The sequence below is a fragment of the Arvicanthis niloticus genome, chromosome 10, assembly GCF_011762505.2.
Source record: "Arvicanthis niloticus isolate mArvNil1 chromosome 10, mArvNil1.pat.X, whole genome shotgun sequence".
NCBI lineage: Eukaryota > Metazoa > Chordata > Mammalia > Rodentia > Muridae > Arvicanthis > Arvicanthis niloticus.
Genome location: NC_047667.1, coordinates 14941963 through 15014051, shown reverse-complemented (window position 1 = coordinate 15014051; position 72089 = coordinate 14941963). Strand labels below are relative to the sequence as shown.

The following is a 72089-nucleotide window of genomic DNA, read 5'->3' as shown; positions in this document are numbered from 1 at the left end:
CAATGGAATTTTATACAACTGTAAAAATATGAAATCATAGCAGTTGCAGAACATGGCTACTACTGAAAATCATTATGTTAAGTCAATTAAGCCAGACTCAGAAAGAGAAACGACACATTTTTGTTTCATATGCAGAACTTAAAATGTGTGTGTGTGTGTGTGTGTGTGTGTGTGTGTGTGTGTGTGTTCTTAGTAGTCCTGGCATGAATGGGCCCATTCTAAAGAGACACTTGAGTCCTTCCCCTTGGTTAATATATTACCAAAACCATGGACTCCAAAAAGTTGATTTCCCTGGGATTCCCACACTGGGAGAAGAAGAATGTTAAAGCCTGGAGCTACTGAAAAGGGTGAACGTGCTGTTCTCAAGGATGGCCCTAAATTTTCCTGTATTGATGGTTTCCTGGGGAAAAAATATTTTCCTGGGACAAAAGAACCTGAAAATATTAGTAGATGCTCCCCAGAGCTGCACCTATAATGACACACAGAAAAGCCTTGTGTGTGAGTTCAAGAGGAACACTGAGATGGGTTGGTGTGTGTATGTAGTTTAATTAAATACATACCATGGACAGATAGACGACAGTATAGAGCTCTGGAGAAAGAAAATTGAGACCCACATGACAGATGTGAGTGTTTCTTAGTTTCACAGCACAAGCCTGTATACAGGCTCTCTGGTTCCTAAGCAGGAGGCAGGAAAGGGGGTGGGGACAAAGAGCATGGCCAGCATGCTTCTTTACATGTGAACTTGTCCCCAAAATGGGAGATCCTAGTGTCAGTAGTCTGTTCACTAGAGATTAATGGGCAATGTTCTCAAGTAGGGGTATTAGTATCTGTAGAGAGGAAGGGTCTACAGGTATATATCCTGTATGGTAACTGAAGTCTAACACTACACTCTTTTATTTTTAGACAGGGTCTCAAAGTAGCCCTGGATGTCTTGTCCTGGAACTTGCCATGTAGACCAGGCTGGCTTTGAACTGACAGAGTTGTATCTGTCTCTGCCTCTCAAGTGCTGGACTTATAGGCATGCACCCCATGCCTGCCTTAGCATTACATTCTTGTACAAATAGGCATGCAGATGACTGTGGGATTTAAAACCATGCCAGGAAGTTTGGTAAGGTACAGCAGGTTGAGACCCGGAGACTTGGTGGACACATACTTGGGGCTTAGGAGACTCCCAGTTCCCTGCCAGACTCCTGATTTGGAACATGTGCTGTGTTTCACACATAACAGAAATGGGTCCTATGGTCACATAGGCTCAAACAGGGTTCTTCCTGCTAATGAGGTACCTAGAGACCTGGAGAGCTTAGCCAATAAACTTCCCTTACCAGACACTCCTCCCTGCAAAAGGCATTTAATCTCGAGCCAACCCTGAGAAGTGAGGTATGGTTTTAAAAATCCATTTTCCACCATGACAATAAACCATTTAAACCATGGACTGTCTCTTCTCATCAAGATCCACCATGGGGAGCCATGAAGAAGGCCTTCACCTACAGAGCTGCAGCCTAATCTCCCATAGAAAGCCTCTCTGCTCTCCCAGCCACAACCACCATCAAGCCTGCCTCCACCAAGATAAGGACAGTCTCTCTGCTGGGACAAGCCAAAGCTCCCCCTGTCCCTCAGCCCCTGGGCTAGACACTGTCCCCAGTCCTCAGCCCCACCTACACTTCATTCTCTGCTCTTCTGAGACTCCCAGCAGCAGCATCTGTATGTCCAAGAATCTGAGAATCCCACTGCTCCGGGCTCATTGTAGGCTTGGGGACCCCCAAACCAGCTCTGGCTTTCTCACACCTCACACTGCCCTTTCCCACACCCAGAGAGGTGTCTCAGTGCTTCTCTATGGCCCAGCATCCAATGGTGGTATGGGATAAGCTCAATCAAACTACCCACAGTCTGCCTTCTTAAGAGGCTGTGCCCTGTGGTGGAACAGACAAGGGCCTACAGATGGCATGGTGAAAACTCTAGTAGTTTACATACTAACCCAGTAACCCAATATTTAAAAATGTCACTCACAAACGTTTAAAAAAAATGATACTTTTTAAAAAATATATATCAACTGGTAAAAACGTGAGATATACATACATGTGCGTGTAACGTGCCACCTGAAGCTAATGTTTGGCACTTTAAAAATTCTCTGTGTGAGTTTAAAGCTAAAACTCTGGTGTCTGGAGAGATGGTTCAGCGGTGGACAGCGTTAATAGTTCTTGCAGAGGACCAAAGTGAGGCTCATAGCTCCTTCTCTGGACTCCATGGGCACCTGCGTGCACATGATGTGTATACAAACAGGCACACACACACTGAATGAATGAATGAATGAATGAATGATCAAGCTAAAATTCAGACATGAGAGCCAAGAGTCTCACCATGTATTTATATATATATACACATATACATACACACACACACACACACACACACACACACACGCACACACACACACACACACACACACACACACACACATATATATATATATATATATATATATAGAGAGAGAGAGAGAGAGAGAGAGAGAGAGAGAGAGAGAGGATGGAGGAGGAGAAAGAGAAGACATGTTCCCTCTAATTGCATTACCAGAATATGAGTAGTTTTTGATAGATTCTATTCTTTCTCTATACTTTGACTTATTATGTAAGTTTGATATTTTCATGCTGTTAAGAAACAATTACATGCATACTTTAGCTTGCCCTTTTATACATGAGTACATTCTCATCATTATAAACTCCTAATTTAAAAAGTGATGTATTTCCAAAGGGGAAGTGTGCCTCTGGGGCATGGGCGGGGGGAGGAGGCATGCTACACCTTGGGAAAGGCCAGTGCTAAGTACTTAGACACTTTCAAGCCCAAGGGGGAAAATGGTTCTGAAGTTCTGTGTCCACCTCTCCTTCAGCCTCACTCCTGCCTGGGAGACAGTCTCAGCTTGATTCATATAGCTTCTTACCCTCCCCCAACAGTGAACTGCCTAGTGTCCCCTCAGGAAGTCAGTTTCCACCCACTGAAGAACTGGGAGGTAAGGCCCTTGTTTCTGCTAAAGGCTGGAAGGGAGGCCCATAGCAAATCACTTGCAATTTAAGAGGGGTGGGGAGGCACACTGCCTGGAACTTTAAGAAGACACATTAGGATCCAGCATTCTTCTACAATTTTCCTCGCTGTTTTGTTTTTTTTTTTGTTTTTTTTTTTTTTTTTACCTTTTGCTGCCAGCTTAGAGTGCTTTGCCAGCAGTTTGAGTGTAAAGCTTTGGTGGGTGCATGTAAGCCACAGGACACATTCTCTTTGAGAGTCTTCAAAGCATTCACCTATTCTGTCTGATGTAGACTCTTCCTCAAGAGAAGGCAGCTCTGCCCAGTGCACCGGTGCTATACTTCCCTATCAGGCTAGTATCTATCTGGCCCTGAGAAGGGTGTGAGAAAAAGAGATTATATACGTTTTTCTGGGTGAACTGACCAAACATCCACTCACCCTAGACAGGCACCAACAACAAATGAAGGAATCAATTCCACAAAATGCAACTTGGTGAACCAGTGAACATACTGTGGTTATCCACTGGGGGATGGGTGAGGAGTTGCTTACAGGACTAGAGATGACTCAAAAGCAACTGCGTCAATGACAGTTCACCACACTCTGTTGGGGAAATATCATGGAAGCGGCACACCTGCAGGATTTATAGGCATCTCCAATTGATTATACAGTCTCCTCACCCCAGCAGTTCTTTCTGCTATATAGTCTTGGAAAGGAGGGGAACTTGTGAATCTTGTAAGTGTCACGAACTTTCTGAGAGTTATGAGTTGTTCCCTTCCTGGTGTTAAAGAACCTCCCCCCAAGATCAACTCAGAGGAAACTGTTTTATACTAATATGAACTAAAGTTCAGAGATGGGGTCAGGGCAAGTTGAGTTAACTACAAGGCTGATTGGTTAAAACTTCTGTGTCTGTGGAGAGCTGAAGTGTTGTGAATTCAGAACTAAATTATCTAGGGCTATCTTAACCCTCTTCATAACCTTTCATTGTGTCTGACCTAACATCCTTGTGACTACTGAGTACATCTTTTAGAACATAAGAACAGATCCTGGGCTTCCAGAAACCCAAAGGCTAAGACTACTATCAGATAGTACCTGCAGCCTACAACAGAAATTGCCCTGCTTTTCTATAACCACCTGCCTGGGGTTGCCACTTGCGTATTTGAAAAAAAAAATTTAATGTCTTGTTGTACACTTGTATTTGTTCTGTTACTATAAAAATGTCATGAAACTAATACCACATTCAAACATGGAATTTGGGACAACTTACTTCAGTGTTCTTGGGCTATTTTCACTCATATCTGGCTCCAAGGTAAACCATCTCTTATTCCAGTTGTGGTTTTTCAGCCATGGTGGTTTGTCTCTTAAGTAAATTCATCCTGTGTCTAGATTCCTCGCACAATACCCTCACCATACAAAGTGTTACAGAATGCTATATACAAGAAACCTCTCACTTCCCAAGCCCCATTATATACAAGCAAATACTTAGCCCCCAAATTTCTTTTTTAAATTTGTATTATGACTATTTCTGTGTGTGTTGGGGTGCCACATTACACATGCTGAAGTCAGAGGACTGCTGTGTGAAGGCAGTTAGTTCTCTCCTTCTGCCTCTATGTGGGTGCTAGGGATTGAACTCTGATCACCAGACTTTCATGGCAAATACCTTTACCTGCTGAGCCCAGAAATGCTTTGAGGAGCATACTGTTAATGGCTTTCTAATTAAGAGAAAGCTTCTATTCACGGCTATCTTACTATTTTGACTGTGGAACGGGCGATTAGCAGTGAAAACTTAGAGCAGTGGACAGGTATGGGCAGCCAACACATATTCTTAGGAAGAAAATCAAAGGTGGTGTCTCTGCTCCATTCTCAATTGTAGGAGGAAAGACTGTATCTGAACTTGAAATCCACTGAGCTTTCTGATGGGATGTGGAAGCAAGGTGCTCAAACTCCAGAAACCCCCTGTACAGGGTTCAGAAGAGCAGGTCTTCCAGGACTCAAACACACAGCCAACACAGACCAGTGAATCACCTTGTTAGGTGTGAACTGTTTTGTTTACATGTGCATTTGAAATGAAGTTATTCATCTTGCAAGTTTAATAACCTTACCTTGTTAGCATGAGCCGGGCTTCTGGAATGATCCTTAGGATCCTTACATGCCTCCTTTCTAAGTATAAGAAAGTTTCTTATACTTTGTTAGCCCTTTTCAGGCTAGGGTCTTAGCTCAGAAAGTTAAGTACTTGCTTGGCTAAGTTTGAACCTTCAGAACACATCTCTAAGAACAACCATGGGAGCACGCATTGGTAACCCCATGCTGGAGAGGCACGGATTCCTGCAAACTGCTCCCCAGCCAGCCTAGCCTACAGGATGAGCTCTAATGCAGTAAGAAACCCTGTCTCAGAAACACAGGTGGATAGCACCCAGAGAATAACAGCATTCAGCTTGCCCCAATGCTCACATGCATACCCATGCATGCAAACATACACATTTACATATTTCATTTATAAAGGTAGATCTTGACTATTCATTTATAATTTTCAAATGAGGAAACTGAGGCTCAGAGTGATCTTTGTGCCCAAAAGCACACAACCAATTAGCAGCAGACGATTCAAGACTTTTAAGAGAAAATTACACTTAAATGACCCCATTAGATAACTGCATCCTTTGAAATTTACACTGTGGCCTACCAATTACTAGGGGTCTATTGTATCAGGTACTTTACATATAGTTTTTATTTAAATCTTCACATAAAATCTCCAAGCTAAGGGTCATTAATGGATGTCATTAAAGTGTTTAAATAATACTATTATGTAGCACTTACAGTGTTCTGAGTACGTTCTGGATATTATCTCCAATTTCACAAACCCTCTTGCTAAATCTTATTGCCCTTATCTCATACATGAAAGGGCCTGGGTCCCTAGGGATGAAGAGACTTGCCAGGGTCACATGGCTTGGAAGTGACTAGGGCTGGATTCAAATCTCAAAGCCTGTGTAGTACCCCACTGCTGTCCATGAAGGTACCTGTAACATGTCTACCCCTTGGTGGGTTTGTTGAGTATCACAGGATACCCCATGGCATTAAGTAGTTAGTTCAGATAATTGAGCAGCTTATCTAAAGGGACTGATGCTTCCAGAAAGGGCTGAGTTCTCAGCATAGGACCTAGCCTTTTACTTAGGAATGGCTGGTGTCAAAGAAGAAGAAGAAGAAGAAGAAGAAGAAGAAGAAGAAGAAGAAGAAGAAGAAGAAGAAGAAGAAGAAGAAGAAGAAGAAGAAGAAGAAGAAGAAGAAGAAGAAGAACAAGAACAAGAAGAACAAGAACAAGAAGAACAAGAACAAGAAGAACAAGAAGAACAAGAACAAGAACAAGAACAAGAACAAGAAGAACAAGAAGAACAAGAACAAGAAGAACAAGAAGAACAAGAAGAAGAAGAACAAGAACAAGGACAAGGACAAGGACAAGGACAAGGACAAGGACAAGAACAAGAACAAGAACAAGAACAAGAAAGGAAACTCATTGATATTTGATATTTACTGCTTATACTGTAAAGTTGGTGAGAAAGTTGGTTAAAAAGAGTGAGTCACTCACTCGGCAGCAGCACAGGCTGTGTTTAGGAAAGCACCAGCTAACGGGACCTCTAGCAGAAGACCCAAAGCCACTTACAGAATGTGGTGATTCAAATATACTTGGCCCAGGGAGTGACACTATTGAGAAGTATGGCCTTGTTGGAGTAGGCGTGGCCTATTGGAGGAAGTGTGTCATTGTGGGGGTGGGCTTTGAGAGAGCTTCCTCCTAGTTGCCTGAGGATGCAGTCTTCTTCTAGCTGCCTTCTAATCAAGATGTGGAACTCTCAGCTCCTCCAGTGCCATGCCTGCCTGATGCAATCATGCTTCCTGCTTTGATGATAATGGACTGAACCTCTGAAACTGCAAACCAGCCCCAATTAGATGTTGCCCTTTATAAGAGCTGCCTTGGTCATTGTGTCTCTGCACAACAATGGAAATCCTAACTAAGACAGGGGGGAAGGCGAAAGGCTGAAACTTGCCATATGTGCCCCACAGTAGCTCATTACTTGGAGTAGCTGGGGCAATAACGTGAGTGTGGTATTAGAGAGTATCAGATACCCAACAAACATTTCTCAGTGTCAGCTGTTATGGGAGTCAAGAAAGCCAGGAACCTCGGTTCTTTAGTTCTGGGGACCAAGTTTATTTACTTGGGGGGATTGTTGTTTTTTAATCAAAATGGAGGAGCTTTATGAAATCACATGACTATGGCTAACATCATTGTCCTACATGGTGTTAATCATGTGCTGTGTGTGTCACAGAGAGAGGTCTAGCTGCCTGAGAGAGAAGAGACATAGACTCATGTCCCTCTAGCATGAGATGTAAGAGATTTCTTGAACAAAGAAGCATCGTAGGGAATGAGATAACTCTTCCATACAGTGTTTCCCTTAGTAACATCCCCAGAAGCCACATATATGTTGGGCCATACTGATGTAGTTTAAACTTTCAGTACTGTGGAATCAGAGACAGGAGGATCCCTGGGAGTTGCTGGCCAGCTGGTCTAGCCAATCCACAAGCCTCTTCCAGTAAGAGACTTTTTCTCCTTAAAAAAAAAAAATCAAGGTAGCTGGTCCCTGCGGAAGGAGATCAAGGTTGACCTCTGGCCTTCCTGTGCCCACACATGGCTCCACCAACACACATGCAGCTGCCTATACAAATACACATCAACGCATACACAAATACCACAAAAAACAATCATTTCGGAAAGAAGTGAGGCCCTGCCCCCACTCTGCAATAATCTGCAGAATATCCACCAGTTAAAGGAAATTGCCATAACATCTCATTCACCAAACAATGATTTCTCCCACTTGTAAATTATTGTCTTTAATCTGCTCAAGTTGCTCTGAGAAAAGACTATGATCTGGGCATCTCGTTAAAAAACAAACAAACAAGCAAAGAAACAAACACACAAATGAATTTCTCACAGTCCTGGAGGCTGGGAAGTTCAAGGTTAAGGCATTGGCAGACCTGGCATCCCAAGAGAGCTGCTGCCTGGTTCAGACATAGCTGCCCCTTCACTGGGTTTTCCTTTTGAAAGGGGCAAGGGATGTGACTGGGACCCTTTTGTTTGTTTGTTTGCTGGTTTCTACAAGAGTACCAGTTACTCTTTGAGTGAATATTCTACATTGTTGTCAGGTATACCAAGACCAAATGAAAAGCTCATTTTTAGATAATTTCAAATCATGTTGAGCCAAGAGATTTAGAGAACGGAGAAGAAGACCATCAAGATTCCTCTAAGAAAACAGCTAGTTCACAAAGAAGACTAGAAACCTTTCCTGGCTGGACCACATGGATCAAAAGAGCCTTGAGAAGAACCAGCTCTAGAGAAACCCGGGGAGGATGCCATAGAAATGACCTCAAGAGGACCAGGGGACGCTGGCCTGGGCTTTTTAGCATATGCCTTTCTCGTTCACTAGCCTGCTTCCATGTATCCTTCTCTTTCTTGATAAACTGTCTCTGATGCTATTTATAATCCCTCAACAGTGGTGCAATTAGGAGGAGGATGTGATCCACAAGTCCCTAATGTCAACAACAGGCCAGAGTCAGACACAACACAGGACAAGTAACAGTCTGCAACAGGAGTTATTTCCAGGAAGTTTTCTACAACTTAATTTTATCTATTGTAGACAGCTCCTCCCATCCTCTCCTAAAAGGTTGATTTGATTCATTTTGCTTTGGAAATTTAAATGCCATTTTCTCCCACAGCTGCACCAAAGCACACACACACACACACACACACACACGCACACACACGCTCATCCAAAAATTATATACACAAATAGACTGCAGGTGGGTGTGGATCCAATCAGTTAAGCGTTGCTTAGAAACCCATCAGTCATCTAGGGAAAGGACAGTGCTGGGTCTTTGTCCCAGACAATGCACAAGACTATAGACTCTGGAAGACAAGCCATTTAAACATAAAACCAGACAAATATAAGACAGGACTGGTTGGCCTGAAATAAGCATAAGATTGGTTAAAAGAAAAAATTTCAAAGTGAAAACTGAAAAAAATATTTGTGGGTTGAAATCAATCCAAAAATCACCTAAAATTGCAAGACTTGGGGAATCTGATCTCACAACCCAGGTGTTGCAGGAAGGACAGGACCTTTAACTATGGGAGCAGTTCTGTTGCAGATTGTCACTGCAGAGGAACAAGCTTCACTGGGGACAGACTATGAAACCTTCCCTGGTATTGTTTCAGTTAAAGAGACAATGCCAGCACAGAAAGGGTGGGAAGGAATGTAGTTCTGCCAGCCCATGGGCATTCTCGAACCAGCGTGGTTCTCCCCTCCGAGGGAAGAAGAGATGGTCTTTATGAATATGAGTGACCACAGCCCAAAACACAGATTCAGGTGGCCCCAAGATCCATGTTCCAACATGGCAATGATTTCATGAAGGTTTTCATAGTAATAGAACAAATAGAAGTCATACGGAAAGATACTTTTTAAATACATGGGTAGAAACAGTTGAGGTTTAGTCTTTTGCTGTGTACTGTAATGCTAGGTGTGGGCCCCCAAGACCTGGTTACCCCACAGATGAGAGAATCAGTACATGGACCCAAGTGATGCTGTGTGACCTTGCTCCCAGTTATTTCTGATTGGTATATCAAGATGCTGATAGCCAATAGCTGGGCAGAAGAGACATGGGCAGTTTTTTGGGTTCCCAGACCTGTGGAGGTCAGAGGAGAACCAGAGTGGAGAAGAAGGTGAAGAGGAGTGAGGAGCTTCCATGGGTTAGGTGACTTCATGAAAACATGGCCTTGAGAAAACATGGCCAATTGGAGTTAAGAGCAGCCTAGATGAAACATAGTAAGTAATAACTCAGGGTTATCAATAGGAAATACATTTATAGCATAGAGGGTAGATAGCTGCCCAGCTCTAGTGCTGATTAAGGCATATTGTAAATATAAAGGTTGTGTGTATCTTTTATCCGGGAACTAAATGGTCAAAAGACGGGGTACAAATCCTGGATTGGGATTAAAATTTTCTACAACAGCAAATATCAGATTCGTGGGCTACAGAAAAGTCTGGGAGTCTCCGTGGCTATCCTCAAGTGCTGTGTGATGGTATTCATAGCTTTGGGGTTGGTGTAAACTAAAGGTCTGTACCCGTGTTCCAAAAGGATTTACCTGACCATCAAGGGCTGGTGCTTAAACACACTGGTGGGAACACTTGGTTAGCTGAGAGGCTAAAGGTAGCCCTGGGCATTTGGATCTGCACCATTCCAACCTTTCCACAAACCACTGAAGTGCTAATTAGTCAAGTAGCCTTTATGTAAGTATGTAAGTAGTATGTAATTATGTAAGTATGGCTTCCTATCTGTTCATAATTATATTTGGGCATGTAGACACCAAGCAGAAACTCATGGGGAAAGGCTGGGAATGAGATTATGGATTGTCTCTAAACATTCTGAGCTGTTTAGGAAATGCAGAGGTGGGGAGGGGGGCACTCAGGAACCTGAGTAGCAAGAAGCCAAGAGGGCTTGAGCAGTGACAGAACACTGAACCCATTCTCCACCCAGCCAGAGCCACTGGCCAGGCTTGGGGCTTGTGGTCTCTTGATGTGACCTTGATAGTGATTTACCGCTATCTGATCCCTGAGCTACACAGAGAGAGGCAACCAGAGGAGATCGAACTTAGCTCATCAACACAAATGCAAAAACAATCTGAGCAGAGAATCATTGGTTACATACTGAGAAGACAGGCAGAAGTGTGTGGGTGGTAGTGTATCATAAGTGCGTGCAGGTGTGTATGAGGTGTGTGTAGGGGTAGGAGTGTATGTGTGTAGATGATGGAAGTACGAGTGTAGTAGGGGTGTGTGTGTGTGTGTGTGTGTGTGTGTGTGTGTGTGTGTGAATGGGCTGTGTGTAGGGGTACAGAAGCATGTGTGTGTAGATGTGTGTGTAGTCATATAGGAGATGGTGTGTAGAGGTGTAGTGGTATACGGGGTCAGGTGAAACCTCAGGTGCCATTCTTCAGGTACTGTCCACATTTAAAAACAGGACCTCTCACTGGCCTGGGGTGTTAAGCTAAGCCAGCTAGCCAGGGAGTCTTAGGAATCACCATATCTGCCACCTCAGGGCTGAGATTACGAACACCACTCAACACACACTTAGTTCTTCCAGGCCCTTCTACTCTCCGGCACACTCTTTACTCCTGAACTATCACCCCCACATTGTTTTTTGTTTGTTTGTTTGTTTGTTTGTTTGTTTAATGACAGCCATGTGACAAGGGTAAAACTGAATCTTAATGTGTGTTTAATGTGTATCTCCCTGGTGGCGAGGATGCTGAATATTTTTTCATATGCGTACTGGCCATTTGCACTAAAAGAAAAGTATATAATAAACATGAAGGAATGTGTCTTTGTGAAACCCGTCATCAATAAAAACATTATTTCAAAAATGTGTATACAAAAATATCTGAAAAATTGATACTACAAACTTCTTTAAAGCTAAGAGAAAAACCCTTATGGTCTTTAGCTGTTATGAGACAATAATTAGGTTTGACATCAAAAGTATATGGTAGAAAATAAACTGTTGATGGGTTATACTTTCAGAAAACTTAAAGTCATTTTACTCTTCAAAAGACAACATTCAAAAAGGAAGAAGGCAAAGATGAGGATGAAGACAATATTTACAGATCAGTTATTGGATCAGGGATTTGCATCCTGAGCATGCAAAGAATTCTTAGGGCTTGGTAATTAGGTGACACTTTAAAATGTGCCAAAGATTGTAATAGACATGTCACCCGAGAAGATGTATGAATGGCTGTGGAGGACATGAAAAGATGCTCTATGTCTTTTTAATAATAACTGAAATGCAAATTCAAAGCACAATGAGCTGTCTCTCAATCCCCACCCACTTGAGTACAAGGAATTAAGAGACTGAAGATGCCAAGTACCATAAGGATGTGTTGATGTGCTTCAGAAATGACAAAGCTGCTTTGGAAAAGAGACTGAAGGCTTCCTAAACGTCTATACTGCTTGTCCATTTGTTGAATGGGTCCATGTGCTCATGTTTCCATGTGTGTGGAGGTCAGGGGATGACTTCGGGAGTCAGTCCTCTCCTGCCTTGTTGATCCTCCTGTTAACAGCTCTGGGTAGCCCAGGCTGGTTACCTGTGAGCTTCTGGGTGATGCTCCTGGCTCAGCCCCACACCTTGCTGTAAGCATGACCGAGATGCAGATGCACTCCACAGCACCTGACTTATAAGTGACTTCTTAGGATCAGTCTCTGGTCACCAGGATTGCGTGAGCCATATCTTTACCTGCTGACCCATATCTGCACCCCTCTGCTGGTGTTTTTTCTAAGCAATTCAGTTTATCCTTAACAAATGACTCACCAATGCTACTCTTAAATATTTGAGAAAGGGGGGATGAAGGCTCATGTCTACACAAAGACATGTGACTATTGTGTATGAGACATTGCTCATACACAATAAACAACGATTTGGAATGACCCAGATGTCCATTAGCTCATGAGCAGACAAACTAAGTTTTGCAAGATATGCAATGGAATGGTAGTCAAAAGAGGAGCAACCTATTGATTTGGCAATATAGGTAAGCCTATGGATTCCATAGCATGGATTAAACCCTCAGATACCACAGTACGGGTAAAACTACCAATTTCATGGTGTGGATAAGCTTACCAATATCTCAATATGAACAACATACCAACTTGTTGGAACAGCCTACCAATACCATGGATACTTCAGCAGGTACAACCCACTGACACCATGGCCTGGATAACCTGATAACATATATGACTACAGCATATATGTTAAATGAAAGAAGCCAGACACAGGACAATGCACGCTAACATTTCTGTGAACTTTCAAGAAAGGGAAACTGATAGAAATGAAAGGAAGATTGCTGGTTGCCTGGCACTCAGAGTACATATAGAAAAGACCGTGGGCAGGTGAGATGAGTCGGCAGAAGCATTTTGTACAAGCCTGGCATGCTGAGTTTGATCCCCAGAGAGAGAAGACTCATGCCTGAAGGGTGACCTCCTCATGCACACACAGACACAGACACACACACACATACACACACACACACACACACACACACACACACACACACACACACACACTGTCCAGGATGGGAAGGGAACCAAAGCCCATGCCAGAATCTACCCGAAAGGTTAATATTTTCCTTTTAGGAGGAGGGATGGGTTTCCTTTTTCCCTTGGGATTGGCTGGGCTATCCCAAGAAATTGAAATTGAATAATCTGGACAAACCCAGATTGGTTCCTGTCGTGGGAACACCGGTGAGAGAGTCAAAAGTTCTGGTTTCCTCTGGCAAGAAAAATCTAAGCATCTCTTTGTCTTAGAGAAGGGAGAACCACCAAAAAGTCAGCCATCTTAAGTGTGTGCATGATAAGCACACTAATCTACCTAGAAACCCTTTCCCCTGTCTGTCTACAGAGATCTGCTTGACTCCCAGGCCCCCAGACCATCTACATTTACAAAAATAAATTAAACTGATTACTGGTCTTAACGCAATTTTTTTTGCATATAAATTCTATCACCATACAGCTGCTAGGATAAAATTAAAATGAATTAAAATAAAATTTCTAGACTAGACCAGAAAACCAGTCATGTTTTTGTGAAACATTTCAGAATCAGGTGGCGCAGGAAGAGCCAGAGAAAGATAAAAGCAGTGTTTCATCGTTTCTTCTTATCTTCCGACAGTCCTCCAGCATAGATGCACAGTCCCAAGTAACTGACAGTTTGCTAAAGCTCAGAGAGGACAGAAAAAATTGGCGAGGACCGAGAAGCACTTTGGGTTTTCACTTCAGGAGTGGGCAGGGTGGGCACACCAAGCGTACTGTAGAGCTCCATCTAATTTGACTGGGCATGAGGTATCTGATAGGCAGATAGACATATCTACCCGGAGCACAGGCAGGTGCCAACTTGAAGGACTCAGAATTCACTCACTAGTAGTCATGAAGTTACAAAGTGGACCTGACGCGCATGAGGGCAAGTGTCAGGGGTGAACAGAGCAGGTGAATCTGGTAAACACCCACCCAGGGCCTCAGGAGGAAAAGATGACGTTGTGACGTGTGTGATGGTTATGCGTGTCAATTTGATGGGATCAACTAACAGACACACCTCTGGGCCAGTCTATGACAGTGTTTCAAAGTAGGATTAAGGGAGAAAAGTCTCCCCCAGAGGGGGCAGCACCTTCCAGTGAGCAGCCCCGATGTAAAGAGATTCAAGGGGAAACAGTGGCTGCCTGTCATTCTTGGTGGCAAGAGAGTACAGCTGTCGTCATCTTTTGATGACACAATACTCTAGCTGCTTTGGCCTTCCAGTGTGGGATATGGGATGAACAGTAACTAAGGCTTCTCCAGGTTTTTAACACCTGATTGAAACTGCTACGGTGTCCAGCTTCACGGAAGGAGGAGCGACTGGTTCTCAGGCTCTAGTGGTGGTTCTAGGCACTGGTGGCTCATCCTTGCCCAGGCAGTCTGAGGTTCATTTCTGTCACCATGATAAAATACCTGAAAACATGGAACTTCCAGGAGAAAAGGTTTGTTTTCACTCACAGTTCACCGCAAAAAAAAAAAAAAAAGAAAAAAGAAAAAGAAAAAAAATCACAGCAGCAGCAAGCTTGAGACAGTGTGCCATGTTACACCCATAGTCAAGAACAGAGAGGAATAAATACATGTGGCCCTACTGCTGCCTCGCCTGAGTGCTCTGTGCATGGCTGGCTTTCCCTGTTACAGAGCGCAGGGCCCAGCACAGGAAACATCGCCACTGTCGTTCAGAATGGGTTTTCCCACTTCAATGAACTCAATTAAGACAACCCTCCACAGTCAACACGATTTAGACAATCCGTAACTGAGACTCTGCCCATGTGACTCTAGGTCCTGTCACATTGACAAAACCAGCAGTCACAGAGGCCCTACTGTGTGTAAGCTGCTCTAGTAAATTCCCTTTTTAAAAATGCACATACACCCATACGAACAGCTCTGTTTCTCTGGGGAATCCTGCCTGACAGAGTGAGTGAGGAAGTCTCCTGTGCCTGTGTCGGGTGAGGACAGATACAGGGAAGGCAACCACCCAAAATAACCCGAGGCCCTTTACATCTTCTAGATAACAGAAACAGAGAACATGGCCACTATTGACCTTCTCCTGAAATCATTGAAATGGGATTATCTAGAAGTAAGATGCACAAAGCAACATTTTAGTTCAGGGGCTTGTTTGTTTGTTTGTTTGTTTTGGTCTAATGTTATATAATATCTTAATTATGAAATACGTTAGACTGATGCCCCCTTTTCCATAGGGGATATATCCCAAGACCCCGAGTGACTACCCTAAGATGGGATTGAACACTGTGGGAGTGTGTGTGGGGGAGGGGGGGGCCAGCGTGTGCATTTGTGAATGCAGGTGAGTGAGTGTGGAGGTCAGAGGACAACTTTTATAAGGTTCTTGTTCTTTAATTCTGTTCTTACATGGGTTCAAGGGATTAAACGCAGCACACGAGGATTGTGTAGCAACTTTTACCCACAAAATTATATCATAGGTCCCTGAAATTTTTTCTTTCTAATTTGCATAACGTTTTAGTTGACTCTGTGTGCATGCATGCCTGCCATGGTATGAACGTGAATGTCAGAGGAGAGCGTTGGGGCATCAATCACAGGTTGTCACACTTAGTAGCTTCGTGGCAGCTTTTCCTGTTTGAGCCAAACTCACTGGCAACAAAACAATCCGTTGTGTTAAGACAGACTCTCTCTATGTAGCCTTGGCTGGCCTGGAACTCACTATATAGAGCAGGCTGTCCTTGACTTCACAGATCCACCTGCTTCTATCTCTTGAGTGCTGGAGTTAAAAGTATGTACCACCATGCCCAGCCCCCAAATGAATTTTTTTTTTCCCCTGGAGAATTTAAAGAGAAAACGTGCTCTTTCAGAAGGGCTGGCTAAAACTGCATCGGTGTTCCTAAGGGCTGGTGGGAAATGTCAGGGCAGGCAGCTTTAGAACCAGTTAAAGACAAGGGCACACTTTCCAAATGAGCCAAGAGTCAATCTCGGGTGATGAGGGTCTCATCTGTATCTGAGTTACCCCCAAGCTAGGAGACAGAATTAAGGTTGCACATGAAAGGTATTCCTTTCAAAGGCCCCTGTGCCTCATCGCCTAAGGACGGCAATACAAAGTGTGTGGTGACAGGTGCCTCACTGGGAGGACAGCAGCCACAGCTTCCCTCAGACCTGTCGTCCTCCAGTGAGAGGGCTTCTAGAGCACTGTCTCCATTGAGACTCTAGTTATCCAAACCTTCCGTGTGATGTTTGCTCATTCCTGGGTGAATGGGACAAGGGCCATTAGCTCAGCTTCCTGGGGACCAGTTTGCGGCTTTGATCCGTGGCCATAGATCACAGTTTGTGACTATTTAGTGCATTAGTAGCCACCAGGAGCCAGGTAATGAAGTGTGTCAGTAGTCACGGGACAACCAGGGAAGGCTGTTTCCTTGTCTTCCTTCTCTGCATTTTTCCTCTACAGGAAGCTCTGCGTGTGCGTGTGCGTGTGCATGTGCGTGTGCGAGAGAGAGAGAGAGAGAGAGAGAGAGAGAGAGAGAGAGAGAGAGAGAGAGAATGTGTAATATGGTGTATGTGTGGCATATACATGTATTTGCTCAGTGTATGGATGCACGAATGTCTGCATCCATACCTGCATTATTTGCATATCTGCAGGATGAATTCCTCGAGGCAGAACTGGGAGGGGTGTGAACTTGTCATAGATAACTAGCACACTGATTCTTCACAGAGCTTGCCTTATTTCTCGCCTCTGTGGAAGTTTTTAAAGAGACGTACCCATCCATCACACAAAGTAGGAAAGGAGACCTCCCTGTATGAGGCGGGTAATAAAATGCTTACAAGACAACACAGGGATGAGTCTTCACTGTCTTAGACTTTTACATTGGATGTCTAGGAATGATATGAAAAGGCCAGATGTCAAATGGAAAGCAGATCAAATAAACTTCATTAAAGTTTAAAACTTTTGGGTACCAAAGAACACGATCAGAGGAGTGAAGACAACCTACCTAATAGGAGACCATGTTTGCCAGTGCCCCATCTGTTCTGAGCTGTCCTGCTTAGCCTCAACTGTCAATTCAACACAGCCTAGGGTCATCTGAAAGGAAAGTCTCCACTGAGGAATTGCCTACATCAGACGGGCCTGTGGGCATGTCTGTGAGGGACTGCCTTGACTGGTTGGTGATTGATGTGGGAGGCTCAGTGCCCTGGGCAGATGCTTCTGAATTTATGTGGAAGTTTGTTAAGTATACGCTGGCCTGACAAGCCAGCTAGCAACCAGCATCCTCCACAGTTCCCACTGGATGTCCTTTTGCTGTGACGTGAGTTTCTTTTCCAAGGTATCATTGTATGGAATAGCAAGCAGGCCTGCCTTCAAGTTTGTGCCTTGAGTTCTGGCTTTGCGTCCTCACAACAATGGACTGTGGTCTGGAATTGCAAGATGAAAGAGTCCCTTTCCTCCCCTGAGTTGTGTTTGGTCAGGGTGTCACTCATGGCAACATAAGGGAACCACAACAGAGTCTGGCATCGATCTGTGGTTTCTTAGATTTTGCCAGTCTACTTCATACCCTCGAGTCAGACTAAATTCACAGCCAAAGAATTCATCTAGTTCTTGCCACCCAGCTTTCCAGGAACTTCCAGTCAAGTGCAGACCAAGGCTGGTCCACCATCCACCTTCTCATATAACTGCCTAAGCCAATATCACTCTAAATCACCCTAGGGTATCAGATATCAGGCCAGGCTGATGTCCAGTGGTGTTATTCAAGCTAGCCTCTCCTCGGCTGTTTTCTCTGTCCTGCCTTTCCTTGCTTGCAGAACCCTCTACTTCTGACTTATTCCTCTCTCTCATCCTGGTGCTCCACTCCCTCTGTGGTCATGTGACGTGGTATGTTCCCTCTCAATTTTAAAGGCACTGGTTTCTCATCATCCAGTCACCTCTATTAATTAAATCCTGCATTACAGGGAGAGAGGTGCCCAGCATATACAAAGAATTGCCACAACTCAACATTTTTTTTTTTTTTTTTTTTTGGTTTTTTGAGACAGGGTTTCTCTGTGTAGCCTTGGCTGTCCTGGAACTCACTCTGTAGACCAGGCTGGCCTCGAACTCAGAAATCCGCCTGCCTCTGCCTCCCAAGTGCTGGGATTAAAGGCGTGCGCCACCACCGCCCGGCTGTCAACTCAACATTTAAAAGATAACTGAATTTAGGAATGATTTAAGAACTTCAGCCAGTATTTCTCACAGAAATACATAGAAATAGGTTACATACCCAGGAAAAAAATACTTAGCATTAGAGTCATTAGAGAAATACTAACCCAGACTTCGAGACTCCTTGACAGTGTGAAGGATCGTCAGCCCTGAACTTTATGTCTAAAATGATTTCCTTGTAGTGGGGATAGCACAAGAACAGTCACAGGCACAGGAACCTGGCTGGTCACATTGCAGTCTAAGACAGAAGGTAGGTCTAGGCTATAAAACTCAAATGACTCACTTCTTCCAATAAGGCTCAACTGCCTGAAGGTTCTAGAGCCTTTCAGAGCAGTGTCACTAGATGGAGACGGGTGTTCAAATGCTGAGTGCATGGGGGACACGTCACATTCAGACATAATCACTGTTGTATTAGCTGGGGTTCTAGTTCCCCTAGAACCCATGGGGCCCGTCTGCTTGTTTCCGTGATTACTTACTTATAAACTGCCGAAGATAAAGGCTGGGTTCCGAGATGAACCGTGAGCAAACTGGAGATTCAAGAAGCTAGATTCGGCAGTGTGAACTCCTGAGAGCCGGACAGCTGATGGTATGGGAACCTCTCCTGGGAATCACGAGTGCTAAGGGAAGGTGGAGACTGAGGCCCCTGCTCAAGGGGTCAAGCAGAGTTAGCTCAAGCCCCCTGTGTTTTTAAGCTCTACTTAAGCCTTCAGTAAACTAGATGTCCACTCGTACCCTCGAGAACCCCATGGCTTTATTCCTTCCATCCACTTATTCTGATGCTCACTATCTGGGAACACCCTCACAGACGTACCCAGGAAGGAACATTTAACCACCTATCTATGCATCTAGTAGCCCAATCAAGATGACACTTAAAATTAAACCATCCTAGGCCTAGAATAAAAGGACAATGGAAACCACGAATCACAATGATACACTACTTCAACATGCTAGGATATCGTAATGGAAAATAAAGCCAGGCTGAGGAGATGGCTCAGCCAGTCACGTGCTTGCCTTGCACACAGAAGACCTAAATTAGATGCCCCAGAACCCACATTTAAAAAGCAACGCATGCTGGCTGAGAGGATGGGCACAGGAGGGTCCCTGAGTCTTGCTGATTGGCCAGCCTGAACTATTAGGTAAGTCTCAGGCCAGTGAGCGATACCATCTCATAAGAACTAGGTGAACGCTACCTGTGGTATATGTACGAGATTTCCCTTTGGCCTCCACACACACCAAGGGCTTCATGCATGCTAGGCAAGCGCTCTACCATCTGAGCTACATCCCTAAGCCTATACCAATAGAATTTAAGTAAGAAAAAGTATTATCCTCCCAGGAGTGGGATGCAAGTTTAAACTACTCCCAACTTCCATAATCTCCTCTCTGAATGGCAAATGTTAAAAAGATTATTAGTGATGCGGATGTTTTGAGAGGTGTTGCGAAATAAGGCTATCATACATTATTACTGGTGCAAAAGTGAAGGAACACACTCCTGGGAATCACCTGGGCAGCATAAAACCATCTTGCAGGGGCTGGCAAGATGGCTCAGTGAATAAAGCACACACGCGCATGGGCACGCGCGCGTACACACACACACACACACACACACACCCCACAGGCTGGAGCTAAGAACAGCTGCTGCTCTTGCAGATGACCTGGGTTCAGTTCCCAGCACCCACTTTGGGCTGCTCACAAGTGCCTGTTACCCAAGCTCCAGAGTATTTGATACCCTCTCCTGACTTTTGCAGACAGATACACATACATAAGCATTTTTTAATCTTAAAAACGTTTTTTAATAAGTAAAAATGTATAAAAAAAATAAAATTCAACAGGAAGGGTCCCAGGGTGACATGGTATCCTCCTTCCTGCAGTGGCCACCATGTACTTTTCTCTCCCTGGTTTGTCTCCTCACTTTCCTAATCTCCACTATATGCCTCAGGGGAAGTCAATAAACGGGCAATAATTCCCTTAAACTCTGTGAAATTAATTTCTTTTTGACTATCGGAATTGGCACTTCAGAAAAAACCTAGATGCCTTAATAATTAAAAAGAAACCTTAAAAGTTCCTCCTCTGAAGGTTCATGGCTATAAAAGTAATAAATGAAGTGCTCAAAATGCTGTGCTGTGTGTCGGGTTAATAATCCCAGCCTGCAGGATCCTGTAGTTTAGGCAACCATCCATGTTGCCATAGCGCCCCCTGCTGGCCAAAGGCAAACAAGTTTAAGTAGGACTTCTCCGTCAACCCCTATGGAGAAGAGGACTGTCCTGTGCTAGCCTCAAAGTCTGTCTGTCTGATTCCTGGGGGAGAGAGAGAGAGACAGAGAGGGGAGGGGAGGAGAGGGGAGGGGAGGGGAGAGGAGAGGAGGGGAGGGGAGGGGAGAGGAGAGGAGAGGAGAGAAAGTGCTCTTAGCTGCTAAGCCATCTCTCCAGTCCACCCCTCCTCCCTCTGACTCTCATGTTCCTTTTGTTGCTGCTGTGCCCCACTGCATTTAATTAGAGTTGACTGCATAAGCATGGGTGAAGAAAAGCTATTTGCTTGAGCAAGACCATCCTGTGACATTCTTAATCTCAGCTGCTGGTATTTGTGCCCACCGCTGCTGGCTGCTGCCCTGCTGCTGGGCTATTTGTACCAGAATCCCTCCGGAAACCCATCTCTGTTCCTCTTGCAGTGTGTCCACCTGTCCCCAGGTTTCTGCTCCTACATCCCACCGCCCTCAGTTCCTGCCCCAGCTGGGCTCCCAGTCACTAACCCATCTCAGCCACCTTTGTCAGTCCCCACTGATTCCACAATTCCTGGTTTCTTAAACTAGGCTCTGTGGATGAAATAGTCTAAACACCATCCATCTGGCTGCCTGTTCAAACTGCAGATTCCTGGGGCCTGTGAATAAGGTCTTCTGAAGGGCTGAAGCCAACAATTAAAACAAGTAGTCTCTCTGTGTATGTATGTGTCTGTCTGTCTGTCTGTCTGTCTGTCTCTCTCTCTCTCTCTCTCTCTTTCTCTTTCTCTCTTTCTCTTTCATGCATGTCTTTCAGTGCACGAATGCGCGCGCGCACACACACACACACATAGACACACCCCCCCCCTGGTTTTTTTGGTCTGGTTTTTTTTTTTTTTTTGGTCTTTTGTTTTCAGTTTCTCCAAACCTCATGATTTTCTGTGGAAATTATCTGTGGCTTGTAACCCTGTGAATAATTAGTGCAAAAGACTTATTCTTGCTTTCAAGGTTCTGGATAAATTATTCAATATATTTGGCATCCCTTTCCTCTCTGAAGACTGGCCATGTCCCCTGCCCCACTGAGGACAGGTGTGGCCATGTCTGGCTTTGTCCACTGAGTTGTTTGCCTCTGTGATGTAAGCCACCTCCAGAAAGGCACTGGCACACTTGTCCCATACTGTCCTTTCCACCAGTATTGGTGGCATCTGAGACACAGGCGCTTCCTCAGATTACCCAGGACAGACACCAGGGAACAGCTGCTGGATGACCAGAAGGGAATGTAGTACACAGGGTAAAATCGAGAAAGAAACCGAGGTGCCACAGCGGCTTCAAAAATGTTTTGGTACTGCAGCTGTCTGCCTGGGCAGACTACTCACTGTTTACAGTATTTTCGATTGCTTGCTACATCAGTTATTTTTCTGTTGCTGTGAGAAAATACCAGACAAACGAAGAGGTTATCTTGGTTCCTAGTTTGAGGGTACAGTCCATCATGGTGGAGAAGGCGTTGCGGCAGGAGCCTGACATTCACAGTCAGGAAGCAGAAAGATGAATGCTGGGGTTCAGCTCACTCTCTCCTTTTACTCAGTTCAAAGTCCATGAATACGGTGCTGCCCAGAGCTGGGGTGGGCCTTCCCACCTCAGTGCATCCAAACTGGATCACCCCTCACAGACATACCCGAAGGTTTGCCTCTTCGGTGCTTCCAGATCCTGTCAAGTTGACAGTCAGCTTTAACCACCACAGCTCCTAACACTTTATTATTCTAGTTCCAAAACACCGTTCCTGTAGGACCTCATAGACCTGCGCAGTTTGACAAGATTGCTTGCTTTCCTCTCCCCGGAACCTATCGAAAACCGACCTTCACTTTCAACGTCTACACAATGTCACCTTCTGGGTTGGTGGTTCTCAACCTGTGGGCAGCGGCCCCTTCACAAGGGGAGCCTGAGACCATAAGAAGACACTGATTCATAACAGTAACAAAATTAGTTATGAAGTAACAATAATATATAATATAATTTTATGCTTGAGGGTCACTCCAACATGAGGGGTTGTACTACGAGGTCACAGCATTAGGAAGATGGAGAACCACTGGTCTACATGAAGCCATTCTTTCCTCATGATGGCTGAGAATGTCCCCTCCTCTGAATCTTCTTCAAAGGCAACTTCTGCAACCCATTCACTGCCATCGTTTTAATATGTCTTGTATAACATGCTTCTCTCCACGAGTATCCGTTCCTTGACACTGAAGCATGTGTCATTCACTGATGCACTCCCGAAACTTCTCAAATACTTGTTCTCCCTACACAGATGTGTTGAATCCAATTGCCTTTCTCAATGAGAGAGCGGTTATCTAGTATACATATAGTGTTTGTACAGGTAGATTTCAAAGAACATTTACCATAGTCGTTGAGCAAGCAGAATTGCGAAGTGAGTAACGCTATTTATAAGAACAAAGGTGCCCAGGGAGTCAGCTGTAACTCAAGGTTTCTGTCTACCTTTCTGTCTATCTCTCCCTGTGTGTCTCTCTCCCTTCCTTTCCCCAGTTACACATGAGAAGTCATCTGCCAAAAAATAACTCTTTTTTTTTTCATCTTCACCTGTATCTCCTGCTCTCCCTTAATTATTCCAAGTCTTCTTTAAAATTTAATTTTAAGATTAATTATGTGAGGCTATGTGTGTGGACATGTGTGTCACAGCACACTTGACAGAGAGAGGACAGCTTCTGGGGGGGGGGTTGTTTTCCTCTCATGTGGGTCTTAGAGCTCAAACTGAGGGCATCAGGTTTGGTGGCAAGTACTTTTACCCATTGAACCATCTCAACCACCCATCAATCCAGATTTAATGGGTACCAATCGGAAACCCATAGCAGAGGCTCATCCTGTGTGCCCCAGGATGGCCAATGTCCTCTTTCAAGGCTCTGTGTTGTAAGGGCAATGAGACAATGATTTTTCCATTTCTGACTGAATTATCTAGCCTATGTTTTTATGTTTAGGAAAAGGCACATCCCCACTTACGCTTCAGACTCAATTAATTGTAATTCCAATTTCAAAACAAATGCACACTGAATCTCAGCAACAAAGGGAGCCTCATTCTCAATGACCAGTCGTCGTTGAGACTTTTTTTTAAGCTCCCTTCTGCTTCTAACAACCCGATGCCCTCCCAGACATTTTGGCCTTAATTGTGACGCTGCTTCAGCTTTTTCGGAGTCTATTTGAACAGGATCCGAGACGTTACTTTTGGACTGCTTATCAGTATTATGCTACATGGTATTTTACTGCAAGCTAAAGATGCTTTGTACATATTAGGGGCAGAAACTTGCTGGCAGAGCACACCGAGCCTGCTGTGAGAGCTAGAGAAACGGATTGTCTCTTCAGATTCCTCATTATCTCAGGAGGAGAAACATTTCTACTGTCAAAACCTCAAACGACACACACAACAAAAAGACATCCAGCTTTTTGTCAATCACTAAGTCAGCGTTTTTTTTTCTAAGCCATGTTCTCTGGGATGGAAATATCTCTGTACAAGACAGCAAAAGAACAAGAACTCGCTGATCAAATACATTTAAAAAAAATTAAATTGGACTGTGTCTTAGCTTCTTTTCCCTTGTTGTGATATGATATCCTGACAAAAGCAACTTTAAGGAAGGAGGAATTTATTTGGGTTTACAGTTCCAAGGAATACAGGTCATCATGGTGGCAAGGAAGACTCGGAAAGAAGCAGGGAAGGCATTTTGGCAGGAGCAGGGGTCTGCCTGATCCCATTGCACCCACATTCAGGAAGCAGAGAGTGAAGGCAAAGTGGGAGGGGACTATAAAGCCTCAAGCCCCGCCTCCCCAGTGACCCACTTCCTCCAGTGAGGCTCCACCTCCTAAAGGTTTCACAACCTTCCCCAACAGGAGGACAATTGAGCATCAAATGTGCAAACACACGAGCCTATAGGGGGCATTTCCTATTCAAACCACAGCAGACCATACCCAGTTTAAAACTTCCTGATCCTTAAAATCCTCTTTCTGTATGCAGGGCATTAATCATTTCGTGGAATGCCCAGTGAACTGGGAACCTACATCAACGACAGATCATCCAGCTTAATCATGGGATTAGCATTTGTTATGTTTTGCTTTGTAATTCTCACTAAAGTCGACCTAGGGAACACTAGTGCTGAACAGTACGTATATATAGTATAGTATAACATACACACACACACACACACACCATACTCATCTTCACTCTGGGATGTGACATGGCTGGGTATGGCCTATTGTTAACCACTACTTTAACAAAAGCATAGTATAATGTAGGGAAAAAAATATGACTGGGGTACCCAGGGTTCCTCCCGCCATGCTGTGGGTAGTCGGCTGGGAACACTCTGGGTTCCTTCAGCTGGAAGTTGGGCCCGGCTGCTCATTAACTAAAAGCCTCTCCCCCGCTCCTCACGGTTCCTCATGGCGGTGCGGCCCCAACACACGAGGAAGTCCTTGGGTTTCCAAAACCGGTTTATTCACATGGAGGATGGTAGATGGATCTGATGCATACCCCCTAAAACCCAGGATGGACCTGAGTTAAAGGGGGAGGGGAGAAGGGGGGAGGGGCTGGGGAGGAATGTTTAATCGGCTCCACCCTCTGGCCTTCAGGTAGGTACCTCATTGGTATGTAAATCTCTCTAGCGCCTGTTCTCGCCCTCCACCTGAGTATGTGACTGAAAGGTGAATGAAGGTGGAATGGAGATTAGACCTTGTGTTAGGCCCGACAGTATAACTTATTTTGTGTAAGGTACAACAGCTTGCCTTTTAAGATTCTTTTCCTTAGTCTTTATGTTTCATGCATTAAGGAAAACCTTCACAGAAATTACCAGGATGAGAGACTGGAAAGATGGTCGGTAAATAAGAGCTTGCTGCTCAACTAGGTCCAAGGGTTCAGTTCCCAGCCCCCTCATTGAGGAGCTTAAAGCTGCCTGTAACTCTGCTTCCAGAGAAATTGGTACCTTCTTCTGGCCTCCACAGACATATAGCATGAACAGACATGCACACAGACACATAAATATAAACAAGGAATGTAATATGAATGTACAAAATCCTACACAAGGATTGGCTAACCTCTAATGTTACATCATACCTGGGCGCTTACTTTAGATTGTGATAGGTAAACTACTATCCTGCATCAATTATATGGTGGCATTTGTTTAACTTATTTTTGTTATTATCCGATATTTCAAGTTATGCTAATAAAATGAATTAACATTTTAATGGCCTGTCTGCATATGGTGTAGCCTCTTTGCTCAGGTTTTAAAAAGACTTTTAAAACTCTCTCTCTCTCTCTCTCTCTCTCTCTCTCTCTCTCTCTCTCTCTCTCTCTCTCTCCCTCTCTGTATGCATGTGTCCATGTGTGTACGTGTGCATTAGTGTGTGCGTGTGTGTGTGTGTGTGTGTGTGTGTGTGCATTAGTGTCAAGTCCTATTGATCCTCCTTGAAGCTGAGGTAACAAGCATTTGCCATACATGCAGTTTATTTTGAGGGTTCTGAGATCTCAGCTCTGGTTCTCATGATTTACAAACCAAGTAGTCTTGCTAAGTTATCTTCCCAGCTCAAAGACATGTGTGAACTTGCATTCACATACATGAACACAAGAATGTGTGAGTGTATGTGTGTGTGTCAGTGTGTGTGTGTGGGAGACAGAGGGGAGAGGGAGGAAGGGAGAGAGAGAGAGAGAGAGAGAGAGAGAGAGAGAGAGAGAGAGAGAGAGCTATCATGGTTTGAATATGCTTGGTCCAGGGAGTGGCACTACTTGGAGGTGACCTTGTTGGAATAGGTGTGTCACTGTAGGTGTGGGCTTTAAGACCTTTATCCTAACTGCCTGGAAGTTAGTATTCTGCTTGCAGCCTTCAGATGAAGATGTAAACTCTCCGCTCCTGCTGCACCATGCCTGCCTGGATGTTGCCATGTTCCATCCTTGATGATAATGGACTGAATCTCTGAACCTGTAGGCCAGCCCCAATTAAACGTTGTTATAAGAGTTGCCTTGGTCATGGTGTCTGTTTAAATCAGTAAAACCCTAAGACAGAAAGTAATTAAGGCCCCCTTAGTTCTGAAAAGGGAGTTTTGAGTATACCAAGGCAACTATGAATACAACTAAAGATATAAGCTCTAACTTAAAATCCTCTAAGTCTATAAATTGACCAGGTCACCCATACCACCTCACCATTAAAAACTCAACATACAATAAATAGCATGCAATATTTTATGGTATAAGTTAAGTCCACAAGATAATATTCACCTCTCTCTCTCTTTTCTCTCTTTCTCTCTCTCTCTCTCTCTCTCTCTCTCTCTCTCTCTCTCTCTCTCTCTCTCTCTCTCTCTCTCTCTCTCTCTGGTTTTTCAAGACATGGTTCCTCTGTGTAGTCCTGACTGTCCTGGAATTCACTCTGTAGACCAGGCTGGCCTCGAACTCAGAAATCCGCCTTCCTCTGCCTCCCAAGTGCTGGGATTAAAGGTGTGTGCCACCACTGCCCAGCAATATTCATCTCTTATCTCTTTGAATTTTTCCAGAAATATTACCCACTAACAAAGTCTATTCTGAAAGGAGCTCAGGAAGAAATGACAACACTGAATAATGCTTAGGCTGGTGATGGCTTTAATTCATTTGTTAATAAGATTATAGGGAACACTGTTTCCTAATTAGCTCCTGTGTCCTTTAGAGACATTTCATTTGTTCAGCAGGCATGCTGAGGATGGGTGCTATAGACCTGATGAGAAAAGTGGCTTCTAGAAACTTCCAACCCCAAGTTGGCCCAGCATGATTGATATCAGAGTGGACATTAGCATTCTTCTTGAGACAGGGCTGGATACCTCTGAGAACATTTGCACTTAACCTTGTGAGCTCACTTCTACTGAGACAGTGAGCTCCATCCGTCAGCTGCCAGGCAAAACCAGTTTAATGTGAAGAATTAATTACACCAGGCTGACAGAAGCCAGTATCTCAATAAAAACTTTAAGATTTACTTAAAGGAGAAACACAGATGCACAACACATACCAAATGACCCTCCAAGCTCCTAGACACATCCATCCATGCTCTCCTGACACTGCCTCGTTTCCATTTTGTTACCCATGAAGTTCCAATTATCATTAACCTTGAAATTTTCCTGCCTCTAGATTCCTGCCTTGAGCCCCTTCTCTTACTTCCCTCCATAATGGACAGAAATAAACTCCCATCTCCCTCCCCCTCCCCCCCCCACACCCTCCCGAAAGTTTCTTTTGGTAAGAATGTTTTATCACAGCAACATAATAGCAAACTAAGGTATTTGTTAGACTGTGTTATACTAGCTCCCAACTCCAGGGTTCCAATAATTTTATCTCCCTAGTAGGTGGTATACAGACTATGGTCCCAACTTCCAGCACTTTACTTTTGAGACAAGCCTTAAAATACAAATCACAGAGTCCAAGCATACACCTGTAACTCCAGCACTTTGGAAGTTGAGGCAGGAGAATTAGGAGTTCCAAGGACAGAATTAACTAGACAGTGATTCTGGGGCTACCCTGGGAATAAGACCATCTCAGAACAATAAAAAGAACAAGAATGGAGGAGGGAAAGAAATAGGAGGTAAAAGAAGAGGAATAAGAAGGCAATGAGGAGAGGAGGCCACAGCATAGACACCTTTAGTTGGAGAGATGACGACGGCTCAGTGTATAAGAGCACATGCTGTTCCTACAAAGAACCAAGTTCATCTCGCAGCACCCACACTGAGTAGCTCACAACCACCTATAATTCCAGCTCCAGGGGAATCAACACTCTCTTTTGGATCAAAAGCACTGCACTCGTGTGCATATATCCACACACAGATATACACATATCCACATAAGACAAACGGGCTGCTTCCATTTGGAGCAGAAAGCAGGAAAGAGTGGAGTCTTCAAATATCCTGGCCTCTGTTGAAACCATACATATTAGTTCTGAGGTCATGGACCATCAGGGACCCATAACCCCTTCTTGTCAACTGCTAGGCTGTCCCCAACAGAACTAGACCCCAGAACGGTGTGGGTTCTGTCACATACACTATTGGCCTAGCATCCCAGAGTACCCAGAACCTGCAGAGATGGCCTATCCAAATGTGGAATCTTTACAGGAGCCCAGGGTGGGAGGTGGGGTTACCATCAATGCACAAGCCAGCAGAAATGGCTGCTGGGTGACACTGGTGGCCTGAAGCTGGGCCAGCAAGGCTGCTCTCGCCACTGCCTAATGTCAGAACTCGGCAAGATGTCCTTGGAAAAGTTCGTCATGGGTCATATACATTCCATCTGAAGATGTGTAGATCCTGCTGCTAAACACTCACACGCTTTGGAAGAAATCCTGCTGGAACTAAACTGAAAGCTTCCTTCCTGCTGGCTACTTTTCATAGAACTAGATATGGTATGCAAGCTCTGGGGAGAAAAGTCATCAGCAGGCTTACTCAGCTGTGGACCCTATGTGCTACAGACAGACCTGCTAAGCAAGGTACCCACAGGAGTAATAATGGCATGACCATTAAGTGTCTAACTCTGGCTGCACTGGAGGCTGTCTCCACCAGAGGGGATCCACTAGTTACTGTAAAGCTGTTCAGTGGCCTTTAGATGGAGACCTAGGTCCTACTGAGAAGATCCTACTGTTGTCCTAGATTGGGCAGAGGCTCCTGGGGCCCTACTCCACAAGGGGAGACAGTAGCAGTGAAGGGCTGCTAGGGAAAAGGCAGTCGTTGTCATTAGTGACGCAGCCACTGAGAAGTTACTTGTCAGTGGACAGCTTTACAGTGGCTCACAAAGCAAAGGGAAACACAAGCAAATGAAACCTCACAACGAGATAGGGACTTGGTAGAAGGATGGCATGGGAGAGTGGGTTGGTGGGAGAGGAGGAGGAGAATGCTAGATTACATTCATGTATAAACAAACCCAGAATAAATCAATTTAAAAAAAATAATAAATCACCCCCCCAAAAAAAAACCTTGAGGGGAAGATGGCAGGTAGGGGAGTAAAGGGGCAGTGAGTCACCCCAATATTCACTAGTTCAACGGTGCTTCCTTCCAGGGGCCTGCTGCAGAGCCATCACTCAGGGTAGCTGAGACTTAGTCATCAGTCCTTAAATCCCAAGTGGCAGTGATCAGCTATGAGACACAAGCCCACCCACTCTGCCCATTGTATTTAGACAAGCATCTGACACTTGAGTTTTGTTTCCATGGTCTCAATTATTTCACCCTGGAAACTGTTGAAGATTCTTGTAAACCATGATAGCAAAACTCAGAAAACTACAGGTATAGATAATAACCAGTCAGAATTAATCTCTGAGTAATTGACAGGCTTCTTCATAGAAGTTCTAAAAATTCCTCAGAAACCCTCCGTGTGTGTGTGTGTGTGTGTGTGTGTGTGTGTGTGTGTGTGTGCATGTATTTGTGTCTGCCTTGAGAGTGTGTGTGCACATGTGAGGAATGTGTATAGGTGAGAGGTCGCTATCAACTGCCATTCTTCAAGCACTGAGTATCTTGGTTTTTTAAATATTTTGTATGTTCATGTGCACATGCCCACACAAGCCAGAGTGTGTGTTGATCAGAGAACACAAGTTGCTTGTTATCCCCACCTTGCTAACAGTGTTTGTAATGCTGCACTGGATACCTTAGACTAGAACTTTCTGGCAGTTCTGTCTTTACCTCCTGCCTCACCACAGGAGGGCTAGGATTACAGAGGCAGATCCCACATCTGTTTTATATAGGGCTGTTTATATAGGTTCTTGAGATCAACGTCTGATCCTCAGGCTTGTGCAGTAATTGGAGTCATCCCCTGGCACAACAAAGTGGTTTTTGAGTCAGGGTCTTCTTTATTAACCAGGCCAGCAAGCTCCAGGGGTCCTCCTGTCTCCAGCACCTCCACATGCAGGGATATTTTTATATCTGTTCTGGAGATGCACTCAGACCCACATGCTTGCTGAGCCATCTCCCCAGCCTTCCTTTGTATGGTTTTTACCCTGCCAACCAGCATTAGTTTTAGCATAAGAATTTCTGGTGGCCCCAAGTGAGAAACACAGCTGTCTGATATTTAAATTAATATAACACAGAGGTCTCAGAACTAAGCAAAAAGACAGCTAGATTTTAGACTCAGGGTAACACTAGACCAGTTTTAAGAATGTGAACAGGATAAAGTGGAACTCTGTAATTTTTAAAAATGAAATTCATTAAGAGATTCAGAAAATGATTGTTACTTAACTAGAAACAGGAATGAATTCTGACTAAGAGCCAGAGTCCTCAGACATAGCTCACTGACAGGAGCAGTTCCAGAAGCACACGCACTGCAAGTATGCCTAAGGCCTCAATTTAGGAGTCACAGTTAGGAATATTTTTTGATACCTATCTCATTTCCAAGGCTGGCCTTATATTCTCTAGGTAGGATACACAATGTATGAACTCCTGATCTCCTTGCCTCTGCCTCCTGAGTGCTGGGATTACTGGTGTGCACCATCCACTTGGTTTATGCAAGCTGAGAATGGAACCCAGGGCTTCAGCTGTACCAGGCAAACACTCTACCAACTGAGATGAACTCCAGCCTCATGATTTAATAATGATAAGACAAAAAAAAAATCAAATGTCATCTTTTAAGCAGAGTTTTTCCTTGCCTTTCTTTTTTATTTTAAGCATTTAAATTTACTTAGGAAAAGTAAGATTATTTAAGGAAGCAGCACCCAGTTTTAGAGTAATTTAGCACATTTATATGTGAAAAATACAAAATTACTCAATATATCTTTAATACACAAATACATATACAAACATTTTATTCTAATAATATTCTTTATCGCTTCAATTTAAACCATTCCATTATGAAAATTTCTTAATTGAAGAGAGAATATTCCTTTAAAACTCTAAATGAAACAGAGCTTTCTCAACTAATCTATAGCCACACAGCCTTCAGAAATACATGATTTTCCAGTTTACAAGTCTTCCTTTTAAAACTGTTACGGCTTGTCGTGTGTTTTAAGATAGAAGGCACCAGACACCAGGGAGGATCACAGAGTGCAGCAGGTCTTCTCAGATGTCGGCCCATCCTCTAAATCACTACCAACCTTGCATGAACATACCTGCCACACTAACTAACATTTCTTCTGTGTGCTTGCTTTGCAATCTACCAAACTCAAAACCAGAACCTGCACCCACTGCAGGCAGCGCAGACTGGTGCCTGCCTGTCAGAAGTGCTTCTCATATTTAGGTGGTCTTGGAAACTGAGAAGCATGTTTAAACAGAGGCTCCAGGGGAATTCTGGTCCGTCAATAGTTCGACTGATTTCAGGAACTGAACTGATATGTAAGGCAGGCTGGTCCTTTAGAGCAACTGGACTGCACACAACCTACAGGGAATGTCCTTCATTTTGAAAATGAAGCAGAAAATGTAGAGTTTCAAAGAACTGAAACAGCTCCTGTTCAGACTAGGCACTGAAACACTTCTACAAAGAACTTGCCAGATTGTCTCTTCACTGTAGAATGTTCCATTAAGCTAAAAAGGAAAGGATACAGAAAATGGTTATCATTTACATCATCTTAATTTCTATACTGTTGAGTCTGAGAAGTTCAAATAACCATTATACACAACACACGTATTTATTCAATTAATTGGTGATGGAATGAGAGTTAGAAAAATTCAGGACAGGGCTAACAATATGGCTCAGGGGAAAGGGGGCTTGTAAAAGGAGATCCAAGTCTCTCAACTTCGACTCTGATCTCACACTGCTGTGTGAGAACTGTGTGCCAGGACCAGCTTTGCTCCTGGAGTAGTCTACTGTGCTCTGTAGGGCAGCGCTTCCTCTCAGGCGGTCTGACTCTAGACTACTCAGTGATGCTGCACCTTCTCTGATCTTCACTAGCTCTACTTTCTCTGTCTCACTTTTCCAGCTACTGAAGCACCACCTGGGTGGGTGGGATTGAATGTGACTGAGAATAATGACAAGCATTCCATGGAAAGACAACCTATAAATAATGCAACAGCACCAAGAAGCTGTAAATAACTATGTTTACACTCATTTATAATATAATGATTTATTTTTATTTGTGTGTGTCTGTCTGTGGGTGTGTACACATGAATGTATACTCAGCTGAGGAGGCCAGAAAGGTCATGGGATCCCCTGCAACCGCAGTCACAGGCAGTTGTGAGCTGCCAGATATGCATAAACCATGATCAGAATCTTTGAAAGAACCCCAAGCACGCTCAGCTCCTGGGCCTTCTCTCCAGCCCCATTATTTTGAATTGAAACATGGCACACCTGTTTCCCACGCCTTACTAAAAAGTCAACAGACGATAAAGGGCAAGTGTTCTTGGAAGGAAACTATGTGGAAAAGAGAAGATCAAGCAACAGCAATTAACTCTTGTGGCTGTGAAGAAATACAAGTGTTGCAGTCAGAAAGTGGGAGGGAAGCAACAGAAAGTGGGAATCTGCCTCAAAGCACACAGGATGTTAGCTACGAAGTCAGATAGCTCCCCTGTGTTTTATACAACAGAAAAAGTTAAAAGTTTATTCTCTAAATATAGTAGCAAGAACAGTTCTAGAGAAAATACCAGGTAGAATTTTAATGACATGGCTATATCTTATTTGGTCATAAAAATATAAACACAGAATATAGATCTACCCAAAGTTGTGCAGCAGCTATACAAAAGTGGTAGGAAATGTCAGTTTGTCTTGTTACTGGTGTTTCCCTTTTTCCTTTGAAATAAAGTCTCATGTAGCCAGGCTGGTCTCAGACTCACTATATGGTGAAAGATGACCTTGAACTCTTCCTGCATCTGCCTCCCAAATGCTGGGTTTAAGGCATGTCTTACCATGCACCATCAGATGATGATGCCTCTCTATTCTGGCTAGAATGACATGCAATAGAGAGGCAAGCATGTGGTGTGGGAGTGGAGATCCCGATGTGTCTTAGTGAAAACTTTTGTTAACTGGAATGCCTAAAGCTAGACAGACAAGCAACAGAAATGGGAGAATAATCTATAAGGAGACAGGAAAGTACAAGAAAATAAGCTAAGACTTGGAGTTTACAGGCAGTTCAGATTTGATCCCACCCCTTCCTAAGGATCTACAGTAAGTCAATGGTTGCTGAGGAGAGATGCTTTCTTCAGTGCTGCAGCCACAGATAGGTTGGTCGTGCTCTTATCAAAGTAACTCCTCCCCCATGTACACGAGCAGACACACACACACAGACAGACACACACAGACACACACATACACAGACACACACAGACACACTCAGACACACTCAGACACACAGACACACACACACACAAACACACAGACACACACACGGGAAAGGGGAAAACAACGTTGAAGGGCACCAGTATGGAAGACGATGAGGCTCAGCAGGAGTGGAGAGGGACAAGAAAAAGTAACAAGGAACAGATATGATCCAATCATGAATGCATTATTATATGTAACTAATACCTGCTAACAAAAACATCTTAGAAAAAGAATGAGTTATTTGTTTTTACAGTATCTAGGCATAAGCCCACAAGCTGGTTGCCCACACCTTCCCAGCTATATTATAGGCCCCATGTGATTTCCTGGGGTGAGCAGAGTAGCCAAGGCAGGGGAGGCTGCTGGTATAGCTTTGCAGAGCTAGACCTCAGACTGTGTCCAAAGATACAACCACAGAAAGTCAAGAAAAATAGTTTTAGGGGTGAATTTACTATGCAGATAACACTTAGGCCACAAGGCCCAAGCATTTGCTAGAAACTGGAAGAGCTGCAGGATGTTGTGGGTGGGGAGGGAAAGTCCAGCCACAATCAGGAAACATTTCAGCAGAAAGTGTCTAGGGATAGCCCAGAATAAACGGCCAGGGTCCCCAGCATTCCAGGAACTTACTGGAGCTTCCTCTTCTAAATAAATATATTGGATTTGTACCTACCAAAGATATGCTGACCTTATTCCAAGATCTGTGAGTCAACTAACATCTGTCACATATGCTCTTAGTCTTGTAAGAAATAAAAAAGGGCACTAATTCTTTAAAAAATTAAAGTAGGAAAATGACTCTGAAACATTAACAAAAGCAGCTCACTATCAGTCATATAAAATACATACACACATACACATAGTCATGTACCCACATGGTGGGGAGCGGGAAGAGAAGATGTAATTCTTCCTACAGTATTTTATTTTTCTTAGTTTTATAATGAGAAAATGTTTTTCTAAAGTACATAATTACATAAAATGATTTAGCATAAAGAAGAGTAATCTATGAGGCTGGAGAGATGGCTCAGCTGGTAAAGTGTTTCTGCTAAAGCATGTGGACCCGAGCTCAGATCCCCAGCACACACATAAGAAGCCAGGCACAGCAACATACACCTGCCACCCCAGAGCTGGGAGATGGAGACAGGAGGATCCCTGGGATTTGCTGGCCAGCCAGCCTAGTTTAATCAGTGAGCTCCAGATTCAGTGAGAGACTGCCTCAAACATAAAGTTGAGAGTAATAAAGGAAGGCAACAATGTCAACCTCTGGTCAGAGGGCCACACACATGAACACATCCGTGCACATGGGGGAACACACGCATGTGCACATGGGGGAATACACGCATGTACACATCCATGAGTGTACATACACAGACAAAGTGACTTAGAACTCACTGACTATCTAATTTGAGAAAAGAACTATTGTGATACTTTGAATTCGATACCTGTAAGGTGGTTTTATTATAATGCATTTCTCAAGAAGCTCACAAAGTATCACTCAGTCATCTGTGGAAGAACCTGGAGACCTGGAACCCAAGTGGTTTGACTCCAGAGGCTATAGCACCTTTGGCCACCTGAAGCAACTCATTCGAGAAAATCTCTTACAAGGACAGGTGTGGCATTGCCCACTCCCTTTAATCTCAACACTCTAGATATAAGAGGCAGGTAGATCTCTTTAGCTTTGGGTTAGTCTGGTCTACATAGCAAGTTCCAGCCCAGCCAAGGCTATATAGAGAAATCTTTTCTCAAAAAAGCAAGAAAGCAAGAAAGGAAGGAAGGAGAGAGGGAGCGAGAGAGGGGAAGGAAGAGGGAAGGAAGAAGGCAGGCAGGCAGGCAGGCAGGCAGGCACTGGTGCCGGCTCAAATACACACCTGGACTCCAGACCACAGCAGCTAAGTAGCTCCATCCTCCTGAGAAACGCTGTGCATAGAAATGAGGCTCTCACACTGTTCACTGTCTTCTGGAACTCTAAAGAAAAAAGGCAACAGTTAACAAAGCTTTAGAACTAAAAAGAAACCTGAGAAATGTCCTGCCACTCTACATAAAGCTGAGTGGTCACCGTACAGCTTGTGGCAGAACCAATAGTTTCCCTCATGTTTTTGAAGCACAATACAAAAGTTTTCTGTCTTAAAAAAAAAACACTTAGAAAAGAGCATATAAGACAGTGTTAACATGTTCTATTATGAATTATACCCAAACCAAAGTTTTCTACATTAAATTAATTGTAGACCATCAATAAGTACTCTTGTTTTACCTGTGAAACAAAACAATTCCTTCCTAAAAATTAGCAGTAGAGAAATTATTTCATTATCCTACGGATCTAAATGCATATCTTTATCCTAGAATTATATAATTTGGTTTTTCGATAATTCCTGTCACTAATGAATGGATGAACACACACACACACACACACACACACACACCAAAAAACACTATGGGATAAAACATACCTCTGAATTCGATGTTTTCTGCATATAAAGGCAAAAACTCTTCTGACTCCTACCATCACAGGATCCCAATTATTATAATGGCATAGGAGAGTAACAATAAAAAATGAAAAAAAGACAGGGATAGCGCCTGCAAAAAATAACCAAGAAAACTGCACCTAAAACAAAAGATTAAAATAAAACCTCAAAATTATCATTAAGGAAATTTTTTACCTTTAATGTACATTAAAATACAAAGAAGACAAGCTAAGCACTGATAATACGTTATAAAGTATTACTATATAAGAGGATTTAGGACCACAATTTACAATTCTACTTGCCTAAATAACCAATAGCAGTACTTACTGCTCTAAAAAGAAAAACGGCAAAAGAAAAGCAACAAAGGTATGCCAATAGTTACTAGGCATGCTGCCAGAAAATGGGAACGTCCACAAATGGAGTTTCTGGGTCAAATTCCATGTGACCCTCATTTCCTCTGTCATGGTCATCCCCTGATCATAAATGGAGTTTTCTTCCTTAATTTCCCACACCATCTTCAAATTTTCAGATTTGAAAATAAATATTATGTTACAGCTGTGTTAACACAGTGTTACATGACACTTCTTAATGTTAAAACCCAGTGAAACCATTTAAGACAACTTTTGCAAGCCTTTAGTGTCTAGATCCAACCAGAGTATCCAAAACAACTTTCTACGCAGCCTGCGCTGAGTCCTGAGGCTGATGAGGGACACTGGTGATCTGCTTTACAAAAGGAAATAGCCACTCCTACTTACTAAATGAGGAAGATTCATTTGTCCTCTTTTGAGAGTTGCAAAGAAAGATAAGGAATAAAGTGCTTGACTCATGAGCATAAAGAATTAAATTTGATCCCTAGAATCCTAATCAAAATTCTGGAGATCCCAAGAACCCTAATAAAGAAACTTGGGCAAGGTGGTGCACACCCAAGGATCTCTTGAGCCCATAGGCCAACTAGTCTACTTAGAAAGCCCAGGGTCCAGGGAGAGACTGTCTCAAAACAGTTGGATAGCACCTCAGGAACAACACTTGATTCTGTCCTTTGGCCTCCACATGTGCACACACACGTGTACATATGTACTCACAAACACACACATGCTGGAAAGCACATGCTAGCCCATTTAATACCACCATTAAAACAGAAACGTTTCATGAGAATGATGTGTTTGGTGAAGGCTTTCAAAGAAAACACACAAAAAAAATAACCCTCCAACAGTGTTTAGCATGCAGCCTCTCTTCACAGTATATACACACAGAGGTTAAGTGAGCTACAGAACATTCTCCCAAGGATGAGTACTCATTAAGAGAAACTAAGAAGCCTGCATTTAGATACTGAAATATTGATAAACAGTAATGTTTTTATGAATGATTACCAGAACATCTAATAATCTAGAACTATCAGCACAGAACTGTTTTGTTAAGATGTATTTATTTATGTGTGTATATGTGTATGCCTGAGTGTACAGGTGCTGGTAGAAGCCAGAAGTGGGAGCTAGAGCTCCTGGAGTATGTTGTAAGCTGCCTGAAGGAAACGGAACCCAGGTCCTCTGTAAGAGCACCTGCTGCTCTTACCACTGAGCTACCTCTCTAGCTACTGATGACCTTTAAGTAATGAGTACACACGGCATGCAGACTATTTATCCATGAGCTATACAGAGACTAAAGAGAGACAGCAGTCAGACAAGGCTGTTAGAACGCACTATAACCTTGTAACTTTCAGATGTTCCCCTTTCCACACTGTGTTAAGCTAACACACATATGTACACTATGATTACATATGACTAAACTATTCAAAGCCCAAAGGCAGAGTGCATGGCTGCTGTCCTCACAGCTTTAGGCAATGGTCCACCGCTCTCCTCTGCCGCCCTCAGACGACCAAAGAAACCTTCTCCACAGGAGAACAAAGCACATGCCTTTAACTCCAGGACTCTGGAGGCAGAGGCAGACAGATCCCTATGAAATCAAGGACAGAAAAAAGGGGAGGGGAGGGGAGGGGAGGGGACTCAACTCCTAACTCAGTGGGTGTGGGTGGACTTGGATACAAGCATACGCCATGACTGCAGGAGCCAGAGGTCAATGGCCGTCTTTCCTTAGGTGCTATTTTTTGAAACAGTCACTTATTGCCCTCGGACTCTCCCTGTGCTAGATGGGCTGGCTAGTGAGACCCAGGATTCCTCTGGCCTCCACTTCGCCAGCAGTACAAGCATGCACAATTCTCCTAGCATTTTTTTCACATGGATTCTGGGGATCCAGCTCAGTCCTCAAGTTTGTGGAGTCCTCTTCTCAGCCCTACTCTTTTTATGTTTCTGTGGACCAGAGTCCCTCTTAGAGAGAGAGGCATTAAGCATTGTTCTCGTCTCCCTCCCTTATTACTGACAGATCCCCTAACCAGCACTAGGTCTCCTTAGCAACGTCCTGCAGCGTCTTGTGAACTTACCTTCTGCATGCACATGTCAGCTATGATGGAGAGAGGTATCGTAAGGCTTAGTGCAAGTGTGCCTATCAATGATGAGGTAAGAAAGCAGCCCCTGAAAAGAAGAAAGGAAACATAACTTCTACATTAAAAATGTAAGAAAATGCCACTGAACAAACTGAACCAACATTTCATGTATAATGTGTGCCTGAGAGGGGTACACTGAGGACAGACAGAGATACAAAAATAATAGCTACTAAAATGACTCCAAAGCTTACCCTTGACTATTAAAAATGCAAACGTGAAATTATAAAGTGTTCTGGGTAATTTATTACTAATTATGAGATCTGCTTGCATATATTATTCAACTTTGGATATATATAGTTTATATTTCATAGAGTTTTTAGTTTTGTACAAATACCTAACAAAACCACATAATCTTTCTTTAGATTAAAAAACTAAATTTTAAATTATGTGTATATGTGTGGGTTTGTACATGTGAATGCAGTATCCTTAGGGACCACAAGAAGACGTAGGATCCCTCTGAAGCTGGAGTTACAGGAAGTTGTTTGCTCCCAACATGGATGCTGGGAACTGAATTCAGGTCCTCTGCAAGAGCAGAATGCACTCTTAAACACAGAGACATCTCTCCACTTCCAAAACAGCATTATTAAAATTGGAATCACACATCAACTTTAAGCTTGTGCCCCACAAGGCCCACCTCTTAAATCTTCAATCTGAGAAACAACGCTAAGTCTAAGACTATAATGGAAGTCTCACAAACTCCATGTAGGATACTGTGTTCAAAAGTACTTTAAACTTATTGTCATTTAAAGAGAAAAACTGTAACATATGCTAGCATCCCAAGTTAATTCATTCATTATTTCCATATCTGGCTTATTAATTTATATTCTCCACTCCTCCCTAAGTTAGCAATCCCAAAATCCCACAAAGAATCCATGAATTCACATTGGCACTCCCAGCTCATATGTTTGGATGTCCATTCCTCCATGACAACTTTCATTTGTATAACACTACTCTTTATATGGCGAGGACACACGTGTGCACATGTAGGCCAGAGGTCAACATCCACTATCTGTTTCACTCTTCACCTTGTTTCTCACTGAACCTCGAGCTTACTGACTCAGCTAGGTTAGCTGGCAAGCAGGCTCCATGGCTGTCTCCATCTCTGTGCTCCCGTTTTAGTGTTAGGAATGCATGACACCCTGCCTAGGGATCCAAACTCAGACCCTCATGTGTGCAGCAAGAACTTATCAACTGAGCCATCAACCCAGCCTCCAAAACTGTACTTTAAAAATAAAAATCTTTTATTTTTTGACAGTTCCATACATGTAAACCAACACCTTGAAGGCATTTTTACAAATTTAAATGATTTATATTGTCCTACTTTGCTTCCACTTTCAACTTAATACAGCCTGAAACAGTGGTTCTCAACCTTCTTACTGCTATGGCCGTTTAACACAGTTCCTCATATTGTGGTGACCCCCAATTATAAAATTATTTCACTGAAAATGTGACAACTGTAATTTGCTACTGTTGTGAACTGTAGTGTAAATGGGTGATATGCAGGACATCTAATATGAGACGTGTATAAAAGGGTCACTTGACCCCCAAAGGGTAGAGAACTACTGGCTTAAAGTCATCTGACGGAGTCCGAATTGAGGGACTGGCCTGGCCTGTGTCATGGACGTTAAGAGATTTTTTTTTTTTTTTTTTTTTTCGAGACAGGGTTTCTCTGTGTAGTCCTGGCTGTCCTGGAACTCACTCTGTAGACCAGGCTGGCCTTGAACTCAGAAATCCGCCTGCCTCTGCCTCCCAAGCGCTGGGATTAAAGGCGTGCACCACCACCGCCCGGTGATAAGAGATTGTCTTAATTGATGATTAATATGGGAGGGCCTGCTCCGACTTCCTCAATGATGGGCTTCCACCTGAAGTGTAAGCCAATAAGCCTGTCCTTGCCTAAGTCATTTCCAGTCAGTGTTTTCTCACAGCAGAAGAAGGGAACAAAGAGTATTCATTCACATATTTGTATTCGTTCATTTATTAAACAGACATTTTGAGCTTCTTTCTCTGTGTCCTGTTTGCAATGGGCCCAAGGAGCTAAAAGGGTTTGCAGCCCCATGAGGAGAGCAACAATACCAACTAACCAGAGCTCCCAGGGTCTAAACCACCAGCCTGGGAGCACACAGGGAGGGACCTATAGCTCCAGCTGCATATGTAGGGGAGGATGACCTCATTGGGCATAGGTGGGAGGAGATCCTTGGTACCATGAAGACCGGATGCCGAGTGTGTGGGAATTCGAGGGTGGGGAGCTGTGGGAGGTGGGGGCACATCCTCATAGAAGCAGGAGGAGGGAGGATGGAATAGGGGGTTCCTGGTCGGGGGGAATGGGGTAAGCAAATAACATCTGAAATGTAAATAAAATATTCAATAAAAAAATTTTTTAAAAATTACAAGTATGTATGTGGAAGGGAATGGCACAGAAGGGACCATTAGAACTCAGAAGACCCAGAAATGTCCAAACTACTCAAAAGTCAACAAACTGACAATGAATGAACCACAGGAGAAATAAGAGAGCCTACCATAACCACAGAAACTCAGACAGAACTGTTCCGATGAGGCCGTTGATAATGATACACAACAGTACCACTTTATTGGGAAACTCAAAGTCCTCAAAGCCAGTATAATGCAGCAAGAAGAACCCTGGCCATAAGAGCAGCAGATTAAACAGACCTACAAAACCTGAGGATAAAAGAGACACAAGTTAAAATCATGACTGACTTCAATTTTCCAAACTTGACGACACTATGAGAAACATGAGACCTCCCAAGGGGCTTCAGTGAGTTGCTTAACTGGAATGGGTGTTGGCTGGTTTAAGTATCAGTTTCTACAAACAGATCAATAGCAGGAAAATACAACACCAAGCACCTGGTAACTGTCTAAGTGCAGTTTGGCTGGGGAGCTGGCTCAGCCAGGAAAGTACTGGATGCTCAAGCATGAGTGTGCCCTCAGCAGGCTGGGGCTGTGCACGTGTACGCTCAGCTCCAGGGCATGGAGACATGGTTCCCTAGGAGCCACTGGCTAGTTAGTCTGGCTGAATCGTGAGCTTCAGAAAGTCCACTGAGAGAACTTGGAATCCATAATATTAAAAAAAAAAAAGAAAGAAAGAAAGGAAGGAAGGAAGGAAGGAAGGAAGGAAGGAAGGAAGGAAGGAAGGAAGAAAGAAGAAAGAAAGAAAGAAAGAAAGAAAGAAAGAAAGAAAGAAAGAAAGAAAGAAAGAAAGAGAGAAAGAAAAAGAAACCATTATGGAGAAAAAAAAAAGGCCTCCATAGTCTCTCAAAGAATGACCTATGAATTTATAATGTCAAGTAATTAAACATGCACTTGCCAAAAAACATCGGAATATCCAATTTATCTTCTCTGTCTACCTTTCTCTTGATCATCACAATGTAGACAGCATAGAACATAGCTCCAGCAAGGGACCAAATGGAACCTGTAAAAACCAATCCATGGTTTAAACTGTTGCCTCCATTCATGAATTCATTCAACATATCCTCTATATATACTGAGAGTCTGATTAATACACTGATACTAATAAAGAAATGAGCATGCACAAATGAAAAGCAGTATCTAACTCATTCCATCTAGATCCCCGCAGGATAGGAAGGGATTTGAATGAATAAACAAATATAAGCAAAAGCATTTGCCTTGGTGACCCAACCAAATACCTACACAAAGTAACAGTGAAAGTCAGATAAGTAACTGTCTTTATTTTAAAGCACACACACACTTCCTTTTTTTTTTCTCTACATCACTGATTCTCTACATCACTGATTCTCAACCTTTCTAATGCTGCTACCCTTTAATACAGTTCCTCATGTTCTGGTGACCTCCAAGCATAAATTCATTTTGTTGATATTTCATAACTGGGCCATCTCCCCAACCTGTAATACTGTATGTAATACTGCTGGACTGCCTTGTCTGCTTCAGTGGGAGAGGACGTGCCTAGCCTCACAGAGAATTAATGTGCTGTGGCGGGTTGTGGGGGGAGGCTGATAGCTGAGGGTGGGTGCACGCACTCAGAGAAGAAGGGGAGGGGAATAGAGGAAGGATTATGACAGGGGGTAACCAAAAGGTGGGCAATGAGCAGGAGGTAAAGTGAATAAGTAAAAATAATATTATAAAATAAAGAAATTCAATTTTTTAAAGAGATCTTCCTAGATTAGGGGATTGAATCAGCTATAGTGTGATTTCTTACTCTACTTTGAAGACATAGGGACTTATTTTCTATTCTGCGTGCATTTTGGGCAAAGCTATATTCTTTGCCCAAAAGTATAATCTGTTTGCAAATTATTGGATTTGTGATTAAATGATAAATAATACAACTGTCTAAAACAACAGGCTATTTCTCTAACCTTCAAGTATCTCCCCACAAGATGCTTGCTACTTCACAATTAGTCACCTCATCCTGGAATACCCTGCCAGATACTATTTTGGTACCTACATCACTAGCACTAGGTTAAAGCAATGTCGTGGATCCTTGGAGAAAATGCAGCAACACCAATCACATCAGGAAATATTGCTGTTGTAGTATTACTACCAATTTGGACAGCATCAATTTAACTAGAAAGAATTCTAGACAAAACCCAACTCAGCTGGAGAAACACTGTACAGATAAAGGAGCCATGCCTTCCATAACTGTCAAAGTCATAGGGACAAGACTGCCTTAGGGCTCCTGCTGATAGGACACGAGGGGACCAAGAAAACCAAACAGAAATCAATAAACGATTCTAGGCCAGTAAAAAAAACACTGTGGGAAAGATGGCTACATTAAGGATGGGTCTGTAGCTAATACTATCAAAAGTAAGTGTTCACTATAGTAGTAACTGCTCATGAAAGATACAAAAGTGGATGAGAATATTAGTAGGTAATGCTAATTCTTGAGTTTTATATTTGTTCTGTGGTTATGTAAGTTCACATCTGGAGAATCTGGGTGAATGTCATATAAGAATTCTATTAGCCTTTTTTGTATCACTTACAAAGGAAAAGTTCAATTAAAAAACAACTTTTGAAAAGACCCTGTTACTGGGTCAGCAAAGTGGCTCAGCCAGTAAAGAGGTGCTTGCTTCCAAACCTGGAAACCTGAATTCAATCCCTTGGACCCACAGTGAAAGGATAGATTTGATTCTTATAGGTTGTCCTCTGACCTCCACACGTAAGATGTGGAATATGTGCACACACACATATCATATGCACATACACACATATGAAATAAATGTAATAAAGCTAAGTACCTGCTAGTGCCCACACTGTGTGTGCATGTATCTGCATGCACTGCAGAAAGCACAAAGCAGGCCTAAACGCCCTAGCAGAGCTGTTAGGTTCTTACCTATTGTGTCTCTTCCAGCAGACTTTTCAGACCCAGACAGGTTCACCAGTACCACGCCTCCAATGCTGTGAGAGCAACACTTATTACTGATGAGTAAAACAGTACACTCCTGAGAGACTAATCATCTAGATTAAAAACTAAGAACTCATCTTAACTGTCTGAGAACTTAGTGATTTCATTGACGAGTGCTCACGAGCTCAGCAGCACAGTAGAGTGGAGATGCACTGACAGCTAATCCTCACAAATGCACACTGATGACTTACAGGAAGCAATTCTTACTACCAGCCCACTTCGTGAGGGAAAACTGAGGCCTAAAGAGGTAACGTGTCTTGACCAAGACCACGTAACAGGGCTGGAACACTGGCAGCCTAGCCCCAGAGTCCATCACGCTTACATGTCCCTGTCTCTTAATCAGGGAGAAGGGATAATTTGTCATCCCTTTGTCAAGCATTCTTTCAAAGAAAGAAATAAGCCAAACTCATATAAAGCTACAAATGGCACTTTTTTCTTTAGGTGAAACCTAAACAGAAAGGCTGTTAAGACAGTGTGTAAGCACACTGACCAGTCTTGTTAACCACATGGTTTTAATGGGCAAAAGGAAGACAACTGAAAGCTGCCGAGAAGCCAGAGGACACTGACTCATCTAACTGTTACTTGTTGAGAATCTAGAATGAGCAGTGTGGGAATATGATGAGTGGTTCTGGTCTTCAAAGAGCTTGCATGGCCTTTCAACTTCTGGGGAGCTTATTAGTTGTATATATATTTTTTCAAACAAACTAAAATGTTGCAAATTTAAAAGCTAGTCCAGTTCTCTTGCCTACTACCCAAAGGACTCTGATGCATTTGAGGAGCAGTAGAGAAAAAGAATATTTCAATCTCTTATGGAATACTGCAATTAGAAGTTACACAGAATACTCCTTACACTGAATCCTCCTTCTCCTAGCATCAGGTTTCCTGCTGTGACCACTGTCTGGAATGGAGTCAGCTGTTGTTTACCAGTCCCCACAATATAACAGAAACCACTTCTCCATCCAGAGGCTGGTGCCATGAAGGTGCCTAAATATACTGGGTACAAGCTGTTCTTTGAACAGTTTAGAAGTTTGACCTCATCCGTCTGCCTAACAGTCCCATGAGACAAATTCTACTGTGATCCCAGTTTGCAGAGGAGGAAACAGGCAAAGGAGTTTTAAAGTAATGCACAAGATCTCAAAACTAATAATAAAAGTGGGACTGGATCACAGTCAGTGAGATTTCAGAGCTCATCGAATGTTTTTCAAGGCTGTAGCTGATCAGATTCTATGTGCGGTAACAAAAACTCAATCTCATTGTTTAAGGTTAATTCAAAACAAAGTAAGTATTAAATAGAGCTTGTAAGAGTATTCTTAAGAGTAAAATTACACAAAATAAGTTTCCATTATCTTAAACTACAGCTCAAATTTCATTTTATAAAGAACAGAAAGTAACTACTTTAGACATGTGGGACATGTGGTTTCTCTTACAACTCTACTGCCCCATGGCAGCCACAGTAAGGAAATGAATGAAATGGTAAGGAAATGAATGAAAATGGCTGTGTTTTAATAAAACTTTATTTGTAAGAACTAGCAGGCTGCTGATTTCGTTTCCTAGTCTCCATTCTTAGCCTACTTTAACAAGAAGTAGTATTCTGTCAAAGCACTTGCAAGTTCAGCATTTTATATCCATTCCCTTCTTTATCACATGATACTAAGAAAACTTGTATCACATGGTACTAAGTTACAATTTAGCATATATTTCTGATAAAATTTAAACCTCATTTACTTCCTCAGTATAAATATATTATATTTCCAAAATACAAAAATATGTGTTTGGTTAAAATACTAGGGATACAAAAGAATATATCCCTGGTAGTTATAAAGACTAAATGTATGTTAGTTGGGTCAACCAGAGTATCACTTAAACCACCTTGGTCAGCTTTCCCCTGTGTTCATAAGCTGTAATATAGAATGCAATAAGAGCAATCAGCCTTCTACACTTGCCAAGTTCAAGTCCCTCAGATACTTTATAGATATTGTTCCAAACTTCACAACAAGCACAAAAAGCAGAAAGCTACAGCCTTCCCTTCTAACTGCAGCAGGGCATAGAGGAAGCAGCAGAACTCTGACTCAGTCTCAGCTACTACTGCTAAGAAACAGTTTCATCATTAAGTGCTTCTGTTACCTTCTTTGCTGTCTCATTTTCCAAAAATAGCCCCTCTGTCAAACTAAAGCATCTCCTCTGAGTACTGTCTACCGGAAAAGTCCTCTGCTAGGCTCTTGGCCTAGCATAGACCAAGAAGCCAAGTTTCCTACTTTAAAAATGTACAGCCCAGTAGAATTCAAAGGATTCAAAGGATTCAAACCCTCGGGGTAGAGAGAGAGCACAGAGGGCCCTCTGCAGGTGGACGCCTTACGGGCTGCACCACCACCGGTTCACAGTTACATAGGAATGACTGAAATGTAGTTATTAACAATATGCCTGCTGTGCCCTGAGATAAAACTGCCAAATGAATTAAACAGAAAGTGAAAGATCACTACAGGCCAAAATAACTGGGAAAGACTCAATTTGGTTTCCAGAAGAAAAGAACAAAGAGAAAACAACCTAAAAGGGGGGGTTGTGTCAGGAAAGGAGATAGACAACTGATTACATTCACTGCTAAATGTGAAAGTGAGTCCAATTCTTAGTAGTTTTTCAGTCAGTGAGAACCAGTGAATGGGCACCACAGCCATGCTGAGATCTTTCCCTACAGCTGTCCTAAGGGGACACAGGGCCAAACAGCATCATGTCCACAGAAAGCCTTCTTTTTTTGTTGTTTTTTTGTTTTTTGTTTGTTTGTTTGTTTTTCGAGACAGGGTTTCTCTGTGTAGTCCTGGCTGTCCTGGAACTCACTCTGTAGACCAGGCTGGCCTCGAACTCAGAAATCCGCCTGCCTCTGCCTCCCAAGTACTGGGATTAAAGGCGTGCGCCACCATGCCCGGCAAAACTTTTTTTTTTTCCCATGAGACGCAGGAGACACACGGGAAAGAGCGGGATTCGAACCCGCGGGGTAGAGAGAGAGCGCAGAGGGCCCCGTGCCCTCTGCAGGCAGAGGCCTTACGGGCTGCACCACCGCTGGTTCGCTGAAAGCCTTCTTTGATCTCATCTTTCTCTGCTTATCCATTATAACATAAATTAAATTGTTTCAACATCATATTTTAAAGACCTTATTTATGTTTGTGTCTACATAGGTGAATGTGTGCATATATTTACAGGTATGCATGCTTGCAGACAATGAGAGGCCAGAAGAGGGTGTTGGATCTATCAGAGAACGCACTATAGGCTTTGTGGAATGGCCAGTTCGATTCATGGGTGCTTAAGTCTGAATCCCAGTCTTCATGGTTGTCCTAGTAAGCTCTCTTAGCTGCTGAGCCACCATTCCAGCCCTAATACCATAGTTTTAAGCGGAGTAAAGCAGCATATGTTGTTCTTACCTTAAAATTACAGCTAATAATTTAGAGAGGGTAAACCTGTCTCCGCTGTTACTCGGAAACACAGCTGCAAGGATTAAAGTAAAAAGTCCTACAGAAAGAGAAGGACAGGAGAAGCTGGTAAGGTTACTCACTACCCACATTCCTCATCCCTAATACCAAGGGTAATGTGAGCAAATCACATACCAACTTTTTGGTTTTCTTTTGGTTTGATTTGATAACATAGGGTAACTTTGAGACGAGGTTTCCCCCTGTGAGGCCCTGGCTGTCCTGGAACTCATTCCACACATCAGGCTGGCCTCAAGCTCATGGAGACCTACCTGTCTCAGCCTCCTGAGTGCTGACACTAGAGCTATGCAGCACATGAGGAGCGACACGCACCTACCTAACTTTTAAGCTAATTGCTTTTCTATTTTAAACAACTGATACTGCATTTACTTAACTGGAAATGTTCAATGGTCACATTAAGAGCAGCTTCTAAACTAAGCCACGTTTCTTCCAGCAGTACAGATAAGGCGAGGCCTACTTATTTTAAACTAGCAAGGGTGAAGTTGAGCCTGTGGAGTAACTCTATGAGCTCATCAAAGTCATGCCCATGTTCTAAGGTTATTTCCATGGCTTCAAAAATACTTTTTATCTTCCAGATTTGGAAGGTGAGTCAATGTTAAAAATAAAACTCCCAGTAGAGTGCGAGTTTTAGGTATGAAATAAGCAGTAGCATTTAACCAAAAGGATCTAGAAAAAGATCTCTGAAAAGAAAAAATGCAGGGCAAGACTACTGTCTGGGGAGGCCGGGTGAGAAACCATACACCACAGAGGGCCAGGTGTGGGTGCATGCTTTAAGTACCAGCACTTGAGAGGCAGAAACATGCAGTTCTCTGAGTTCAAGGCCAGCTTGGTCTACTGAGTGAGTTCTAGAATAGTCAGGGCTACACAGAGAAACCCTGTCATAAAAAATAAAAACAAACAAACCAACAAAACCCATTAGGAGCTAAGGGAGGTTACATGCCCAGCATGTACAAACCTAGAAGGTGTTCATGCATTTCAGTATAAAAACCAAAGAGGGCCATATATTCATGGGAGAGTAAGTGCAAGCATATCAGTGTGCACAGGCTGAGGCCTGATCCACAGCACTGAGCATGAAGAATAGCCAAACACAGAACCGTGAAGTACTTGAGGGATCACCAATAGTTCAGGCAGTAAACTATAACCATGTAAACATGGTTATATATGCCTGGAACCCTGCTTGGAAGACAGGCACAGACAGGAAGATTACCACAAGTTCAAAGCCAGCCTGATCTACACAATGAAACAGCCTGAGCTAAACAGGAAGAGTCTCAGCAACAACCCCTCCCCCTTACCTGCAAAAAATTAGTTCTAATAACTAATGTATAGAACTAAAAACATAGAAAATAGAACTGTATCTATCTATATACATACAAATATCACTAGAAATGCATGCATCAATTAATTCATAAAGCAGATTCTGAAGACACGCTTCTTACCGGAAGTTGAAGACAAAATATTCACTATGGCAACCTGTGTGTCTGAAAGTGCTTCTTGGTATGACAAATTTGCCAAAAACCACTAAACAAAAAACAAAGAAAAAACGAAAGTGAAACCTCATGAAAAATATTTATATCTGTAAATCCAATTTACAGTCCCTTCCTGACCCTCCTAAGCACTATTATATGAGGTTTGTTTGATTTTTTAAAGATTAATTTATTTATTATGTATACAGTATTCTTCTTGCATGTATGCCTGCAGGCCAGAAGAGGGCAGCAGATCTCATTACAGATATTTGTGAGCTACTAGTAGTTGCTGGGAATTGAACTCAGGACCTCTGGAAGAGCAGCCAGACAAGGCTCTTGACCTGTGAGCCATCTCCCAAGCCCATTGTTTTTGTTTTTAAGATTAAAAAAAGTAACCATGTGTATGTGTGTTTCTGTGCTGGGGTGTGAGAACTTGCATACAGTGCCAGCAGAGGCGAAAAGAGGATGTCAGATCCCTCAAACCGGAATCAGATGTCTGTGAACCACCCAGTGTAGGCACAGCACCAGGAACTAAACTCTAGTCCTCTGCAAGAGCAGTGTGTGCTCTTAACCCTACGCCATCTCTCCAGTCCCCATAAGTGGTTTCAAAAACTGTTCTTTGAGAAAAAAAAAAATCTCAGGCCCTAAAATAAGAACAAGCATCAACAGTCATACCTAAGATCTTGCTACCTGATTCTCTGAAGACACTAAGCCAGACACAGCGGCACAAACCTGGGACCCCAGCATTCAAGATCAGGAAGATTACAATTTCCATAGGGTGAAGACTAGCCCATGCTAATGGAACCTTGTCTCAAAAGACAATTTATATTAAATTGCAATAAAAACAATAATAAAATATTTTAAAAATTAAAAAAACAGAACTTGTCTAGCACGAGGATCCTGAGTTCAGTCTCCAGCACTGCCAACAAACGGTAACTAATGGAAGTCAGTACAAAACAAGTCTTCAGAGCTGGAGAGAAGGCTCAGCAGTTAAGAGCACTTGTTGCTCATACAGAGGACCTGAGTTTGGCTCTCAGCACCCACAATGCTTGCCTCAGAAACTCTTGTAACTCCAGCTCCAGGGAATCTGATACTCTCCTTTGTGTTGAAGCACATGCACACACTGCATGCACACACACACACACAATTTTTAAAAAAATATCAGCATTCAGAGATTTTGTGTGTGTGTGAAAAGTGGTAAAGGAGAGTTGAGTATCAGTTCAACTTGAACATTGGCTTATTCATGAACTGTTCCTGCTTTATTTATTAGGTTTATCTAGGTTAAGTTCAAATTTTGGGAATCTCTTACATTAAAACACACGGACTCTGGAAAGCCGGGTTTGTGAGTGAGGGTGCTTGCCATGCAGTCATCTGGACCTGAATTCAGATTCCACATTCATGTAAAGATACCAAGCATGGCCTTACCTACCCTGCAGTGATAAACTCAAAAGTTCCCAAATTGTGTGCAAGAGTAGGTGTGTGTGCATGCAGGTGTTGTGTTCTAGGACTGCTGGCTTCATATCTTTATTATGTGGGGTGCACGCAGTTTATACATATGCACGTGGAAGCCAGAGGTGAACTGTGGCTGTCATTCCTTGGGTGCTGCCCCTCATTCACTGAGACAGGCTAGCTCTCTGGCCTGGAACTGGCTGAGTAAACAGGCTAGCTGGTCACTGAGCCCAGCGATCCATGTCCCTACTGCCCTGGCACTGGGATTACAAGTGTGCAGCATCACACCCAGCTGTTTTACAGGGGCCAGCAATGGAACTCAGCTCCTTGTGCTTGCGAGGTAAGCACTTTACCTGCTCAACTCTCTCCCCAACCTTAACTTGTAAGTCTTTGATAAGTATTTACCCCAGTGTTCCAGACAGCAGTTAAAAGGACAAAACCAAGACCTCTAGTAGCCTTCCATTTCAGAGCTGCTTTGCTGGTGTGTGCACCATCTTAAAGAAGGAAGGAAGAAACCAGGGCAGGATGGCTCAGCAGGTAAAGCACTGCCATGCAAGCCTAATAACCTGAGTTCAATCCTAGACCACACACACATGTGGAAGGACATAAGTGACTTCCTCAAGGTGGCCTCTGACCTCCACGTGCATGCTGTAGCAACCCCTCACTCTCCTACCCACACAGCACACACATGCACAACAACAATAAATCTCAACAAGACACTTACCACAAAGCAAAAAAAAAAGCTAATTTTTGCTACTTGGGTTGCAGTCAATTTCCCTACAGTCTTCAGTATGGATTCCTGGTCTTTCACGGTGGGATAAGACATCCGAGACAGCTTGGCCTCTAACGCATGGCTTGATGGAAGCTGTCGAATCTCCATGATATTGCTAAATCTTACACGGGACTTCTTGGGGGCTAAAAGAGAAAACAATACAAAACATTAAATGTACCCTCAGATCCAACAAAAATTAAACAAAGTATTTAATTTCATGACAAATGCAGACTATTCCGTCCCCTTATGATCAATAAGACAATAAAAACACTAGTTATATTATTCCCTGGGGCAGCTTTACTTAGTCAAGAGTGAATAGAAAAAAGATTTAATCTACAAAATGTTTTAAAGAGTTTAAATGGGTTGAGCAAGATGGTTCAGTGGGTACCACCTACCATCAGGTCTCATGACCCATGTTTGATCCCAAGACCCACATGGTGGAAAGAACAAACTGACCTCGATCTCTATGCAGGCGTACAAAACAAAGTTTAAAAGTAATTTTAAAAATTTAAACTGCTTAAATTATTAAAAGCCCAACAAAAGGTTTATAGTAGTGTATATGCATGGCCACCTGGTTCAGCATTTTACTATACTTATTATTTTAGCATTTACAGTAAAACATTATTTTGATTATTCTTCATGGCTAGCTAATTTGTGAGAACTGTTTTCCTAGGCAAGCATTCAGAACACTTCTCTGCAGTCTCATGCCTTGGAAAGGAAGCAACAGATGAACGTTGTGCCTTACACTGAGCCTGACATTCTGAAATAACTCACAGACCCAGGTGATGGTGGCACAGGCCTTTAATCCCAGCACTTGGAAGACAGAGGCAGGTAAATCTCTGAGTTCAAGGCCAGCCCAGTCTATACAGCAAGCTCCAGAACAGCCAGGGTCATACAGAGAAGTCCTGTCTCAACAAACCCAAAAAACAAAGCAAACAAACAAAAAAGTCACAGAACTAGCAAACTGTTTGTATTGTATTTGGGTATTTGAAGACATGTTTATAAGAATATTACCCATTAAAGTAAATAAATAGAAAGCATATATGTGTGCTTGTGCATGTGGCGTGCGTGTGTGTGTGTGTGTGATTGGAACTGTGGCTCCACTGATAGCTGATTGAGTACTTCACTAGCTGGGTTCCTGGGTTCCATTCCCCAGCACTGACTAAACCAAGCATGACAGTATATACCTATAATCCCAGCATCAGGATGCACAGATGGGCCACCAGAAGTTCAAGATCATCCTTGGCACATAGTACAATTGAGATAGCCTGGGCTTCATGAGAGACTGTCTCAAAGGAAAATAAATACATAATATATATATGACTATATATTGATTCATATGACTGTATATTCATTCATATATTTTCACATGATATCTATATCATGATCATGATGAAACCATGGAGATCACTGGTATTTGGAAAATATTTCCAGTTGAATTAATACAGAAATTATATTGTATCAGATTTATAATCCAGTCAAACTTCAGAAGACCAAAGGCCATGTCAGTCCCCACACAAGTCAAGACACCATGTGAACCTGGTGAATCCACAGTGGCTTAAAGAAAGCTAAATTTCCACTCACTCTCAAGCGTGGAACCCTAAGCTTGACTCACTTTTTTCGGTCCCAATGTTTGTGCTCTCCAGCTTCTCACTTGGAAGATCATGAAACTTCACAGGAACATACAGAGGTTCACTCTGGAACACAATGCAAACAGAAACAAGCATAAGCAGCAATCAACTGGGCAGATTTAAGTGCAAGGCGCAAACACAGGAACCATCACAACTTGTTTGTCCCCAGCACACCCGTCCACTCAGCACAACTTTCCCAAAGACTGGGAAAAGAAAAGCAATCAGTCCACACAGGGACAGGGACAAAAAAGAATTATTTAAAAGCAGAAATGTCAGCCCTGCAATGGCTCAACAGGCCAAAGTGCTTTCTGTGTAAATCTGATATGGTGGTTTGAATATGCTTGGCCCAGGGAGTGGCACTATTTGGAGGTGTGGCCTTGTTGGAGGAAGTCTGTCACTGTGGGTGTGGGCTTTAAGACCTTCCTCCTAGCTTCCTGGAAGCCAGTCTTCTGTTTGCCTTCAGAACAAGATATAGAAGTTCAACTCCTTCTCCAGCACCACCCCTGCCCCGATGCTGCCATTTTTCCTGCCTTGATGGTAATGTAAGCCAGCCCCAATTAAATGTTGTCCTTTATTAAGAGTTGCCTTGGTCATGGTATCTCTTCACAGCAGTAAAACCCTAACTAAGACACCTGACAAGCTTCAGACCCTGAATTCCACAGTAAAAGGAAAGAACCAACTCCCCCCAGAACTGTCCTCTAATCTAAGCTCCCCCTGCGCATACGCATGCGCCTCGGCGCTCCCTCCACTACTAGTACTAGTAGAAGTAGTAACAATAATATGTTTAAAGTTGGGAACTAATACCTGTGTATCATGAAAACAAGCCTCTGTTAGACAACAGAAAACGTTCTGCCTCTTTTCTCTCTTCAGACATACATACATACATAGCACTCTACGCTGGAAGAGGTACGTATAAATGCCCTACTACCTGGGCAGCTGAGGCGGGAGGAACGTGGAGCCAGCCCGTGCAACAGTGTGAGCCTTTGCCTCTCCCCACAAACAAGCCAGAACAAAATCCCTCTGAACACGTCCTAAACAGGCACTGTTCTAAGTCCTATGAACGGGAGTGAGTAAACCAAGTCTCTCCCCCAGAACCATGCAGTCTAACGGGGAAGGCAACTAAGTAACAGACTCAAAACATAGTACATCTGTATTTGTCAAATTATTTTACTATACATAGGACTCAACAGCAAACACTTGATGAGGGGTAGGGTGTGGGGTACACGTGTCTGTGTGGGTACAGGTGTGGAGGCCAGAGATCAAGAGCAGCTGCTATTTCTCAGGAGCTGTCCATCTGGGTTTTGAACTCTCTCTCACGGGGACATGGTGCTCACCCGTTAGGCTGGCTGGTCATGAAGCTCCAGCTATCTTCCTGCCTCTGCCCTCAGTTCTGGGATTACAAACTCCTGTTAGTACACCTGGCATTTTCTGTAGGTGTTAGAGACTGAACTCTGGTGTTCATGCTTGTGTGGCAAGGACTGTAGCAACTGAGCTGCCACCTGGATCCCTAATCAACAATTCTTGAAAACCTTTAAACGATTAAAGGATTGGTGGCGGGGGGGGGGGGGGGGGGGTGGGGGGGGGTGGTGGATCTTGCTACTGATTAGTTCTTACAAAAGAGCTAAAATGTCTTTCTCATTAATCAAGGAAAATGATTTTACATTGTATCACTGATGCTTATGATCTCAGACAACAAACAGCTTTTTCTCCAAGTCTCATAAAGTCTTCACAGTATCTGCTAACATGTGTGACACACAATTTAAAACTTAGATAACAAACAACACCACCAGAGCCATGTTTTAAAACTTGTATTAGAAGAGCCAGTGAGACGGCTCAGCAAGTAATGATGACCTAAGTTTCATCCTCAGAATTCAGATGGTGAAAACAGATAAATGACTCCCAAAACCCATCCTCTGACCTACACACACACACACAGACAAAATAACTACATAAGTGTTAAAAGCAAGCAAGCAAGCAAGCAGTACAGGATAAGAGAATGAACAATGTGCCTACTATTCTTAGTGCTGAGCACCAATACTTGTTTCCTAGTGGTAATAATAATTTGAAATATGCATTAAATTGAAAGTTGGTAGAAACACAGGCCTGACCTGGGCTTTATCCTTTCCCTTCTGTAGCTAGCTGTGCCCTTCCCTCTCTCCTCATAGGCAGCTGACCTGCTTACCCCGGCCCCTCAGTCTCCCTACAAAAAGGAAGTATTCTCAGAGAGCACACAATACAGATCTGTAGCTCTTATATAATCGAGGGAGCACCAAAGCTGTCCGGGCTCTTCCTTCCTGCTGTGGCTGAACGAGAAAGGCAGCACTTACCAAAGAACTACTCATACTTGTGTCTGTTGTGCAAGCAGCAAAGTAACCTTCAGCATCTGCAAACTAAACACAGAGGACAGGACATCAAATTCATGGAAGCTCGTCATCACACCTGACTACTCAGAGATCAAATGACCACAAACTATAGTCCAGAATAAACTTATGCATCCAACTATTGTTCTCAATAACAGCAGCCAATGCAAAGGGTGCAGCCATGCAAAGTAGATCGTATCACCTTGTCTTTCCTGATGAAGAAACTGAGGCTGGTTATTTCATCAAAGTAGCAGAGCCTGGATTAAAAGCTCAGTGAGTCATGTAAGGCTAAAGCTCAAGGAAGTCCTTTCATTACACGGCTGTGATATTCCAGACAGGAAGAGAAAGACGAGTGAGTTAGTGAGAGACAGCAGCCCCTTGGTAGTGTCAGGAGACCAGGGCTGGCCTGAGAAAGAGACTACAGAGCGCGGGGACTGGCCCACACTGCAGAGCCCCTGTGAAAGTACGCTCCACTTCATAAGCCTGCTACTCTCCTACTACATAAGCCACAGAAACTAACAGAAAAGTAGATCACAGCTACTAGTGACTAGGAAGGAAGACAAGGGATGCCTTTCTGTTTTTAGTGTTCTAATAAAACTGTATTTAAGAGGATATTTGAGAGCTTAGAGAGATTAGAGATTCTTATTTAATAAGCACAAAGTTTCTGTTTGGAATGATTTTTTTTTTTTAAAAAAGTCCTAGAGATTGACAGTGCACCGCAAGGCAAATGTACTTAGTGCCACTAAACTGTACGTGAAACAATTGGTCCAAATAATGAATTTGATATTACATATATTTTGCAATAATAAGAAGGGAAGGAAATGACTAAAATTTAACCTTGCTTATATTTACTACAGGAGTGGAGAATGAGAAATCGTTTCTAAAGAATGAATAGAAATGACAGTTTTATACTCTTCCTTCTCAAAACTATAAGGTGGTCATTACAAAGCAGGTAAGTCACTACATACACTACCATACTTATCAACACTGTGAATGAGCACCTTACAAAGCATCCATGAAGGAATGTCATGTGATTGGCCAAATATCTGACATTCTGAATAAAAACTGTTCACTTACTGTATGAAACTGAATTACTTCACTTTACAGGTCACTATTACATGACTCATCAAGCTGCAAGTGTCTAAAGACATTAGACACTGTTCCTACGCCTCTCTTCCACCTCGCCACAGACGCTGGTGCAGTCCACTTCAACAACCATCAACGACTCAAAGATAAGTCAAAACAACAGGGACAGAGAGTGGCACGCACTTTTGATTCCTCACAAGATATTCTCCTGCCAAGTTGGAAGAGTGTGTTTGGATCTTTAGACATAGGCTAAAGAAGTGAGTCAACAGTTAAAAGTGCTTTCTCCAGAACCATTAGAATGGGAGTTCAGATCCGAGCACTGATTAACAAGTGAGGCTTGTTAACTCCAGTTCTGTGGGACTGCACACCTAATTCTGACCTCTGTGCATGTACACCTTCACACAAATGTGTGCACACTTACTCCTCCCTCTCTCCTCTCTCTCTCTCCCTCTTTCCCTCTCACACTTGCTCACTCTTCTCTCTCTCTCTCTCTCTCTCTCTCTCTCTCTCTCTCTCTCTGCCACACACAAATAAAATGCATCTTAAAAATAAAATAAAATTTCGGTCACAAATAGCTTTTGTTTTTTGTCTTTTGGGGGGAGAGGGGATGTTGGTTGGTTTGGATTTTTGGTTTTTTCGAGGCATAAGTTTCTCTATGTAGCCCTGGCTGTTCTAGAACTTGATGTGTAGAACAAGCTGGCCTCAAACTCAGAAATCTGCCTGCCTCTGTCTCTGGAGTGATAGGATTAAAGGTGTGTCCCAACCCCATCTGGCTTTTTTTTTTTTTTAAATAGTCTACCATCACATACTCAAATGAACACTTTAAAAATCTAACTTTAAGGAAACTGATATACCACTAAACTTTGAAAGCATAATACAAAATTGAAAACTTACAAAAGCAGCAGGCTTTCCTCTAAATCCTCGAGTACACTGTTGCCTCCAAGGCTTCCAAATAATAAAGCCCAAAAGGTACAGAACAAACATGGATGTTTTTGCAAAGGTGCTGAAGAATGGCTTGTTGTATTGCGTGAAGACATACTGTAAAGAGAAATGTTATACAAACAACTGTAAGACGTTTAAAATCTTTCTGCCTGTCTCCACCTTGTTGTCATCTTTAATTCTCAGAAGTCCATATGAGTAGGAAAGGCCAAAGAAAAAAAAAAGACTTGAAGTTCATCTCCGAATACTGTATGTGCCTTGCACACAAAAGGTGATGTTGTCAAATGAAGCAGCAATAACCATTTAAAAAGGCCAGAGGTGGGGTTCAGTCTACTAAAAACCTACTATGCAAAAGTATCTGTGTTAGGGGTTAAAGAAAGCTAAAGCAGTCTTTCCAGCTCCTAAGGAGACACGCACATGAAGAAATGTGTGCTAAGTGTCTATCACACAGGAATTTCGAGGGTCAGGGAAGGACCAAAGGGAGATAAGAATAGCTATAGGGTTATGGAAATTTCCCAAGACGTTCCCTCTGCTTCTCTCCCCTCCTTAACCCCCATCTCTCCTGTGTGTGTGTGTGTGTGTGTGTGTGTGTGTGTGTAGGTGCATGTGTTTGTGGGTAGACATGTTGGTGTGCATGCACATGGAGGCCAGAAGACAAGCCCCAGTGTCAGGTGTCATCTTTCAACACATCTGCCTTGTGAGCCATGGCCTCTCACTGGCCTAGAACTCACTGAGGAGACTAGGCTGGCCATTGGTCAGTTGCTGAGTTTTACTTGGTCAGCCAACAGCTTGTAGGAGTTGGTTCTCTTGGTTTATTACATGGGTCTTTGAGATAAAAATTACACAGTCAGGCATGGTGGCAAGCACATCTACCTACTGAACCATCTCAAACTGACATCACCCAGAATAGCTGTGCAGCCATTATATGCCTCCTGCCCTGACATCATAAAGTACCCAGTACTACCAAGATATTCTTGCCCAAGAACTGAACCTAAATCAAGACCTACCTCCATTTTATATGAAGTGGAAGAACAAACTAAATGACAGGACAAGGAAGCAATGAAGAAGACCAAGGAGGTGAGGTGTCTCACAGGATGAATGACCTAGTTTCTCCAATACACAACAGAAAAGCAAACAGGGAGTGGTATAGACTTCAGAGGTACAACAAAAGTCATGCAGATCTAAGCCTAACTGAGCTCTGTGTGTGTGACCCTGATACATCAGAAAGAATGTGACTATGAACTGGTTAGCATGTGATTTTAATGAATGATAGATCATTTTTTTAGATATAGTAACAGCAGCAATTATGCTTTTAAAATCAAAACAATGTGATTCCCAGTGAGATAAGTAGAAAAAAATGATTATAGTGAGAATTTGCATAAACTATTCCAGGAAACATGGGATGAACATGGTTGATAAGATTAGAAAGACTGACCGCTGTTCAAGTGATGAGTCATGGGAATTATTACACCATTTTACTCTCTCCTTTTTCTTGTGTATGTATGTGTCTCTAGTGTGTCTGTGGTGTGCATATGTGTATGGGTACTTGAGTGTACAGGTGTGTATGCAGATGTCTGAAGCTGACATTCCATGTCTTCCTCCACTCCTGACTATTTATGAAGGTAAGGTCTCTCCCTGAACCTAAAGCTTGCCAATTCAGCTACTTTGTCCCTGAGATCCCTGGCCTCTTTCTCCTGGGTGCTGGAATTACAAGACACCACCACACCGGTCTGTTTTTTACATAGGTTTTAAGGATCCAAACTCTGGTCCTTCTGCTTATAGGGTAAACACTTTGTCCTGAAGTCTGATATGTTTACCTGGCTGAAGATTTAAGCCTGTTATATATGCTCTAAAATAACAATCTTATAATTCACTAAAGCATGTTATGTGTTTAAAACCTAATTTTTTTTCTAGCTCTTTTGAGATATAACAACAGATGAAGACTACAGCTCTGTACAGTGAGACACTCATAGAGTCCCAGCACTTAAGAGGAAACTGCCTGGACTAAACAGTGACTTCCAGACCAGCCTGGGCTACACAGGGGAACCTATCCAAAGAAAATACTAAACACTAAATATGCAAAAAGTACCATAAAATATGTATTGTGTACAATACAATGCTTCAATAACTTTTCTAACTTTTGAATATATATTGCTAAATTATAATTTAATCTACTGCTTCTGTGTTCTAAATCCTTCCTTTGGGCAGGAGTAGGGCAGAAGTCAGGATGACAGAGTCTCAGGAACTGACTACTAGACCAAGCTGATGTGCGAACTCAGAGAGATCTGCCAGCCTCTTCTCTTGAGCACTGGGATCTAAAAGCCTGCCTAACCTGGTTCTAAAGCTTTTTATCTGAACAAAATGACTTATTTAATGCTGCAAAATTTAAAAGTTAGTTTTAAGATCCCATCAACACTAAAGACACCTCTCTGAAGCAAAATTATGGAATGTTGATCTAAAAGGAGATTAGAGAAGAGTTTTCAAGTGAAAAACAAAGTGTCTGTGGTATTTCAGAGCCAAATCTCAAAAGGGCAAAAAACTTATTTATTCACAAGATATAACCTCAATTATTGACTTAACTATAATGTGATATCCAGGATATCAAATGGCCTGTTCTGACGTTTAAAGCCATTTTATAAACATAAGTTTCCTTGTAGATATTTCCTTATGACTACAATATGTGAACCCTAAGTAATTAATTCTGAAAATAAAGGTTGTAATAGCCAGATGGCTCAGTAGGTAATGGTCCTTGCTCCCAACCCTAACAACATGAATCTGATCCCTGGATCCACATGTAGAAGGAGAAAACAGACTTCCACAAGTTGTCCTCTGAATAAACAAACTGAATTTTTAAAAAGTGCCCTAAATTACATACTCTCTGTGCAATATAATGCTTCAATGACTTTTCTAACCTTTAGATACAAATTGCTAAATTATAATTTAATCTACTGCTCCCATGTTCTAAATCCTTGGCACATGTACACATGCATACACTCTAAATAAATCAATAAGTAAATAAATGTAATAAAAGCTATAAACAATAAAATTGTCATCTTCTTACAAAGATCATTAGCCAAAAAGAAGTATATAAATTCAAAGTAAAATCAACCTATAAACTTAAAGTATCACACTACTACCAATGAGACACAATTAACAAAAAGCTTAACTGAAGCCAATCAAACACTGATTCTGATAAAAATGTGTGACTCAGTAAACACACAAATATGGATTCACCAGTGTATGCATGTGGATAACAGTGACTTGTACATGAAAAATCTGATGACTTATGTTTACTTTTCCAAAAATGCCTTATTTTTCAAGTTTATTCTTATGTAGCAAGAATCTACTAAGCTATATACCCAGACACTTACTTTCTACTGTCCCTCAATGTTTGTTCACTAGAAATAAGTATTTATGAAGAAATAAATTCAGTTTTGACTAAAACAAAACCACCTCTAGTAAGCTAATATATTCCGAGATATGTTCCCTACAAATGTGAGGAGGCTGCGGGTAGGACTGTAGAAATGGATCCATGGTTCAGAGCTTAGTGTTCCTTCAGCATTCAGTCCCCAGTACCCATGTTGGGTGGCTCACAATTGCATCTGAGTTCCAAGAACTCACATGACTCCCTCTGACCTCCACAGGCATATGGACACACACACACACACAGCATTTGTAAGTTCAGGAAACAACAAAGAGCATCATGTCAATTTTCACTTGAAATGACATTAATTCAGTACCAAAGAAAAACAAAGAATTCAACAATATCTAAAATACTGATGTTAGAAGCATGAGGCACTAACAGAGAAATACTACAGCTCGACACTACATGTTATCCTATGTCATTAGCAAAACACTATAGGTCGATGTTAATTCTATCACAGTGCAACATTGTTGGTGGAGAAAGACATACCGAGGTAAGTTCTGAGGATGCCACCCATATCACATCGACCAGCAGGAGAATCACTATCCCCAGAGCCATTCGCCTGCGCTGACTGAAGCCACTGCTCTGGGAATTCACACGGTTCATGATAAATACATAAACCATTTGCAGTCTGTTAATTTGGAAAACAGAGATCTCATTAGAATCTCTTTTAGAAGAATCACATAAAAATTGGAAATCCAGTCCAAGGAAACAAGAGACGTTTGCTGATAGTCTATGCTTTTAATGATGTGAGAATTTACCTTGTTGCAAGGGCGTCTCTGAGATCCTCAAATGCAATGCCTGCAAATTGGGCAGATCTCAGTCTAAATAGAGGTGAAGAACTCAGCCCACCTAAAACAGCAGCACAGAAATAATGCTTAGGGAAACTTCAACTGCAAAATCACATCTTTTTCACACTTCACCTTCAAAATGTATTCAACAGAAGCCACAGTCTGGGAATGTAGCTCAGTATGCTAATGTTGCCTAGCGTGCATGAGTTCTTGGGTTCCATCCCAACCACTTCCCAAACTGGGCACAGAGGAACATGCCTATAAATCCTAGCACTTGGGAAGTAGGAGGATGGGAGAATCAGAAGATCAAAGTCAGTCAGACTACATAGTGAGTTCAAGGCCAGCATGGGCCACATGAGACCATTATCACAAAATAGTAACAACAACAAAACAAAAACAAACAAGAAACCCAGGCTGAGGGTGTAGCTCGGTTCGTAGAGTGCATGCAGATAGCCCTGAGTTCAAAGGAAACAGTGCATAAATCAGGTGTGCTGGTGCATGCCTGTAAGGCAGAAGACAGAAGTTCTAGGTTATCCTTGGCTACAAAATGATTTTGAGACCAGTCTCGGATGTGAGATCTGTCCGGGACCGGACACACCCCCCTGCCCCGCGAGTGAAAAAAAAAAAAAGAAAGAAAAACAAAAGAAGAACATTCCACAGATGGCACATTAAAGAGTGCCATAAACAGATCCTCAAAGTCTCATAAACAGAACTCTCTAGATTCTCCCTTCAGGACACCGCCCCTGGCAGTCTAGACAGGCGCGCGCGTGCATCAAAAAAACTGTCCTTATCCCCCAACTCCAGAGGATTCGGCTCGCTGACAGGAAGTGATGTGCGAGGTTCCACTCACCTCACGTGAGGACCAAGATCATCCTCGCTCCCCACCCGCCCAGTCACAACACCGCGCCTGCAGTCTGAGAGGACGATGGAAAACAGCTGGGACAGGGAAGACGCCCCTTGGCGAGGAAAAGACTTGAGGAAAAACGAGCCTCTTGCCTCCGGAGGGGCGAGAGGACTCTGACCCGTCCTCCATGGCCGCGGACGCCGGGCCACCGCCTACCTGGCCTTCCTGCCCCTCGATGGAGTCGTGGCGGCACCATGAGCAGCCCCGACCCGGCCCGCCGCCCAGCGCCGCCGCCTCACACCGCACGCACAGACCCCAGCATCGTGCCGCGCGGCAGGCCCAACTTCAGAAGCCGCGCGGCCCCTCGGCGGAGGGCCGCGGCTGTCAGGCAGGCCAGCACTCGGCCCCGACGGAGGGGAGTGACCCAGGCCACCGGACGGCGCTGGCAGCCAAAGTCCTGGAGGCCCGGATTGCGGGCCCCGGCCCAGGCCCCGCCCCCGGCCGGTCAGCCAGCCAGGCCACGCCCATTGATGACCAACCGGCAGGCCCCGCCTCCTGCCCGTCAGCCAGCCAGGACCCACCCCCCGACCTATCGACCACCTAGATCATCCCTCGACCAATTAGCCAGTCTATGCTCCGAGTTCCCGGTCGTCAAGCTCCGCCCCTGGGTAGCGAACCTGAGCGCACATCCCGGTGGACAGGGACCGCTCCAAGCACCCTGAACCCCATCCTGGAGACTCTAGGCCCCCAGCTTGTCCACCAACTAGGTGTCATCCTCCCCATCACTCAGTGAGCCAACCGGTCAAGCTCAGCTGTCAGTTCGTCCATCCGGGCTCCTCCCCCAGTTGTCAATCCCTACCCTAGGCCTGGGTGATCAGCCCAGAGCCCCGCCCCCAGACAAGCCGGCAGGCCCCACCCCTGCCCAGTCAGCTTCTGCGGTCCCGCCCCCTAGCTCCAAAACTGCCGGCGCGCGGGTTACGTCACGCTGGGCGCGACTTAGGACCGGAGGAGGGCAAGTCTTCAGGATGGATATGCGGTTGTTTGGACTCTAGCTGCTAGTAGGCTTCTGGCTTGGAGTCGAGACGGTGGAGCGAAGGAAAAAGAGAAGGGAAAGAGAGCGAAGGGAAGTGGGTGGGGATGTCTAGGAGAAGGAGAGCCCAGCCATGGCAAGGCTGCCTTACTTCCCCAAAGCCCCGCCCTGAAGCGAAAGCTGACTACACCATTTCCTCCAAAGTTTAAGCGAGCATTTTCCAGTAGCCCTTTCTAAAAACAGGCAGTGTAGCTTGGTAACTCTTGGATTCCTAGATCGTATTTGTCCGTAAACTAGAGATTCATTCTTTCAGTTAGAAGTTGTCTAGGCCAAGTTGCTATCTCCCTGGCCCTCACTTTTTTTAATCCGGAAAAAAAAAAAAAGCATAAAATCATGTGAGTGCCTCGAGTGTATGTTTACACCAGGTATGCATAAATTCTCAAACAGAAAGGAATCAAATCAGCTTGTGACGCATAAGACCTCCACAGATGCTAGCCTAACTAAAGTGTGGGTTTCTAAGTATATTGAAGCTCCCACAAAATAAAAAAGTTAGCCAGGATCCTGATTTATATTTAGAAAATGCAAGAGTTAAGGCTTCTGTAGCCAGAATTGAATTATTAGCATGTAATAATGCAAATGTTGATCAAATAATGTAAAATAATATTTTTTCTTTTTTGTTTGCTTGTGTAAACAAAAAAAAAGGATGTGGTTCATCCTTTCTCTTAACTCTTTATCTACATAGTCTTATGACTACAAATGTGATCTGGTCAGATTCTTAAAAAAGACTGGCATCAAACACTTCCAGTCATTGAGAAACCCACTGCTAGAACAGGAGAGATAACTCAGTGGGCAAAAGTCCTTCCTATGAAAGCATGAGGTCCTGATTTCTGATCCTTAGCACCCATGTAAAAAGATGAGCTGGGTCATGTGCACATTTGTAACCCTGGCACCATGAGAGACAGAGGTGGAAGGATCTATCTTGCCTGCTGCCAGACACTTCAGGTTCAGTAAGAGATCCTTCTCAGAGGAGTAAGAAGGAATAGTGACAGAGCAGGATATCTAATGCTCTCTGGCCTCCATCTGTACACTCCTACACTCAAACAAGCACAACTTGCTTGGCCATTCAGTTAAGACGATTAAGTATACTTTTGTGGTTTGAATCTGTTTGGTGCAGGGAGTGGCACTATTTGGAGGTGTGGCCTTGGAGCAGGTGTGTCATTGTGGGTGTGGGCTTTAAGACCCTCATCCTAGCTGCCTGAAAGTCAATATTCTCCTAGCAGCCTTCAGATGAAGTTGTAGAACTCTCTGCTCCTCCAGCACCATACCTGCCTGGATGCTGCCATGTTCCTGCTTTGATGACAATGGACTGAATCTCTAAACCTATAAGCCAGCCCCTATTAAAGGTTGTCTGTATAGGAGTTACCTTGGTCATGGTGTCTGTTCACAGCAGTAAAACCTGAACTAAGACACATACTGTCTGTTCTTATCTGTTTAAAATCTGGTCTGTCCTCTTTTCAAGAACAATACTGTAAATGGACCTTGGGAGTAAGAAGACGTAACATGGGCTGACTCCATCAACTCCCAAGAATGTGTGCCTTTCCAAACATATAAATTGAGCATTTCCAAATATATAAATCCTTTGGATAATATTAAGCTTTAAGAGTCTCATTTCTACCAGATACTGCGAGGATGGCGGGTATTTTCTGGGGGTTAGCCGAACTTTGTGGAGACAGCATGGTGGATTGGCAGAGCCATCCCGCACACTGGTGTCTCGTGGGTGACAGGGCTGGTGTTTCTAGATACCCGGAGCTGTGGTCCAGAGCTGGACCCTTGGGAACAAGCTGGACCGGGCGCTGTTTTTTAAATATACCCGAAACAAGAAACCACTATGATGACCAAGCTGGCCTTGAAATCACATAAATCTGCCTGCCCCTCCATTCTGAATGCTGGGATCAAAGGTGTGCAATACCACACACCCAGTACATGGGTCTAATTCTGAAAATCTGTTATAGAGTATTGAGGATTATCTACAGTGGGCCTCAGTTTCTCCATCTATGAATATAGGTTGCTTAAAATGATAGCACCTAAACATGTGCTACTATTATTACCAAGTTTTCCCAGAGCATCTGCTAAAGGGCAGCAGTGCCAGTGTTTGTGTGTGGAATAAAATCATTCTAGGTAGATTATCTTCATGGACTCTTAAAACTAATTTAACTCTTCCAGTAATATTTTCCCCCAGCTGTCTTAGAGAAATTCTCCAAGACTATTGCATAAAACCAGGCTGATCTGCCTAGATTTTGTTGTTGTTGTTGTTGTTGTTGTTGTTGTTGTTGTTGTTTTGTTGTTTTGTTGTTTTGTTGTTTTGTTGTTTTGTTGTTTTGTTGGCTTGGCACAATCCAGGATCATCTGGGATGAGGGAGCTGGGAAATGCTCCCATCAGATTGGCCCATATTGTGTTTTCTTAATTAATGACTGATGTGAGAGGGCACAGCCCACTGAGAGCAGTGCCACTCCTGGAGCATGTGGTCCCCTGGTTGAATAAGAAAACTGAGGAGTAGGCCAGCAAGCAGCGCTCCTCCACAGCCTCTGCTTCAGTTCCTGCATCCAGGGGCCTGCCCTGCTTGAGTTCCTGTTTTGGCCTCCCTCGATGATAGACTATTGTCTTAGTTTGAATTTTCATTGCTGTGATGAGACACTATGACCAAGGCAATTCTTATAAATGACATTTAATTAGGACTGGCATACAGGTTCAGAGCATCAGTCCATGATCATCAAGGCAGGAACATGACAGTGTCCAGGAAGGCATGCTGCTGGAGGAGCTGAGGTTTCTACATCTTGTTCAGAAGGCAGCTAGAAGACGGATTTCCAGGTAGCTAGGAAGAGGGTTTCTCAAAGCCCATCCCGACAATGACACACTTCCTCTAAGAAGGCCACACCTCCTAATAGTGCTACTCCCTGGGCCAAGCATATTCAAACCACCACAACTATGAAGTAGGCATGTAAGGCAATAAACCTGTTCCTCCCCAAGTTGCTTTTGGTCAAGGTCCTTATCAAAACAGTAGAAATGTCACTAGAACACTGGCCCTGCTATGGTTTTTCTGCTACAGCACCAGCCTGACTGTGTTGGCTGGTTTTATGTCAACATGACACGAGCTTGAGTCACTGGAGAGGCAGAAACTTTAATTGAGAAAATGTTTCCATAAGAGCGGCTGTAGGCAAAAGAGCAGGGCATTTTTTTCTATTAATGATTCATGTGGGGTGGCCCAGCCTATAGTGGGTGGTTCATCCTTTGACTGGTGGTTCTGGGTACTATAAGAAAGCAGTCTGAGCAAGCCCTAAAAGGCAAACTAGTAAGCAGCACTCCTCCATGGCCTCTGCATCAGCTCCTGCATCCAGCTTCCTGCCCTGCTTGAGTTCCTGTCCTGACTTCTTTGGTGACGATGAATCCTTTGATGATGAACTGTGATGTGGGTCTTGGCATTTTATCACTACAATAGTAATCCTAAGACACTGATCAATTCTGGTATTTTTGCCTCATGTGTACACCAAATGTTTTACTCAAATCCTCAGTCACTTAAAAGTCTTGGAAAATAACTGTCTGTAGTCTGGTCTGGTAACTTCAAGTCCTGGATTGTTTGTTTTTCCTTCAAAGAGTTAGGGATCAAACTTAGAGTTTGCATATGCTAGGCAAAGACACAACTATCTCTAATGTCTGCTTATGGCTGTTCTCAAACTCCTAGATTCAAGCAACCTTCCTGTTATAGAGTAACTGGAACCACCACGCATAAACCACCATTCTTGGCCAGCTCCATCTCTTAATTATATGGGAGATACGTCTTAGAAACTTGTGTCATTGCCTTTCCCTTCCCACCAAATGTCAGCGGTATGCTTCCAGTATTAATTCCACAACAACGAGGATTTTCATTCTCTTCTCCATTGTGCAGAAAAGCACCAATGGCTGGTAGTTAATATTTCTTAAATGAACTTGAGCATCCTTCTGCCCCTTGATCATTCTAGTATAATGAATCACTTTCTTGTCTCTATTCCTATCGGCTTGTATCTCTTTACCTAACTTCATGGGCTTGATTTTTTTTTTATTAATCTCCTTTTTACTCTCTGAAGTTGATCACTCTAAAAGGCCTTGTGAAGTTTATTATAATTTGTTAAGATTTATCTGGTATTGAGTGTGACACCTTTCAAAACATTCCCAGAAATGCAATCTGGAAAATTCAGTTCTCTCAAACTATTTGTTATAATATAAAATCAAATTTGTGTGTGTGTAGCCTAGTCCTCCATTGACTAGTCAGTATACCAAGTCTCAAAAGCTGCAATTTAGGTTCAAGGCCTAGGAAGTTACAGATGATTCTGCCCCGAGACATTAGTCCTCTATGTTGATAGTTGAACTCTACTTTTAAATCCATGAATCCCAAGTATGGGATTAAGTGAGCACGCAAATGAAGAAACAGAGATATTGATAGTCCTTGTGTCTATAGGTTACATGCCATGGATTTAACTAGCCACAGATATAAAATGCTCAGAAAAATTACACCTGATTGAACATGTGAAGACTTTTTTCTTGTTGTCATTTCCCCTAAGCAATATAAAAACTTAATATTGCTAGAGAGATAGGTTAGAGGGGAAAATACTTGCCATGTAAGCACAAGGACTCAAGTTCTATCCTCCAGAGCTCACATTTAAAAAGAAAAAGCTAAGAGTGGTAGGTTGCACACTTATAATCCTAGTGCTGGGGCGTCAGAGGTAGGCAGATCCCTGTGGTTTTCTGGCCAGCCAGCATAACCCATTCGGCATGCCCTGTGCCAAAAATTAAATGGGGAGCTGGAGATATGGCTCAGTAGCACCTATTGCTTTTAGAGAGGATCTTGGTTCAAATTTCCAGCACCCACACAGAAGCTCACAACTGTCTGTAGCTCCAGTTTCAGGGGATGATCCAACAGAAGAGGTTCTGGCTTCTGCAGATACCAGCCATTCGAGCTCCTACCTACTTGCACAAGTGCTTGTACATTCATGAGCTGCACACATGAACACAGAGAAAAACTACACAGCATGACTTTGTACTGGTTACTATAAATAATAGAGAAATTATTTAAAGAAGACAAGGGGGATATAGGTGAGCGTTATGCAAATAGTGTATCATTTTATGTGTGGGACTTGAATATCCTCAAAGTTTGAGGTTTGAATGGGATCTTGGGACTAGAACACCAGAAATGCCAAGGGGTCCACCTGTATTAAGGCTTGCTCCAGCCAGTCAGATAGCCAATATAGCTTCTATTTGCCCGTGTCTCAAAACAAACAAGGCAGTAAAACACTTTTAGTGGAGGTGAAAAAAAAAAAAAAAATACAGGTATGCCCTCTGAACCTGAGAAGCCATTAGTAGATATAATTTGGCTGCCAGTTAATTAAAAGTAAGAGCATATAGAAAGATTGGCTGGGGTGTGTAATTGACTTTCTCTGATTTAGTCTAAATGGACATGAAAGATCCAGGAAAGCTGGCAGTTATTGGTCAAGACCAGGCCACCTGATTTGTTGCAGATCCTGGTGGGTCAGAGTCCTGTTTCTATACAAGCCCAGGTAGGATCTGTCAGCACATTCACCCTCTCACAAATGTCAACTGTATGACATCATACTTCCTGCAGGATCTACTATCATGCTAAGCACATGGCTGGCTAGGGAAATACCAGTTTATTTAATTTACTTCTGAGAAGTGGGTTATTTTTTAGAAGTGTGTATTGTTTATAGAATATTTCCTTTAAATCATGAAATATACTGTATTTTATGGATATATGACAGATGTCATAAACTTTGGAAGTTCTTAGAATTGTATTTTAAAAAAAAACTATAAATTCCATGAAGTTTATGGACAAGTTGGAGGAAGAAGCCCTGTGGGGCATTTTAAAAATAGGTCTGTATCACTCTACTTAGCTCATAGTCACCAGTCCTTACCCTTTCTTGAACCATGTTTCCCACCAGTCTTCTTCCTGCCCCCACATAATCTCCCTCTTGTGTTCACAGTTTGCATATAAATATTTTACTCTGACTTCCACACATAAGAGAAAACATGTGATACTTGTCTTTATGAGTCTGACTCACTTCACTTAAAATTAAGATCCCCAGGCTCATCATCCGTTTTCCTCCTTCTTTATGGCTGAATAAAATGCCACTGTGTGTGTGTGTGTGTGTGTGTATGTGTGTGTGTATGTACGTAGAATAGGCATCTCTAAGCAGTGCTATGTTCCCATATATTAGCTCTGTCTCTGTCTCTGTCTCTGTCTCTCTCTCTCTCTCTCTCTCTCTCTCTCTCTCTCTCTCTCTCTGTGTGTGTGTGTGTGTGTGTTTCTGGAGATTGAACCCAGGGCCTTAAGCATGCTAGCCAAGTGCTCAACACTGTTGTGTAAAATTTTTTCTCTAGTTGAAACATTTCCAGCACAAAGTTGGGGAAAGGTTCGTGAAACTCAGAAAGTAAACACACCTCTCCTGTCTGGGAAAGATGAAACTTACAGAGTTCAGGATTACAGAAGCAATGAATAACTGCTGGGGGAGGCGACTGTTGAGAGCTGACTCCTAGCAGAAAGCGGCTATCAGCTTTGCAGCCATGTCGAGCCATATACCCTGACGTGAGACTTGTTTTCAACAGCCTACAACAGCTGAGCACACTGATAAACATCTTGTTTTTTTCCCACATATCTTGTTTTGTTGTTAGTGCCCCCACCTGCAAGGCATGTGGCAAAGTGTCTTCAGCTGTGTTCCCCTGCTTGTCCATGGCTGCAAAGCACGTGGTAAAGCATATAAATACCCAGGCTTTCCTTTCAATAAATGGGACTTGATCAGGCCCTCTGTCTTGTCTCCATTCTTCCCATCTTTGCCCCTCCATCCCCACTCTCTTTCTTGCTAGACCCTGTTGACTGACCTGTGGACCGGAGGAGCAGCTCAGGCCGGGACAGGAGGCTGAGCTGCTGATAGAGTCTAGGACCTGTTGTGCTGCTTGTAAATCCTGCAGCTTTGTGAGTGGTTACCCTTGTTGAGGTAGGCTTCTTAGTAATGCATTTGAGTTTTCTCTGCTCCTGAAACACCACCTCATACTCCTGCCAATAACCCTAATAAAAATCGTTGTTTCACCAAGTTGAACTTTCTAGAATCATTACTTTGACCTACGTTGGCTTCCTTGTCAGGCATGAGTAGACATGTATGCATCTGTTGTGTCTCCCCGGGAAAAGTGTTTCACACCACAACCACTGAGCAACCTCACCCTCACCAGCCTTGGGCTTGATTTTAATAATGAAGATACAATATTAGTAATGGCGAAAGTGTGGGGCTATTTAAGCCAATAAAAAATGCATGAGAAAGAGGAAAAGGTGTGTCCAAAGAGAGTCATAAAACTGGTTTGGCAGAGCAGAGCGGGTATGTAGTGAAGCAAGTGAAAATCAGGTTGGTCAGGTGAGTTGTGGGAAGGCCAAAGTGTGATCTGAAATCAAGACAACCAAGCTTAGACATTAAATCTGTATGGAGTGAGAACCTACAGGCTTTGATGTAAGACATGGGCACTTGTGGGCAAGCTTTCTACCACTGAACCTCGTGCCCAGACAGAAAGTAAAACAGACTTCAAGTGTCCACTAGAAGTGGAGCAGCATGGAGATATGGTGGGAACACCCATTGGCCCGACCTCAAGGAATCATATAAACAAAACTTACAATCAAGTCAAGGTGGTATTTTCTGAGCTAGAAGATGATGAATAGTTGTTTCTCAAGGTCCATAAATGCCAAACAGATACATGAAAAAATTCTCAACCAATAATTACCAGGGAAATGCAAATTGAAAGCAGGTAAAGGCCAGAGAGATGGCTCAGCAGGAACAAAGCATGTACTACACAAGCCTGACAACCTGAGTTCAATCACAAGAAACCCTGTAAAAAGCCATACAGGATGGCAAGTGTCTGTAATCTCTGCAGTTTTACAGTAAGATGGGAGACAGAGACAAGAATCACCAGGAAGGTTGCAGGCCAGCCAGCCTGGAGTACTTACCACGGCAGAAATAAGAGACACACTGCCTCAGACATAATGTGAGAAACAGAGGGGAGATACCAACTGCCAGAAGCTGTCTTCTGACATCTACACATAAGCCATACCATGTATGCATCCACCCTGAGAAAATAAACACCAACAGCACAGTGGGGCAGCACTTCACACACATGAAATGGCTAGTATAAAAAGACAGTGGGTGCTAGAGAGATAGTCCAGCAGGTCAGAACAGTAATGCTCTTGCAGGGAATCCAGGTTTGGTTTCCAGCACCCACATAGCAGCCCACAAACATCTGTAATTCAAGTTCTAGGGATCCAATGCCCTCTCCTGGCCTCCATGGGCACTGCATGCATGTGGTGCAGTTACATATATGCAGGAATGACATTCGTCATACACATAAATGTAAACCAATCTTTAAAATTAATCATTACAAATGAATCCTTTTAAGAAGACAGACAGTAACTTTGGAACCATATAGAGAGAAAATCATCTCATCATGAGAGTATAAATAGGTGAGAGTGGAAAGCAGAATTCAGATTCCTCAAACATTTTAAAGTACAACTGTGGTACAATCCAGCACCCCCATTACTGGATGAAGCAAAGATAACTGAAGCATTTTGTTTGCACCCTTAGGTTCATTCAAGTTTTATTCACAACAGCTAAGACGTGTAACCAAATTACTTATCCATCAAAAAATACACA

At 43.1% G+C, this 72089-nt stretch overlaps 1 protein-coding gene across 3 annotated transcripts; it reads right to left on the bottom strand.

The window, feature by feature from the left end:
* Window positions 1-31112: 31112 nt before the first annotated feature.
* Slc35f5 (solute carrier family 35 member F5) lies at window positions 31113-63279 on the bottom strand. 3 transcript variants are annotated; one of them, XM_034513318.2, is made up of 16 exons: window positions 63001-63279; window positions 61450-61540; window positions 61178-61319; window positions 57220-57363; window positions 55207-55269; window positions 52864-52945; window positions 51201-51391; window positions 49001-49082; window positions 47499-47586; window positions 44014-44078; window positions 42013-42117; window positions 41207-41366; window positions 38628-38718; window positions 36179-36333; window positions 35600-35696; window positions 31113-32011 (listed from the first exon to the last, which is right to left on the bottom strand). In XM_034513318.2, the coding sequence occupies exons 1-15, from the start codon at window positions 63104-63106 to the stop codon at window positions 35621-35623; spliced, it is 1641 nt and encodes a 546-aa protein (XP_034369209.1). In that variant the 5' UTR covers window positions 63107-63279; the 3' UTR covers window positions 31113-32011; window positions 35600-35620. The 3 variants fall into 3 exon arrangements, with proteins under 3 accessions (XP_034369209.1, XP_034369210.1, XP_076797170.1); XM_034513319.2 differs by lacking the exon at window positions 63001-63279 and adding an exon at window positions 62540-62859; XM_076941055.1 differs by lacking the exon at window positions 55207-55269 and having other exon boundaries at window positions 31866-32011; window positions 63001-63150.
* Between the last annotated feature and the right edge of the window lie 8810 nt (window positions 63280-72089).

Coding starts and splice junctions, on each gene's coding strand:
- Slc35f5 (XM_034513318.2), bottom strand. CDS start 63,106: ATGGGGAGGATGACACCTAGTTGGTGGACAAGCTGGGGGCCTAGAGTC. Junction 52,946..55,206: donor CAAGTATGAGTAGTTCTTTG/GTAAGTGCTGCC, acceptor ATTGTGTTCCAG/AGTGAACCTCTGTATGTTCC. Junction 41,367..42,012: donor GGATATTCCGATGTTTTTTG/GCAAGTGCATGT, acceptor TTTTATCCTCAG/GTTTTGTAGGTCTGTTTAAT.